This window comes from Anarhichas minor, unplaced genomic scaffold, assembly GCF_050575085.1.
Source record: "Anarhichas minor isolate MPS153535 unplaced genomic scaffold, ASM5057508v1 ptg000010l, whole genome shotgun sequence".
Classification (NCBI taxonomy): Eukaryota; Metazoa; Chordata; class Actinopteri; order Perciformes; family Anarhichadidae; genus Anarhichas; species Anarhichas minor.
Window position 1 is genome coordinate 18,716,262 of NW_027466456.1, and position 56,036 is coordinate 18,772,297.

General features: G+C 41.9%; 5 protein-coding genes across 7 annotated transcripts; 2 read left to right on the forward strand and 3 right to left on the reverse strand.

Moving 5' to 3' along the window:
• Positions 1-1,492: 1,492 nt before the first annotated feature.
• Positions 1,493-8,970, reverse strand: LOC142946874 (interferon regulatory factor 4-like). The gene is made up of 8 exons (XM_076088491.1): positions 8,527-8,970; positions 7,599-7,785; positions 7,161-7,237; positions 6,338-6,470; positions 6,138-6,239; positions 5,629-6,006; positions 4,397-4,509; positions 1,493-3,000 (listed from the first exon to the last, which is right to left on the reverse strand). The coding sequence occupies exons 1-8, from the start codon at positions 8,722-8,724 to the stop codon at positions 2,836-2,838; spliced, it is 1,353 nt and encodes a 450-aa protein (XP_075944606.1). The 5' UTR covers positions 8,725-8,970; the 3' UTR covers positions 1,493-2,835.
• A 1,659-nt stretch (positions 8,971-10,629) lies between these two features.
• LOC142946876 (dual specificity protein phosphatase 22-B-like) lies at positions 10,630-22,465 on the reverse strand. Of its 3 annotated transcripts, XM_076088495.1 has the most exons (8): positions 22,180-22,465; positions 18,809-20,725; positions 18,646-18,679; positions 16,451-16,533; positions 14,152-14,201; positions 13,564-13,638; positions 12,797-12,968; positions 10,630-11,497 (listed from the first exon to the last, which is right to left on the reverse strand). In XM_076088495.1, exons 2-8 carry the CDS (start codon positions 18,827-18,829, stop codon positions 11,345-11,347), a joined length of 588 nt encoding a protein of 195 aa, XP_075944610.1. In that variant the 5' UTR covers positions 18,830-20,725; positions 22,180-22,465; the 3' UTR covers positions 10,630-11,344. The 3 variants fall into 3 exon arrangements, with proteins under 3 accessions (XP_075944610.1, XP_075944609.1, XP_075944608.1); XM_076088494.1 differs by having other exon boundaries at positions 18,809-22,465; XM_076088493.1 differs by lacking the exons at positions 16,451-16,533; positions 18,646-18,679; positions 18,809-20,725; positions 22,180-22,465 and adding an exon at positions 14,538-16,396.
• On the forward strand, positions 22,096-26,427 carry bphl (biphenyl hydrolase like). Its single transcript, XM_076088492.1, has 7 exons — positions 22,096-22,315; positions 23,727-23,830; positions 23,974-24,140; positions 24,880-25,033; positions 25,135-25,266; positions 25,480-25,603; positions 25,728-26,427. Exons 1-7 carry the CDS (start codon positions 22,233-22,235, stop codon positions 25,819-25,821), a joined length of 858 nt encoding a protein of 285 aa, XP_075944607.1. The 5' UTR covers positions 22,096-22,232; the 3' UTR covers positions 25,822-26,427.
• A 2,271-nt stretch (positions 26,428-28,698) lies between these two features.
• On the forward strand, positions 28,699-31,195 carry psmg4 (proteasome (prosome, macropain) assembly chaperone 4). Its single transcript, XM_076088497.1, has 3 exons — positions 28,699-28,960; positions 30,378-30,453; positions 30,822-31,195. Exons 1-3 carry the CDS (start codon positions 28,757-28,759, stop codon positions 30,941-30,943), a joined length of 402 nt encoding a protein of 133 aa, XP_075944612.1. The 5' UTR covers positions 28,699-28,756; the 3' UTR covers positions 30,944-31,195.
• Positions 31,196-32,359: 1,164 nt separating this feature from the next.
• On the reverse strand, positions 32,360-49,123 carry slc22a23 (solute carrier family 22 member 23). Its single transcript, XM_076088496.1, has 10 exons — positions 48,695-49,123; positions 46,878-46,981; positions 45,629-45,783; positions 36,767-36,953; positions 36,372-36,499; positions 35,442-35,544; positions 34,995-35,221; positions 34,419-34,451; positions 33,823-33,946; positions 32,360-33,036 (listed from the first exon to the last, which is right to left on the reverse strand). Exons 1-10 carry the CDS (start codon positions 49,121-49,123, stop codon positions 32,616-32,618), a joined length of 1,911 nt encoding a protein of 636 aa, XP_075944611.1. The 3' UTR covers positions 32,360-32,615.
• Positions 49,124-56,036: the final 6,913 nt, after the last annotated feature.

Consider the following 56,036-nt stretch of genomic DNA (forward strand, 5'->3'; position numbering starts at 1 on the left):
ACCGGATGTTGTCTCACGTTAATCTTTCAGCTAACTTTCAAAGTCCTTCGCTCGCTGAATTTCAGCATATAGGTGCACTAAAATGTAAGTGTCTGCTGAGTTGACCACGGAGATCTGAGTGTCTGCTGACTTTACCGCAGCGATGTCCAGTAGTCTCCATTCCTCCACAGCTGCCAGTGAGCAACGGACATTCAAAATAAAAAAACCGCGCTATAAAATAATTGTCGGCGTTAATTAATGAATGCGTTAACGCGATAATAACGCGTTAACTTGCCCAGCACTAATAATAACACGAATGAGTTTGCAAATATGTTGTAGCGACCCTGTACAGTAACAGCTGGTAGTAGAGGGGTCAGGCTGTCACTTCCCTCTCTCTGGCCAATCACGGGACGCACTGTATACGTTAGTCAAGGTGCGTGCCTGTGATTGGTAGAGCAGAGGGGAGGAGGGGGTTACCTGTTCTGTGTCGGGAGCTAGTCAAGGTTGTTAGACCGGAACCAACGAAGAAGAGTTGTTGTTGTTGAAAGACACTAAACAAGACCGATAATGTTCGCTGGAGTTGCTCGGCACTATTGTTGACGTTTGGTGTTAATAAACCTCTTGCAAGGACTTCACTCTGTCTCCGGCTCGTAAGTGGAACATTACAATATTGTGCAAAATTATTTTTTCTAACAGGCAACTAAAATTAACAAAATATTGGTGGGGACAATTGTCTTTCCCAAACTTTGGTCGTGACTAGTCCCTATGGACCATATGCAAACCTACGCCCTTGTGCTCAACTCAGTAGATATCTCTACAACTTAATACACAGGCGTCTTTGACATAACGTCAACACTGTCACCTCTTCACATTCTGTTGATAATATTCGCTATATTTTCAAATGATATAATTCTGGTCGGATCTTACACATTGCAGCTTTATAAGCACTATAGAAACATTTAATAATGCTTATATCACACTATAATGTAGTCATAAGCAGATATATCAAGTGTTATAATAGTTATAGCTTCTCCTATCAAGACCTTTTAATATTCTTACGGCTGTATTTCACTATTTTTTCATTTGTTATCTGCCTCCACTTGGTTGCCCATAGCAGGAGTTATTGTTAACTTCAATCTTTTTTATAATTTGTTATAAACCATTTATTAAATGTGTATAGAGTGCTAAGAAATGCTAATTTTCTCTCGGGCATTAATTATTAAAAAGATGTTAGTATCGTGACATTCAAGTAATGGCTAATATATTGGTACAATATTTCAGGCATAATTTCATTTGGAGATTCATGGTAAAATTATTGTAAAAAAATAATTATAATAGCTAATATCTGACTTTCTGTAGATTACTTCAAACTAAAGAAACGACCACAGCAAGCAGATTCCCCCCCCCCCCCCCCAAAAAAAAAACGTGTTTTCGGTGAAAGTGTAACGGGTGACGTCCAAGGGTCTTCCTGTGAATAATTTCGTGGCAGTGACACATGTATTTGTGGGTTTTTGTGATTCTTTTCCATGGAAGTGGAAAGCGACTCTAATCTGTGAACTGAAGTCAGGAAGGCTTTCTCTCCAGCGCAGCGCGGAAAGCGTGGCCAACCTCTTCCTCTTCTCTCTCCTCCCCTCCTGATGTCGTCACATTTGTTTGTGATAACGAAGTGTTTGATTAACCAGCCTCATCCTGCATCTGAACAACACTTCCTGTTCAGAGACAGCACACATAGTACTGACGTTACCCGAGGAGCTCACGCAGTTATGAACACAGGTCCTCTTTGCACTTATAAAGCCATTTATTGGGTTTTTTTACAACAGAAATGTGCTCTTTCAAGGCGAAAAGGCTCAAACACTCCAACTCCTTCTCAGATTTGATATATGACACTTCAATTTAGAAAATATATCATGTAATTGATACAAAATTGAGTTGAAAAAGCTTATCTAAAACCAGCTCCCTGAGTTTCTCACACAAACATAGCTGGGCTCAAGAATGCATTCATAACTTAAATGGTGGTGATAGTGTCTCCCAGCAACAAAAATACATATTTAGAAGAAGCGTTAACAAAAAAATCGGTACCACTTAAACATCTGTACAGCAGATATAAAGCAACTGCCAGAAAACAATTAGCTTAGCTTAGCATAAAGACTGCAAATGGAGGAAACAGCTAGCCTGGCAAAAAAAAAAAATGCTTCTCATGACCCCCATAAAATGGCAAATGTTATGTTTTCACACCAGTTTTTGTACACCTTAAACAAACAAAATATAACTTGTTAAATTATGAGCTACAGACGTGCCTGTATGGGCAGATTTTGTTACCTTTATTCAGAGCCAGGCTAGCAGTTTCCCCCTGTGTCCAGTCTTTGTGCTAAGCTAAGCTAACCGCCTGCTGGCTCCAGCTTCCTGTTTACTGTACAGACGGAGGGATATCGATCTTCTCATCTAACTCAGCAAAAAAAGTGAATAAGCGTATTTCCCAAAATGTCTATCACCTTAAGGCATTACAATTCAACACACAGTTGTCTTCTGTACAATCACCTCAGCTGTCAGTTTTTTCTTTGCATAGTAAGTATGGAGCCATAAAAATGGTGCCACAAAAATATAGTCAGGAGAGAAAGAATTAACACTGCAACTTTTGTTACACACACACACACACACACACACACACACACACACACACACCGACAAACACACACAGAACCCTACAGGGCAAACAGTTGCTGTCACTAAGTGTCCATAATCTTCATGTATAACACTGTCCACGTTTGTCCTCTTGTCTCAGTTAAATGGCCCCTCCTGTGTCAAAGGTCACTGCTGCATCTTGAAGTTTTCAACAGTCACTTGAAGCTACTGAGATCACTCCTGCAGGCTGCTGCTGCTGTGGTGATGCGTGATGGTCCTCTGGTAGTCCTCAGAGGTGTTTATGTGGTCCGTGACTCCCGGGTGCTCGTAGCTGCGGAAGTAGTGGCCGCCCATCTGCTGGGCGTAGTACAGGAGCTGCCTGGCAAACAACGGCTCCACCTGAGAGCAAGGAAAGGTCAGACAGGTCAGTTACACGCTTTAAACTGTCACCATAGAGTTTTCTATGAGCTCAGATCACGATCAAAATTGCAAAACTAATATTTGAAAAAAATATACATATAAAAAGTACGTTTTGAAAATTAAAACTATCATTTGAGAAGTGAAAAGTAGAATTTTGAACTGTAAAAAATAACACATGAAAGTCTGTAAGAGAAGTGTTTAAAGACGGAATATGTAAGATCTGACCACAGGCTCCAAACCAATAGGGGGCAGCAGGATTTTCAAGTTTTCATTAACTAATAAAACAAATCAAATAGTTAAGTTAGTTTTTGGGGATATTTTCAAAAATAGCCAGTTAAAGTAACATTGCTGTCTCATAATCTTCACATGTGGCGTATTTTTGTTTTTAACACTTGCCATCTATTAAACGGTTTCGGTCATTCAATTATTGGAAAATAAATCCAAACTGGCAGAAACGAGACAATGACTCGTACCGGAACCTGAATCTGCTCTTTTTTAGCTTTTCTAAGGGGAGAACTGAAATGGTAGCTATTGATGGTAAACATATCGTTTGCTCTAACGTAGTGCAACAATAATAGCCTGAAAAATAGTCCAGGCCCCTGAAAAACCAATAATCCACATCTCAGATTTTTTTTATCAGACAGTCAAATTATTTGGTTGTGTGTTGGTTGGTAAAACAACGAAGCCAATCAAACTTTGTCGGCGGGATTAGAAACACTGCTAGAAAATTGCCACAGAAATGACAACAAAGCACTGTGTGGTTGTATGGCGGTTGTTGTCAGTCTCCTACAGAAATAACTCTTAAATCTGCATGATGATAATTTTGGATTACACTGTGAGTTTTATTTTTTAAATAGAATTAAGCAAATTCATGAAAAATGCCCATCACCATTTCCTGGAGCCCAAAGTGATGCTTGTCTTCTCTGACCAACACTGTGTTTCTGATCTTACCAGCTTCAAACTGTCTTAGAAATCATCCAAAATTCATCCAAAATTGAAATTGCAGATTCTTTCAAAGCGGTGTGTTCAAATTATCCTCATAATTACTGAATTGTTCCTTTATCTTCACTTTAAATCACTGATGTGATTCAGAGGTCTGGAACCGGGCTAATGCTGAATCTCTGCTCGACTCGTTCAGAAACTGAATTCACAGTTTTGAAACATTATGACTATGAAGAGGTTCTTAAAGACTTTCAATCCTAGGTTTTAACTTTCAAATCCTACTTTTCAAACCCCATTTAAAAGTGAAACAAAAGACATTCAAAAGTGATCTGAGTGTAGCATGGTAGTGCTATGGGGAGATATGTAGCAGGGCTTGGTAAACAGTACTAATATATGTGTAGAGCAGCCACAGTATGACAGTGTGGACAGTCACCTGGACTGTGAGGGTCCGTCTTTGTCTCTGCAGGTCCAGACACTCGTCTCCAAAGTTCAATTGGACCTGGAAACGAGGCAGCGGCCGCCCGTGGAGGCCATAACTCTGGATCTCTGAAAGTTAAGGAAATGGATGAGATCACATCATTATGACACTTATGACATCTGAACTACATAAGAACGGGTAGATTCAAATTAATTCAGGAGAATTTCTCTTGAAGTGACATGACCTTTGGGGTGATTCGAATGGAAAGTCCTGCTCACACCATGTATGCAAATACAATTAGCTGACTTTTACACAGCTGGCTTAGCATGTGGGCGGGGTTGATGTGGCTATAAGGAAGTCATGTGACTGCCGCTTCATCATGAAACACTTCTTTAAGGGGTTTGTCTACCTCAGTTGTTGTGGTTGACACACGGTGATATTGACTTTTGGGGGGATTTGTTTGTCTCAAGTTTTGTTCTGACATGGCTTTTATCCAAAGCGACTTACCGTAAATGAGCTGTAGTTTTTCTCAAAGACGGATCAGATGAACTTTACGTTTGACTTACTGTAAGTTTAACTTTAGCTCCGAGTTTGTGCCTCTTATGTGCGGTACGACCATTACATACAAATCACAGAGCTACGAATCTGATTTTATGGAAAATAAACTTTGAAAGATTCAAAAAGGTTGATAAACAACACTTTCCCCTTTTCTCAAGAATTTCCAGAATCCTCAAAGACCTCCTTCCTCAATCTGTACAATTTCTTGAAAATCGAATTAGTTGATTTCATTTATGTTGGTGTTTCTTTTTCATACAAAATCACATTTTCATATTTTGTTTTGTGTTTTACTAAAACCGGGTTTTAACAACAACTGGGTAGCCAAAATCATTTGGTGAATAAAGCCTCGTGTACTGGAAAGTTGTACAACATGTGCTCATTTTGAAGACAACGAATCGACAAACGATATATCTATATAAGATATATACGATAAGATATATACGAATATACAATAATCAGTTTATCATTCATGAAAACCAACGTGCATAACTTTAGCTGGCTCCAGATTCTTAAATGTGAATATTTGATGGTGGATATTGTTAAAATCTTTGGATGTGGACTCTTTAATTGAAACTGCCATGGCATTTTTCAGGACTTTTTGACATTTCACAGACATAGAATATCAAAAACAAATGTCCCCATTTAATGATTATAAAAAAATGAGTTGCAGCCCTTTTCTTCTGTCTCACCTGTCAGGTAGTCCTGTGTGTGGAGGAGCTTACAGGTGACCTCTCTCTCCAGTTTGTTGGGCTTGTCTCCATACTGGGACAGTCCTCCCTGCCAGTACACCCTGCCCTGACACAGCCTCCGCGCGTAGAGTCCGTCTGCGCCCATCCACAGTAACACTCCCCTCTCCAGGGTGGACGGGGGACTCGGGGGACACTCCTCTGTCCTCCTTTGGGCAGACAGACTGTCCACGGGCAGGGGGACCACCTCGGGACCTCCAGGAGGCAGGTAGTGCTTCTCCTCTGGGGAGCAGGGAGTGAGGTGGCAACCCTCTGGACTGGAGGTGGTCACCTCCCTCACCAGAGTGTCCCGGAAATACACAGACACATGCAGGCGGAAGTCTGATTGGAGGAGAAGAGGTCACAGGTACAGGTCACGTTAGCAGTGTGGTGTGTTGTCTGTGTAAATGTGTTCGGTGTACTCCATCCCATCCCCCCCCTAGAGAGAAAAAAAGTGAAACGACGGTGTTTACCTGAGAGCGCCTCTGCTGATCTGATGCTGGCGTCCAGTGTGAAAGGCGAGGGCTGACTGTCAGCAGGACCATACGAGTAAATGGAGGCTCTGAGTTGATAACCTGCACACACGGAGGAACAGACGTGAGCTCAACATCAGCACAGAAAGGAACTACTTTGGATGCTAATGCTTATAAACTGAACATTTAGTATACCGTACCATTCTCCATGGACTGGCCCTGCCACGGCAGGCTGCGGGGGGGACAGTGAGTGAAGGGCAGCTCAGGCAGGGAGGCCTGCTCCTGACAGAAATCTCTCCAGCCGCACTCTGGTGTGGGCACATACTGTGGTATCTACAGACAAAAACAATTAACGTGCAAAATTAACTTAAACTGACTGTATTGTAGTCACATGCATGCTTCTGCTTCCATATTTAAGTTGTAGTTATGATAACAATACTTCTTTCATTGCTTTAGTTTTATTTATGTTATTCTCGAGACTCTTCAAATATATATTATATTATAATATAATATCCAATGTAATAATTTGACTATATTTTTAGACAAAGAGTAGTTAAAAAGGATTAAGTTAAATAAAATAAAGGAATGTATGTACCAGTACGGCTCTGGTCAACAACTCTGAACATTTAAAATGTATATATATATAAATATGTTTTTCTTTTTTGGTGACTAGTCAAAATTTTGGACATGTATAACATACTGTCAAACTAATTACAAACACCTGTTATTGACATGGTTTTTAAATGATAAGACACTGTCCTCTTTCTGTGTGATGATTATCTTGTTATTTCCAACAGCACATGCAGTCAGCATCAGTACGGCTTTGGGATACAACTCAAACCTGAAACGTGGCATCTGGTGCATGCGAGGCCATTCATGCATGCAAGGTATGCCCTCATCCACTGTTTCTGTTGCACATCCAACCCTGCTCACCCCCCCTCCCCCCCCCCTCTCTCTCACCCTCTCTCTCTCTCACACACTCTCTCTCTCAAGCCCACTCATTTCCACGTGTATGACAATCACCTGGGTCTGAAGGGCAGGATAGGGGGAGTGCACCTGATAGCTCAACGGACTCAGAGGACTGTCCTCCTGTCTGGGTCCTGAATGCGAGACACAAGAGATAAAATATAAGAACATACAGAACTCTGCACAGAAAAAAAAGTCCACGACTGCTGACATCATGCAGCGTGACCTTCACTGGTGGTTTGGCTTCTTAACCCTTCAAAGATGTATCACTGCACTGAGGAGTCGGTGACCTTTATCATTCTCTCAAGAGAATTTCCAACTTGTCGAATAAAACCAACAAACTAAAAGTCATGATTACATTATAACTTACATTTCAAAAAAAGGTTCACCTTGATCATCTTAAAGACTATGTATGCGGCATTGTCATCAAACTGGTACCGTGCCAAAAACCAAGCTGTATAGTTTGATATGTGAGGTGTTTGAGGTGGGACTGACTTTTCTTGGCGCCCTCGGGGATGATGCGGTACACTTTGTACGGGTCTGAGATGTCCAGCTGGCTTCTCTCCACAAGCTCCTCAAAGTCGTTGCTCTTGTTGAGCGCGCAGCGGAGGCGGGTCTTCCAGGTCGGCGGGTCCGGCTTGTCGATCCCCTCCCGAAACTTTCCTTTAAACAGCGCCCAGGCCTGCAGACAGATCACCGGTAAAACTTAAAAAAAAACTTGCAAAAGTTTGGCCTGAGAGGATGAGACAAACAGTTCTTTAAACTAAACTCCAGCATGTATCTCAAGAGCCAGACATCCTCCCAAGAGAAGGGACGTTTATTTATGATTCTTTTAAAAATATATATTTTTAAAGAGCTAAAACAATTAGTGGATCAATTGAGTAATCCATCCACGGACAAAAGCAACGTGGACATTTCTGTGTCCACATGTGAAGATATCCTGTTTTTCTGTAAACCGACTTTCTTTTGGTTTATAATTACTTTTCAGACAAAACAAGCGTTTTAAAAGAAGTCATATATTTGAACATTTTACGAGGCTATTTTCTGATATTTAATCGATCATTCGATAATGAAAATAATCGTTGCAGCCCTAGTTGTATTGCACATTTTAAAGGCAAATACATTGCAGAGTGCTTGATATTAAAAACATGAAATGACAGCATAGACCTTTAAAACCGGTATCTTAAATACTTAAGATTGAGTTAGCCAATTAATATCTAACAAATAATATCCCACTTTGTGAAAAACAGCATAATAATACTATTTAGAATAGGATTATCATAACCTACCCTGACATCACTTTGGAGACTTTAAAAGCCTTTGAAGTGATGGCTTTTTGTCAGTTTGCGCACTCGTTACTTTTATTCTGAAAATCCTGTTTGCATTCTGTCTGAACTAACAGCGGAGGATGCGGGTGTTTTACCTTGAAAAGCGCGGCATCCTCATCACGGTTGTAGTCCTGCTTCCCGGCGTGTTTCCACGGTATCCTGAAGATGCTCTTCTCGTCGTTCTCCCACACCAGACCGGGATATGTGCCGCAGTCCACCTGCTCGATGAGCCAATTGCGCAGCTTTCCGTTCCCGCTGCTCCCGGAGCCTCCGTAATCCACCTCTGCGTTCATCTCCGTCCAAACACACGCACGCGACAACTCCACCGTGCAGGCTCGATGTTTTGAACAGTAGTGCGAGTTTAGCAGAGAGGGAGATGAGTCTACAGACCAAAACTCACGAACCACCCTGATCTCCCACGCAGACTAACTTGGCCCTTATCCTAGCGTATCGAGCTGCTCCTACCTGTGAAACTCGAAACCCGGCAAGTTTGTAAATGAATCGTTCTCAGAGAGTTCTCAACACTACGGCGGGCCCGCTTAAATCCTCCAGCCTATAGCGAGCAGCGGGAGGGCGGAGACACAGAGCAGTGGATGCTGAGGAGGACGCACCTGCTCTCTCTCTCTCTCTCTCTCTCCTGCGAAGCTTATCAGTGCGCACACAGCGGCCGATCTCCAGTAAGACACCAGGGGAAACCCTGCCGCCGTCAGTCAAAAGTGTCGCACGCCCGCACACGTGGAAAATAATCATGGGACGGAGACGAAAACAATTCTTTGAAATGATAAAGCTTTACGAAAAGTAACTATAGAGTTGTCCTGCAGCAGAAGTGATGCGCAACAAAAACAACACATCTGTTTGTTGCCATTGGAAGATTAAATAGAACATGTGCGATGAATGATACCGCAGACAAGAACAGCCTTCAGATACGATTATAATAAACTCTTATATTTATATAAATAGCGGCGTTATTTAGAGAGCGCAATGTCTACAGTCCATCGACTTCCTCCAGCACAGGAAGACTTATGAATTAAATATAATATTTCTAAAAGAAATGCAAAACAATTTTTTAAAAAGACTCACTTTAACACTTTAAATCAGCGTTTGTTTAGGCCTACTTACAATTAAAAGATATTCATGTCCAGCCTTACAAAAGTACAAAAAGCAAATTGAACTCAAAGTTTCAAAAGTAAAAGTATTCATTCTGCTGTATTGGCTACTGTCAGTATTGTAATAAAGGATAGGCTAATACAGTATTTTATTATCATAAGTGACACATTAACTTATAAATATTGTAGCTAATATATCTGTTTAAGGTAGAGCTAATTCATACTATTTAATACCATGTTGGGTATAGTTTAAGCATATTGAAATCAGCATGGTTTTAATATAAAAATCTAAATCTGTAAAGTAATTAGTGTCTGTCAGATGAATGTATTATGGAATACAGAGTAGCCGCTGAAAAGTAGTGAAGTATAAAATAGTATAAAGTAGGTTACCATAAAAAATTAATATGTAAAGTACCTCAAAAATTGTACTTAAGTACAGTATAGTAAAATATTTAGTTACTTTCTTACCACTTCCTCTTGGCTTTTGGCCCCCCACTGGGATTTAACTATAAGTATTCTACATTTACTCAAGTGTACTCAAGAACAGGTTAGTTGTTTCTGTTGTAATAACTTCATTTGTAAAGCATGCAAAGATGCAGCCCAAATGCTCTGACAGAATAGAGAAGCAGAGGTAGAGAACTAAAGTAAATCAAAAACAGACAAAAAAGAATAAATGTTTGATAACAATAACCCCAACATTAAGAAAAAAATGAGCATTTTACTGATTTATTTAAACAGTGGTCGTAGAATGTAGATTGTTTTCAGATGGAACTACCCAGCAGTATATAAAATAGTTAAACTTCCACTTTAACAAAACTACTTAACTGCTGCCTACACATTCATTAATGCAGTAGGACCTTGTCTTTTAACAGAGTATTGTTTATATATTATTATATATTATAATATTTTATCAGTGGCCTGCAATTATGCCATGCAAGTATGCCATTCACAAAACAAATCTAAACATTGTAGCAGAAATGTTTTTTTTTTTCTGTCTTTCCACTCTTCAGCGTGGAACCTCACACCCCGATGTCAGCACCCACTGCTCTACAAAGGCCCCAGGTAAAGAAATATCCACTTGATGAATCAAACTTCATGTTAGTGATTTTATTCAATAAAATGCAAATTCACATGTGTAAATTATTATAATCTGGAGCAGAAATGTAGTTGTGAATCATTAACTCCACAAACTCTTGCCATCACAATTTAACTTTGACTGTGAATCCTACTAATGGCATAATTGAGTCTTATTTAGACCACACGCTTTTTTACAATACAAACAAAAACAAAAAAACATTAATTAAGGAATAAAACTGATAAGTAAATATACATAAATATTGCTTCTGATACTGTTTCACTGAAAGACACAGTATTACTCAGCTTGCACACAGAACGTGTTAGACTACTCATATTTCAAGTAGAAGACACAGCATAACGTAACTAACGGGGAGTGAACGCTGCTAAATGTGTGAGTTCACACTGCGGACTGCATGTACATATTTCCTTGGTGTCATGCTTGACTGCCCTTGCATGTTGTTTTGACAGTTAGAGGCAAGGACATGACATGAGGAGGGGGACTGAGATGACGACATCAAAAAATCCCCCCCCCCCTCCATACACACTCACATGACTCCTTAGCCATCCTGCAAACACGATATTCAAGTTATCATATTGATACAGAGCATTTATCGACGATGAAGGCAAACAGCTGGTCTGGTCTTTAGTGGGTCTAATGGTCCGAGCAGAAGCCCGTCACTCCCTCAGCTGCTTGACTCCAGGAAAGACGAGACTCCCAGAAGACATTTCTTCAGGTGCCACCTGCACCCAGCGCAGGAGAGATGCTGGTTGTTATGGCATCGCTGCTGCTGCTGTTGTTAGATTCCCCAGTTAAAAGGTTTTCCATCTCCTCATCATCGTTCAACGAGTTCTTCCCGTACCGGTCCTTCCACCAGGCCTGATACTGGATGGGAAGGGCAGAGTTAGACTAACAGTGACATGACATGACAGCTGAGTCAAGTGATGGAGGGAGGGGAAACTAAGACAGAGAGGGAGGCTAGTTCGAGTTGGATTTTAGTCCAAGTTGTTTTTGGAGTCAGTGTGCTTCAAATGACGTGCTTGTCAGATCTCTTCTCTTGCCAGTTTCCTGAAAGGGGTGGTCTGCGCCCGACAATTTCTGTAACTTTACACAGCGATTGACTAGTTTTCTATGACAGAGTGTAACACAAATCGATGGCTTTGTAGGTATATTCTCCGAAAGTGCGTGCCCTTATTTGAATGACCATCACGTCTCGTCTCGCTCTATTCTTGGAGTGTGGCCATTCACAACAGGTCCAAAATGTGTGCCAATGCTCAAAAGGACACATTTATTGTTGACTAGGGGCAGCGGACACGCCTTCAAGAGCAACTTTACTTGCCCAAACAAAATCTTGTTTCCCGTGGACCTCACCTCGCTGCAGTGATGTAGACGTGTACTACAGGGTGTGTCAGTACACAGTGTACTCACTGTCGGGTGTGGTTATAGGTGCAACAGTGCACACATCTGACTACAAGTGTGATCAGAAGTGTGCGGCATGTCACCTGTCAGAAGTGACACAGGCTAAAGCGCCGCTGTTAGCCGAACGGTTACAGCGCATGCCACATATACTGTATACGCAACGTCCTGAGTCTGATTCTGACCGCGGAGCTTTGTAGCATGTTACTCCCCTCTCTGTCCCCCTGCTTCCTGTCTGCGCCTTCCCTGTTACATAACTGTCAAACAGGCCAAACTAAAAAAAGTGGAAGAGGCTTGAAGCTCAACCAGAGAGGGCAATGAAACAGTGCTTTTCAGCCGGTGTCAAGTTGCTCTTTCAGCAGCTACTCTGTTGGAAATGCAACAAAAGAATACCTGTTTAAAGAGCAACCAAACAAACCAGTGGCCAACAGGCATTCATCAGGTCAAATTGTTTTATCAAAGACGACAGTCAACAATGTTGTCCAACACAGCAATACTAAAACCATAGTGGGATGTTGTCCACAAACACTGACTTCCACACCAATCCAATGCGTATTTGCATCATTTCCTGTTAATCCCTTGTGCATGAATGCACAATTTGAATCCCACGTAGGAGTGGCAGACTCTGCCAGTGACAACTCAAACTATTATATAGAGAGGTAATTAGAGAAATAAATTCAATGTCTGCTGCTGAAAAAAGAATAATCAAAATAGGTGTTTGATATCATGAAATGTTAATGATCTTAAGATCAGCAGGGTATCACTCACCTCGGTCAGTTCTGTGTTTTCAAACTCCTCCAGCTGCCGGAGGAAGCCCAGGTTGGGCCCCGCACACGGCCGGGCCGCCCTCACCCTCGCCAGAGACTCCACCCAGCCGTGACCCGTCACCGTCATGATGTAAGCCACCACCAGAGTCACACTGCGGGACACGCCTGCCACACTGAGAGCACACAACAACAATCAACACATATTCTGATTCTCTTATTTAGTCTGCAAAGAAGTGAAACCCCTTTTCCCCCCTAAAGCTGTGGTTAAATGCTTGATTTTGTCTTGTTTGATATGAGAAAAGATGAAAGGTGATGACATTTTCAATGAGAGCTTTTAACCAGAATTAGTTTTTTCCTGTTTAGTGATGTGTTTTGATGTGGTTGAAAATGAAAATTGGGTTACTGAAATATGAAGACCTGCAGTTAATAATCATCTTGAGGCAAATAATCATCATTCTAACCAAAATCAACTAGATCTGAATATTTGTGCTTCTTCCTTTCAACATCCTCATATGCAAATGAAACCGGTTTCGTATCAATAACGAAATGTAAAGTATAAAATGACAATGATTTTTAAATGAACATATGAATGGAGAGTAGGCCTATGCAGGAAGTAATGTGCAGTTAAAACAACCAGACATAAAAGGAAGATATTGTTTTCACTAATAAGACTGAAATTCCCTTTAAGTGTTATTTGATGATTCATATTTAAGTTTTGTTTTCGCACGTTATTTCAAGATGAAGTACATTAATACACAAATCACTCACCAGTGGACGAGGCAGCCCTCTCCTTTCAGTCGGGACTCGTGGATAAACATGATGCTGTCTCTGAAGTACTGAATCCTTGTAGAAATATGAATATCAAATATTATAGGCAGGTATTGAAATTATGATTGAATCAAACCGCTGAGAATTATTCCATCTATTAATCAATTGATTCCACTTTTCTTGCACCATTCTGCAGTTTTTAATCCATCAGATATTGACAGCAAGAACCTGCCCTCCAACCATAAGACTTTGTAAATTGTTGATAGTTTGAATCTTTTGGTGTACGGTGCTCAATCATTAATGGTTGTACGTGTGACTCTTTTCAATATGATGTCCTAAATAAGAACACTTTCATATAGATATACTTTCATAAATGTATAAAAATCGTGGGATGTCAAAAAATGTATTTGATACAAAACACCCCCGAAATGTAAAATGAAATTGGACTGTTATTGTACTTTTATTTTCACGCAATTACACTTGCAACAGATCATCAGATGGTAGATACATCAAATCCAATATTGTACAACTTTCAAACATAGTGAACCTCATATTGCTGTATATATTGTATATCCTGTAAGTACTCACAGGTTTTGCTTCGAGTGGTCAGCAGCAGATATACACAGGTACGTCATGTCCTAGAGGGTGAAGGGGGGAGAAGTTTAGACTCGACAACCCAATACGGTGTATTTTCTGCAGACAAACCCACTGAATTAATGAATGTACATTTCTCAAAGTGTAAAAAGGGTTTCTCATCCTGTCAGGTCATCTGTTTGAACACCGGGTCGAACACACTTCCTGTTTCGAATGTATGGTACGGCCCCTGAAACTTTGCCCCTCTGACCCCGCTGGTATGGTAGGTCAAGACATAACGAGATATTCGCCTGTGTGTGTGGGTGTTAATGTGTGTGTTAATGTGTGTTTTTGTACTGTGCACCTGGCAGCTGATGGTACATGCAGTGGACAGAAACTACCTTGTCCGTTATGACTGCACCGCTGCAAAAACCCCTTAGCCCTCTGGGACACACCGAGCTCTGGAAGTGCTCCAGACAGGTTAGCTTGCACACACACACACACACACACAACACACACACACACACACACACACACACACTCAAACAGAGTCTCACGCAGTAATCATTCACACACACACGCATGCTTAATCACAAACGGACCTGCACATATTGAAGGAGCATGTAAGTCTCATATCGGCGAAATTGTGACTGTTTACAGAAAAAAGTTAGGTTATGCAAAGAGATGCTGAGAAGTCCACTTGTATCTTTGCACCATCATCAAACCCAGGCTGATCGAAAGCACGAATGCACTTTCAAACAATGTGCATGCAGATTGTGGATAAGTGCAGAAATTAATTTCTTAAACTCAGATTTTGTTCAATAAAACTAACCACGTCCGTTTACTTTGCGGTATGTTAATTGGAGCCACATACTATACGGGCATGTCCGACCTCTGAGACTTGGTGGTTGCAAATTCTACCTTCCTCTCTCATGAACCACCATGCCATCTTCCAAGAAATCAATCAGTCAGCAGTTTGACTGTTAGGCATGCAAATACACCGTCCCATCTGGTCAAACAGACCTGAGTCATCATGCCACAGAGCTCAAAAAGCTGTGTCATCCATGCGAATGCGAGAGCAATCCAACGATCAAGATCAAAGATTTGTACAGCAGCTGTGATTAAAGAGCAGCTGAACGAAGGGCAACACAGTTCATCGAGTCAGACATGACTTCAGGCCCAAAGCCGTGTAAAAGTCTTGGTGGTTGACCAGTTTGGGTAGTGATACTGTAATACAAGTTGCTGTTTCTCTTCAGCGTTCAATGAAAGATACTAGCATGGATGGAGAAAGTGTACAGAAATCTCTGAGCACTTTTCATGCTCGCTTTCAACAAGAAAAGATGAAAGTTGTGAAAGCGGACACTGGAGATCAAGATTCTCAAAAACGATTCAAACGCGGACCGAGAGAGAGGAAAAGTTCTTTCAAATTCAAATGGCTCATCCGCTATTATTCTGAAATGATTTGGTCTCTAAATTCAACTTTATTTCTTCTAGGACAGATTTTGCAATTGAGATAATATGTTTTTTTTTACATCTGTTACCAAATTGAGATCAGTGAGTGCAAATTTCTACTTTCAACCAACCAGGTTCTCACAGTAGATCACATCTCTCTCTCTCTCTCTCTCTCTCTCTCTCTCTCTCTCTCTCTCTCTCTCTCTCTCTCTCTCTCTCACACACTCACTCGCTCACGCACACACAAGAAAAACACATTTCTCTCTGCAGCTGTGAAAAGCCAGAAACCTTTTTTTTTTTTTAATGCAGTTCCACTTTCAAGACTTTATGGACATCAAGCTGCTGAACTAAAAGCACCTTGTGTGAAAAATGTCTCCCAGTTTAATGGCTTGATGGTAGACTGCTGCTTATTTAGTGAAACCTGGTGAATTCCAAGTCATCTGACAGATACATGACAAAAGGACTTTCCATGCAGAATTGAAAATACGAACATCTGCCTTACACACTAATTGAAGGTCTACTTCAACGGCTTTCATGCAAAGAAATCTGGAAATTAGCTGGTTCCCACTTCTCAAATAAGTGAAGTTACCTCAGGTTTTGGGGAACTTTGATGGACATTTTTCACTATTCTTTGCCATTTTTTAGACTAAGAAATGAATCAGTTGATTGGAAAAATCAATAGACAAATGAATCGATAATTTAAAAAAATGAAATGTTAGCTGCAGCCCTAATGAATATATTAAGCCAGAAAAAGACAGTGGCACCACAGGTCTGCTGCTGTTGTTGTGTATTTTATGGTTGGATTAATGTTGGGGTCACAGGGTCAAACAGGCCGATATAAGACACAGAGAAGACGGCTCACCTCCAGGATGGGTGCAGCTGTGTCATGGATGGACAAGATGTGGGTGATGTTGTGCTGCGCCAACAGCTCCCTGTCTCGCGCATCTGAGGATCGCACAGAAAATCAATCACCTCAAATATTCCTTCCATCCAATCAAAGATCACCTCATGTAAGGCCCAACCTAAATTAAGCATTTCTACCCAACAACAACAACCCCCCTGTCTCCCAAACAAATGTGGCCTTAAACGTTCTGCTCTTGTTTTGAACTGAAAGAAAAACCGGAAAACCAATGTTTCTAAAACAGTCCAACAGCTTGGCCCAGAAGCAAGAAACAGTATTTGTTCTAATCAAATTTTGTTCTTTAAAAGGAAGCCAAAGGTTTTCTACCTTGGACAGATGTGTTTTGAGCACATTTTTCTCATGCTTTGCAAGTTTGCAGGATGCTGATGCCACCTATACAATACCAAGATGAGTCTGAACTGAACCCTCCTGCCAGCCAAATAGATTTCACACATCATGAGAGTTTGTATAAACTGCAAGACAAAACACGAACTGATACAATCCTTAAGATAGTTGCGTAGGAAACACAATCTGATTATGTAACTTACACTGTAAGCCAGTGATTTGAAGGTCATGTAATGAGACAAGTCCACAAGTGTGTTCACTCGGTCATGAGATAGCCTGAATAGTTTTATGGGGTGTCACGGTGCCAACAACTGTTCCTCTGCTGAGCACAGACCAGTGACACTACTATAAACAGCCAAAACATAATCATATTTGTACTAAATTGTAATTATTATCACAACATAGAAATGTATCATTTCTGTGAAAACAGCATGTAAAATTAGAAGAAACTACAAAAAGAAGATAAAAACAGACTATCAGTAAAAGCAAACAAGGTAACGTTAGCTGGTGAGATAGCTAAAGCTAAAAATACATTTATTTATTGATATTTCCCTATAGCTGATATCTGTATATATCCATTTTGGTAAACTAACATCTTGGTAATTCAATGGTATTACACATAATGAGACAGTAGCTAAATCCAACCATTATGTAGAATAGAAACCCAGTTAACGCTAAACTACTGCTAACTCTAAACTCCAGCTAAAGCTAACGTAACTAGCTTAGCAGAGTAGCAGGTAACTGCCATCTCAGCTTTAAATCACACAATTAAATCTTTAAAATCGCTGGTTTAATATAGTTAATACGTTTATTTTCTTGACCAGAGAACTTCAAAAGTAGCCTTCAAGAAAGCTGAGATAACACATTTTGTTGTACTACACTTTTCCCTCCAGACCCTGAATTCAGCAAAATCGGAAGTGTGAATTTAACTCGCATAGTGTTAATATTAACACTTAACTCAATTAACCCTTAAGGGTCTCTAGTAAGAATATTAGGTAGGTTCTATAATAGTAATTTGTTTTTTTTGAATCGGCATAGAATTAAGGCATTACTCTGTCTGCCGGCCAGCCTGATACCTTTAATTATTTTTCTCAACTTCACTGCTTCTGTATCGCTGTTCTGCCTCTGTAGGAGAGGTATGGGGTCTTCATATTTTATTTTAATAGTTTTACTCTTCTTCGTCATACTCGCTTGCTGTTGTACGAAGACAAAAAAGTTTGAGATGTTAAAATATGCAGCGCAAAAAGGATAAAAGAAGATTAAAGGCCTGGATAATGTGAAAGGCGTTAGATTTCCGTTTTTAACAGCGTTTCCCTCAACATGTCATGTTTACAAAAAATTATCCATATTTTTCTTGTGCGGCCACCATTAAACGTGTGCACAGATTATTCTTTTTTTTTAAGAGCAACCTGTTGATGCATTTGCTGAGGTATGGAAAGAGGTGGAATACGCTTCACAGTAGGGACACCCCCACACCGCGGGGCATCCCCTCCCACACCAACCCTCACGCACTCAGCAACCCTCAAAAATATTTCTTTTCTTCCAGCAGCTGACAGAGAGTTACACATCAACCCCCGCACACACACACACACACCGGCAAAAACACAGTGTAATCGTATTTTTTTTTTTTACACCAAAATACACTACTTCAATCATTCTGCTCCACTCTGTGACCTCTCCACTCTATAGAAACTGATCTCAGCGTAGCATCTCACCACATGCCCCTCTGTATGAGGAACTGAAACACACTCTACTATTATCCTGAAAATAAATTAATTCTTCACTCAAGTGACAAAGCCAGGACATCTTACCTTTGATATTTCCGAGATACAGATCAGGCAGGATCTAAAGACAGTTAGAAAATTGAGTCAAAGGAAGAAAGAAAAGGCTGTGAAAGTACAAGCATGTTCAAGTATGGTAATGAAGGATTGGATGTTTTTTTAATCCTTCTTGTGTAGAGATTTGATACTGTACCTTATTTATCCCATTACCCATGTCAGCCAAAGGTCGTGAGAAAATCCCATCAAGTTCAGGACACAATTTATTTATTTTTTCACCAGGTTTTTAACGTGTGTCACCTAGTGCTCCAGAATTGTTTAGCTCCGCTGGTCAAGCACGAGCTGTTACTGCGTCCCATCATTTTTCAAACCACCACTGCTGACCCAGGGTATCATAAAGCCTTCGACGCGTCCACAGCTCACGCTCCCAGTGCTTCTTGATTGAGAATGTGCTGCTTGGGATTACGTAATGTGACCTTAGCAGTGCTGCTTAGATATTTATATTTAGACCAGGAGTTGGGTCATGGGAATGTGGACAGGCATATACCAGCCAGACAAAGATGGTCGAGGGGCAGAGGAGAACAGATCCAACAGTGGCCCATCCTATCACTATCTGCTGAGGAGCTACCGTAAAAGGAGCACTGCTGAATGAGGCTCAAAATACATGCCTCTTGCAATAAATCTCAATGTAGATAATGTTCTTAAGATGACAGGCAAGTTGTCGCAGAACTACAAATTCGCCCATTTAGCTTAAAACACTTTTTTAATGGTGTCCTACATAAACACACAACTTGTTCAAAATAAGTTCAAACAGTTTCTGTTATTTCACATAACGTTTTTCAATATTTTTCATTTTGTCTGTGCTCTTCTTGCTGGTTTGAACAAAGTGGGAAGAGATACACATTTTTGTGCACCAATCAGGATTCAGCAATGCAATGACAGTTAAAGGGATGTTTGCTTCTGGCGCCAAACTGAGTTTTTCGTTACTACACAAATGATTATTCATAAACAATGCTCTCTCCAGACTTTAACTTTTATATTTGCATATTTGGCAGTAAACATTTTGTTCTATAGAGATATACTTCTGATTTGAGACCATGTTTTCAGCGGCTCAAACTCATGTGTTGATTCTTAGTTGAAATTCAGCTACTAAGTCAACTTGAAGTATAGCTACATCATCGACACAGGTATTTTTATTCCTGTACCACATTTTACACCAATCCATGTTGTAGATAAAATAAAATAAGCAAACAAATAAGTGAAAACTTTGAGCCACTCTGGTGGCTCTAGTGGAAACAGTCAGGAGAAGATGTCATGGCAAAACGACCCGATATCTGTCTTGGTATTTCGCTCCAAAACAAAAATGTCGTACCTTCTGGTGGTGCTAAAGGAAAAGTCAGGGAATCAACCAAGTCAATCTAGGATTCATCCTCTGGGGACCAAGAGTGTTCCAAATTTCGTTGAAATCCATCCAAATAGTTTCTGATTTATTTCAGTCTGGACAAAAGAGGTGAACCGACATGCTACATTGATGCTAGCGTGGCTTAAAAACTCTTATATAAATCAGGGAAAAGAAGCAAATCCTCACATTTATTGTTATCAGCTTCATACTTAAGGACTTTTTCTAATTTCATGCGAATTGCTTATAAACGTTGTTTTTGTCTAAGAAGCAAGAAATCCCTCATTTATTTTTAAATTGTGTTGATTCTCAGTGGACACTTCACTTGCATCTATTTCAGTCACTTCATTTCCAGTAAATTGTGCTTCATCTTCAACACACCGCTCTGCGGCGATCAAGGTATTTTTAGCCCGGCTCTGTCGTCTGTGTGTTGTGTTCCTGTGTGTGGTTCAGTGTGTGGCACAGCTCAGACGCACACTGACAGGCAGAGGAGAGTGGAGGCGTTTACAAAAAGCCGCTTGCCTGCCTGCCTCAGAGAATTAGGTCTCAACAGCTCATCTAGCTAGCAGCGGGTCAAACCCATTCATAAACAGACACATCACACATTAGAACGAAATTATAAAGAAACAGCTCCACCAGAGCATCACTGTGTGTGTAGGTGTGTGTGGGAGGAGGGCAGTAAATAATGTGATATGTTGATGATTATATCAGTCTCTAAAAAGGGAGAGAAAGAAGAGGGAGACATAGAAGTTACTTTCAAGATTGATGTCAGTTTGTTTGTTACACCCAGGCCAGCAGATAATGCACATGAGGAGCTATGTATGTCTGATACAACCAAACAATACTACACTGTAAAGTCCTTAAAGAGTTATTCAATCATTGCTGCAAAAAAACACTTGTTTTCATTGTCAATTCATCTGAGGATTATTTTCTTGATTTGTCAAGTAATCAGTTATTTTATTAAAAATAATGAAAAATGCCTTCTGCAATTTACCAGAGGTCAAAGTGACGTCTTTGAACTGCCAACAATAGTCAGTTATATGAAAAAAATTAAAAGCAGATCCTCGCATTTCAGAACCTGGACCCAAAGAGCTCTTGGTGTTTTGGTCATGTATGTCGTTCGGTCTGTCTACCACTTTGATTTATTCAAATGTCTCAACAGTGCTTGATTGTATTGCCTTGAAGCTTGATTCAGACTTTCATGGTGCTCAGAGGATAATCCTACAGACATTCACTTCCCCTCAGGATAAACTGTGTTCATATTTTTCAGTTAATTTTACTGGTACAGCAGCTCAAATTATAAAAGTGAAAAAATATCCAACACTTATCAATCAATACTTTGTTTTATGACTAAATACCTGCAAAACTAATGACATCCAGTACTTTGTTTTCAGGTGCTAATCAACAAATGTGTGCATGATAATACGCTAAACTTCATTGAACCATGTTTTAGGAGTCTGCTTTCGAAAATGATGCATTCAATGTTTGGTGTCTATTCGACATAATACACTGCAGTATCTCTGATTGGTGTTGAATGTAATATTTATACAGCTTTACCCCTCCAAAATCTCAAACTAAACGTCATAGTTATTTCATAAGAGGTCTCTGGGGTCTAACTGACACCAAGCATATGTCACTATGTAGGATACCATATTGTACTTAACTCTTTGTCTGTGAGTGACATGTTGGCAAACAAAAGGAATATAAATGTAAAGTCGTAAAACTTTATTTTATAGGTCTCATAGTTTCCTAACCCTCCTCAGGACGTTTTCTGGAAAGGACTACTTTTATATTCTAACATTGCCCTGTTGGCACAATTCCAATAAATTACTTTCAATTATAATTTGCTAGAAACTGCACCTGCCTATTTACTGTATCTCGTTGTCTCTACTTTCCCTGTTCCACATAGGTCTATCAAACTTCTTCGGAACTTGATCTGTAAAATAATGTGTTACTGAAATATTTCCCAGTGTGTCGAATATAATACGATTCACGTGAATGTTTGTCTTTCGGTTCGTTTTCGTACTACTTCGCTATAAATGTTATGTCAATAAAGACGAGGCGGAAAGAGCCAACCTGACTTCCTGTATTCCCTAAAAAAAAAAAACTCTGCAGTGCTGGATTACATGTCTTCAGCCAGAAAGAGACATAGTTTAACCTTTAACCACCTAAAGAAGAAGACCTGCAGCAGAACGGTTCGGTCTGCGAGGACGTCCGAGGAATGGCGTTGTTTTTACTCCGAGGACGTTTCTTTACACGCAGAACCGTCACGAGGAGAGCCACGACCGCTGCACAGCTGTACTGGTAACTGTTTTCAATTTGATATTTGAATGTAAATTCGCACATTCAAAGCCTGGACTTTAACCACGGAGTGCTGCAGTGAAAAACAAAACCAAAGCAGGAAATGCCAGCCCTGCCGTTTGCAGCATGTTCGTCCTTCTAGCAGAGTTTCTCTGAAGGATTGTTTGATTTGTTGCCACTAGATGGCGCAGTGTGTGCAGGTAGTGCACCATATACAGTATGCACGAAATAGCATTGCAGGAATTGTGAGAATTTATAAACGCTATGTCTATTGTTAACCAATCTAATCTTATCTATCAGTATTAGTAGTAGTATTTTAGTTGCTGATACACGTATTATTATATGGTATATTTTCATTAGCAAGCCTACCATGTAAGAGTGGATATTTTCAAAATGAAAAAGGAATAAAAATGCTTTCTTATAAACAAAATGAAATCCCATTATTATATAGTCAAGTGAAGAAGAAACTGAAACCGTATGGCAACATCCCCCTCTCTAATCAGGTATATCTACAAAAAACACTGCTTTGTTCTTTTAATACATGATGAGATGCATAACTCCTCCAAAAAACAACAACATTTCTTAGACAAAATTGAAGACTAATTACTCTTCGACATGTTCTATGAGAATACAATCATGCATGTTATTTATATAAAATATATGGCTCTGTTCTTCAATGTAAATCATTGCTGTAAAAATATTGATTCAAAGTAGATTTTACGCCCTCAACCAAATAACAACCCTGTTGATCAGAACTCTGTGTTGAGTTAACAGCTTTAGCCGTCTGTGGAAGATGTCCTGCTAAAATCCTACAGGATCTTATCCATGTGGACATCTCGACACAATATCTGCACAAGTCCACAAGACTTCTTCTCGACTGCAGCATTTTTTTTGCAACTATTTTTTCTAATTCAGCGACGCTTTATCAAAGAATGCAGTCATCTTCCGTGCAGCTTCCTGTTTTCTTAAAGTATCGTTGCTGGCATGTTCAGCTCAGAGGGCCTTCCTTCACAGCATGAGTTTAACAGCAAGTCCCAATGACCTGGAGGTGCAAACGGAGAAACGAGGACAAAACACCGTCACATTTACAGTAACATGGCTGTAATAACACAACAATGTTGTCAAGATTCATTCAAAATTACAAGAATGTTTAAAGCTGTCATTGAGGGCGATGGGGAACCAGGATGTTGAGCATGAGTCGCAGCCGCTGATCGAACTTTTCTGAACACTAATGAAACACAAGAACAACACAGCCATGTTGTCATGTTGTCATGGCTGTAGTTTTTGGTCATATTTGGTTTTGCTGTGACTGCCAAAATGAAAGCCAGTGTTTTTCACCAGACAGAGCTGTTCTGTTCTTACATCCATCACCATGACCATTACTGCCACAGTCTGCTTGTCTGTTTCCCCGCAGCTCTTCGGTGGCCTCAGGCAGGCAGCGTGTTAATGGAGTGGATCTGTACTACGAGCAGACGGGCAGAGGGAAACACGCTGTGCTGTTGCTTCCCGGTGCTCTGGGTAAAAACAACAACAACATACCTCTTCTTAGACCTTCTGGCAAAATCACTCACACACATACAGTATCTCTGCCTCATGTCCCAAATGTGTTCATCCGCTAGAGCTTGTTGAAAGCCTTTTTGTTTTGGTCTCTTCTACCACAGGGTGCACTCGGACTGATTTTGGACCTCAGCTGAAGTCTCTGAATAAGGAGCGCTATACTGTCGTGGGCTGGGATCCCCGTGGTTACGGACAGTCCCGCCCCCCGGACAGAGACTTCCCCCCTGACTTCTTTGAGAGGGATGCAAAGGACGCAGTGGATCTGATGAAGGTCTTATCCGTCTGTTGATCATTATTACCGGCATGAATTGCATAGTTATCTAAGAGTAGAATGGGTGTGTGAATGTGAGCGCATGGATTGATGAGTTGAATGCTCAATTGAGGAACACTTTGAAGCAATGCTGGAATACATGTCATGCATTCAGAATAGAAATTGGAAAATTATAATTGTGGAGGGAAAGTTTCAAAGTCATATAAGGAAGTTCTAAATTGTCTCTCCAGCTAAATGAAAGCAGGGGGTAAAAACTGCTTTCAGACTAATAATGAACACACTATAACTTCCTGTACGATGCACTTAATATACATTTTTAAAAGTCAGTCAAAGCATGTTTATGTGGCAAGATTACTCTTTATGTTGAAGCACAAATTATACCTTAAGATACCTCCTCTGAATTGTACTTAGCTAATCTCTAAATGGCTGCTATAAACAGGAAGCTCTCTCACTGTGTTTCTGACACTGATGATAATCCCGACTGCTAAATCAAGCACACAGTTTATTAATCCATGCTATCGGTTTAGCAACCCATGCACATACATGTTTACAGCAGCTTTTTATAATTTGTATTGCCATATGTAGTTCACCGTCTAGCAAATATGTGCTTTGATCACCAAACTGTGTGATGAGAAGAATCAAAGCTAATTCAGGTCTGTTTGTTCATTGTTTAGTGTATTTGTTGCACATGAGACAATATAGACTTTGTCAGTGATGAATAACATCTCTCATTTTACAGGCATTAGGCTTTGGCAAGTTCTCTCTGCTGGGGTGGAGTGACGGAGGAATCACCGCTATGATCGCAGCAGCGAGGCACCCCCACGTGATCAGCAAGATGGTTGTATGGGGAGCCAATGCCTTTGTTTCCCAGCAGGACCTCAAGCTGTACAATGGTGATCTACCAGTGTAGTCCCAAACAGTGTGCACTGTGCCTGGTGTAATCATTCATAACTTTGTATAATGTGTGCGCATGGGTCTCTGTGGGAACACGCAGCGGTCCGAGACGTCTCCAAATGGAGTGCGAAGATGAGGAAGCCCATGGAGGATGTGTATGGAGCAGAAGCTTTTGCTAAAACCTGGGAGGCCTGGGGGGATGGGGTCGCACAGTATGCAGAAAGACCGGAAGGTACTGAATCCATGTTGTTTCCGATCCATTACACAAGTCAAGTTAAAACTGAAAACCATCAGAAATGATCAAATCAAGAGATCGCGGAGGAATGCTTTGTTGTCATAATGCACTTATGAAGGAAGCTGCTTATTGATGTTTGTAAAGTATTGATAATGTAATGCAGATGAAAAGATAAAAGCCAAAATGTTAACCTAAATGTCCTCCGGTCAGGGAGTATCTGCCTGGAGCTTCTGCCCCTAATCAGCTGTCCAACCTTCATCATCCATGGAGAGAAAGACCCCATGGTGCCCAGCTTCCACCCACAGTGTCTCCTCAAACACATCAAGGGATCACGGTGAGACCGCCCACACACACACACACACACACACACACATTTAAATATCAATGTGATAATTACCTTAAATTCAGGAAAAAAACATGTGACGTGTATAGCCTCTTTTTTTCTGTCCTGAATCTAGATTACACCTGATGCCAGAGGGTAAACACAATATCCACCTGAGGTACGCTGATGAATTCAACAAACTGGTGGAAGACTTTCTGGAAGACAATTAATAAATGAATCAATCAATTCATTAAAACTGTGAAATTATGATGATCCTTTTGTGGAGAAGAACCAGAGTGACTGCAAATAATTACGCAAAGAGGCTTCATTTTGATAAATGTCTAACTTCTACTGTTTTTTTGAAGCATCAATTGTTGTATATTACTTGAAGAGGTCAGAGTTATTTTTTTTTCAAGTAAATCACTTATTTCTCATATTATGTAACTTCATAATATTTGTTGTAATTGTGGCTAATACAAAGATTAATGCACATCTAAACTATACAGCTGTATCAATAGCCGTAGCCTCGCAGAACTGAAGTTAAGATATCGTAAAATGTCAGTATCATTAGTTGTTATTTGTGTTCCTCGCAAAGCCCCGCAGAATACATTCATGACAAGTCAGTTACATTAGAGGCTAACTTTGGTGATTACAAGACACATTTTAATGATTTCACATTAAAAATGATTTATTAGCATGAATAGAAAACATCACTTACAACTTATAAGCCCTTGTTTAAAGTGGTGCCTAAGTTAATTTACATGATGATTTATATTTAATGTTTAATTTACTCAAAGCAGTGGTGGAATGTAACTAAATACATTTACTGAACTTAGGCTTCTTGCAATTTACTTTAGTGTTTCCATTTTCTGTGACTTCACTACATTTATTTAACAACTTAAGTTACTGATTACTTTGCAGATTAACTAATAATATGAATACAAAATATAAATCAACTAATGACGTAGGCCATATCATTATAGATTAAGCTACCCAGCAGTATATAAAGTAGTTGAAACTCCTGCTGAGGAGCTGGCACTCCAGCACAATAGGGGTAGGCCCATAATGGAGGGCATAGCTGGGGGCAGCTCCTCTGGAGAGGTGGTGGCTGGGATGGGAAGGGTCAGCAATGATCCTGCCTGCTCTCTTGCTGGTCCTGGAGTGGAACAGGTCTGGGAGGGACGGCAGGTCGCAGCCGATGGCCTTCTCGGCTGACCGAATGATCTGCTGCAGTCTGCCTTTGTCCTTGGCAGTGGAGGCGGCAAACCAGACGGTGATTGATGAGGTGGGGATGGACTCGATGATGGCTGAGGATGGACTATTAATGGGTAACTTAAAAGCAAAGAGGGTGGCAAACCATATACCCATTAACCATATAAATGAAACATGCAAACATAAAGAGAAAAACATGAAATGAGTCCAACATTACCCAAAGTCATCTGAACACCGAACTAAAATGATGGTGGGCAATTCTGTCCCTTGCAGCCGGTCCGGTCTGCTCATCCAAGTGGACTGGCTCTAGGTCATCCTCAGGATGGTCCATGATAACTGGGACCCTCTCCTTCCTGATTGTAGCCACATTGTGGAGCACTGCACATGCCACAGTGATGTCACATGCCCTGTCTGGTGCCACCCGCAGCCCCCGCAGACATGTGAATCTGGCCTTCAGTTGGCCGAAGGTCATTTCAATCCGGGCTCTCGTTCGAGCCCCGTTGAAACGGGCTTGAGGGCCTGGTGCTGGCTCTGCATAGGGGGTCATGAGGTAGGGCTTGCAGGCATAACCCCTGTCTCCAATTAGGAGTCCAGCGACCTCGTATATGATATGTACAATGTTGGATCACCTCTACATAAAATAAGCAATTTCTGAATGACATGGTATTTGCTATACCTTGCTCGAAGCTGTGGCACAGTGTAGACTCTCGGAATATTCTGGAGTCGTGGACGGAGCCCGGCCACTTGGCCACAACGTGTGTTATGAGGCAGGTGGAGTCACAGATCATCTAAGATGAATTGCGGTCAAGTCATGGGTATTGTACAGTACATGGGTAGCCTACAGCAGGCAATTGCAAGGTCCATGACCCCTATTGTCAAAGACATATCATTGTTTTTATAGCAATGTAATTTGAGGAAAATGATGTAATAAGTACCTGCACATTAATGCTGTGAAAGCCTTTTCCATTGACAAAATCTGCCTCGTTTGGGCCAGAGGGCGATTTGACGAGGATCTGCGTGCAGTCCACTGCGCCAGTGACATTGGGAAACTCTGCATAATGATAAGCTCCGTAATGAATAGTGATAGGAATGCATTTTCATTAAATGGTGAAATATTGAATAACTCAATTACCTGCAATTCCATAAAAGCCCTCTTTGATTGAATTTACTCGCACATGGCCAGGGAATGTAATGCACACATCCATACGTTTCTTAAGCGCCAAATAAACTTTACGAACAGCACGGCATGCAGCGGCTTTCCCGATGTTCTCCGCATCGCCGACACTGTACAAAAATGTACCACTCGCAAAAAAGCGCAAGGCTGCAGTGTGTGAGACAGTCAGTGCTCAGCTGCGGCGTGTGGTGTTCGCAATGTATGGCTCCAGAAGGTCTTGTAAATAAATGATTCCATGTCGGCAGAATCGATAGCGCTCGAATAGGAAGTCATCATGATGTGATAACGGATCTTGGCGATCTCGAAGAACTCTCTCCCTATAAAACGCTAATCTAATATCGCTCCTTGATCAATGGGATCTCTGAGGAAGGGAGCTGCCATTTTTTTCCGGGGGAGTGGCAAGCTTATCCAGCTAACTTAAGTTGGCCTGCGCTGGAGCAGGTTCAAGCTCAGTTAGCCAGGTACGAGGGGCCCTGGTGTTTCCTTGGATGCAATAATAGTACGTTTTATTTGTATATGCGCTTAAACATGTACTCAAAGGCAATTCATATGGTAAAAACGGAAACAATGAAGCAATAACAACATAAACAAGGCAGGGAGATGACATTATAACAGTAACAAACAAAAAGCAGATTTAAATATGTGAGTTGTACATGTTAACATCTGCGCATTGACGATCGATTGCTTCGGGCTGCCACTGTTCTTTAACCAGGAAGTAGCTGGCTGTTTCTGTTTGTAGCTAGCACGAGCTCGAGTGTGTGCTAGGCTTCTCTGTGTACATGCAGGTAGATAAGAGTTACACAAAAATGAACGACGCACGAAACGGAGAGGTGTTTGAGGCCATAACGGTGCACAATTTTTCGGAGAGGATTTTGGAGCAGGTCATACACTTTCACGTGATGAAGCTCAGCGGAGGGTTCTTCCTGTGGGTCGGCTCCAGTCCGGTTCTGTCCAACCTGGCGGTCTCGATGGGCAGCAGATATGTGAGTACACAAGTACTCTGTTTAAGTACAACGTTTTTTACTAGAGTATTTTCTTTCATGCTTCTTCATACTTCTGCACTACATCTCAGAGGGAAATGTTCTAACCATAGACTGTAGGTCTTAAATCGCTTTTTTACTGCACTTGGACTATTATATGTGTGGACTCTGTAGACGGTCATGTTGAGGCACTGGTTAAAGGCCTCAATAGTAAGTTCACCCAAATCATAATAGTGACAATAATTTCTTTCATTCACACGATCCAGCTCAATGTGCTTTCCATTTACCTGCATTAAACATGTTTAAAAAGGTTTAACAGGTACAAATGTTGCAAAACAAACCTATTTCCAACAGGTTAGAAAATAAAACATTTTAGTATGATTCAATAAAATGGGCAAGCAACAAAATAATACTGCGACTCTACAGCAAGATTAAAAAAAACAAGTGTTTAGATACTTCTTAAATAAATTTGCTGACGTTATTTGTTAGATATTTGTGGGCAGGCTGTTCCACAGTTTTAGTCCACACAGTAATAAATAAAAGACATGTTATCATCGCTGCAAACCCTTTTCAGTGAGGTCTACGTTCCAGAGAGTGGATTGCTCTGAGGAACTTTTCTGTCAAGATTTGTTGCTGTTTTTTTTAAATTTTTTTTTAATTCTTTCAACTCTTTTGCGGGCACACATTTTAATTCCATTTGGCTCATTTTGTATTGGGTTAATGACAAAAGTTTCAGTGACGGAAATGTCAAACCGTTGCAAAATACAAAAGAAACTTTCTGCATTTATTAGGGGTCGACGATGTTGCAATATAAAGCTTGAGATTATCTTTTCTTTAGTGTTCATACTGTAGTACTTATCCCTTTACAGTACAGTATATCTCCAAAGCTTGGAGGCCATTGTGGGCAGTATCGTAACAAGAAGTAGGACTGATGTTTTGTAGTAATGGATTTAAATACATTTTGCATCAGTGTAATGATGATTATCCAAGATTATCCAAAATAGACATTCCTGTTTGATTATTGTTTCCATTAAGACTTAGGCTAATAGGTATTGTGTTGTGTTAAAGTGCTTATCTCTGGCATCCATGGCTAAGTACCACAAGAGAAACGTGGTTTAGTTGTGATCTGGATGTGTTGATCCTTAAAGAGGAAGGTGTTGTCCCTATGACTCAGTATTATTAGGGTCCTTAGTAGGCAAAATATAATACATCTGCTGCCCAAAGTACAGTACATCGTCTGACTGTACCACAAACCACAGAGACAACTGAACTGTCCTCAGTTTACGGTCTCTTGCCGTCAGTTGGAAATCATTTAGGTTGATGACAGATATTAAGAAAGTCAAACATTATTCTGGATGTGAGAGAGCTAATGATTTAAGAGACTAACTGCTGTTCTGCTCATTGTGTTTTTCGTCTGCAGGATTCGATGCCTTTATCTACATTAGTCATGGGGGACCCATCCAATACCGCTCCAAATTCCATGGCACAGAGACTAGGTAATGATGCATGACTTTATGTTTTATTATTGCTGATAATGTAAAAAGTTATGGAGCGCTGTTTTCAGATGTTATGTGGTTATATTTTAAAAGCGATAATTTTCACTTTGATATAGACGTCAAAACAAAGTCTTCTTCACAAGTTGATCTTAAATGTGTGATAAACACACAAACATCTTGTGGCACGCTTTGTACAATGTTTGTAAATACGATATATATATATTGTATCGAAAAGGCTAAAACATGCAAAACAGTGACGAGGTCTATTAAAAACGCTTCCTTTTGGATCTCCACAACCTCCAAGACTGATGACTTCAGTGTAATTGTCTACTATAACAAATAATGGTCTGTGTCTGTCCGTTTTGCAGCGAAGAAGACCAAAAAGCAAGTATATGTGAGTTACAGTCTTCCAATGACGAACTCCAACATCAGTCTCTTGGTGGAGAGCAGGATCAAAAAGGAGGTGGAGCTTCACCCGGAACACTTTTGATTGTTTATTGAACTTTGTGTAGAACTGACGACATGGAGGAAGACGGGCAACATAAAAGCTCCTTCTCCTTCTATGTGGAGTTCCCATACTCCTGCAGATACTGTAACGGTACTCCGACACAATAACCACAAACTGTCACATCAAGTGTTCTTTTATTGACATAATAAATTAAGTGGTTTATTATCAAAACATGTAGGCCTATGGCTTTTTGTACAAATGCGTCGTATTAAAAAAATACCACTTAGAAAACAGCATTTAGTGGTTGAGTTTTTTTTTTGTTTTCTCCGAGTGTTTAACTGTTGAAAACATACAAACTAGTAAAACCGTACAGGGTGTTCAAAATACGTGCTGTGTACTAAATATGGTCTATAGGGATGAAAAATGGTTTATCTATTCAATGATCGTGTATCCTATAAAAGTAAGGTTGATGGTCCATACATTAGGAATGAATGGTACATGTATACGTACCTTACATTTTTATGCAGTCCTAAGGGATACTTACGTAGTAAAGTGTATTAATGTACACCAATCACAATGTCTGTGCAGACTGCGCTGCTCTATTCTAATCTACACAAATGTTTATTATAAAAACGACCTGTAAAATATTGTGCTTTCTGGCTATAGTTACACATCCTAGCAGCAGGATTACAACATTACCACAGTACAGGAGAACAAGGAGTGAGAGTGGAAATATCTGCTAAGGAGGTATTTAAAGCAACAAAATTGCCCTTGGCAGCGTGACAAAATAAATACTGGTTTTCTTGAATTGCAATTCTCTGTTTTGTTTTAAAAAAAAAGAAAGAAAAAAGAACAGAGCCATCACGATAAAGCCATTGAAATGCTGAGAAGCGTCATAGGACATGCAGTATAGTACACTGACTGGTCACTCTTCGGTCCGTTCAACTCTCAGATTTGATCAGCGTTATTCTCTCCGCATACGAGTCTGCCAAGGTCTCCGGCTGTTCGTCACATCAGACAACCATCATACACCCGCACCAGTAGCAGTAATGCTTTCTTTAAAAATCAGTGTCTAAACATGACCTCGTCTCCGAGGATAAAGTGCCACATTGGACTTCTAGTAGAGGGACCACAAATATATACGAGAAAACATGTAAAAACATTTGTGCCCTTTCATGCAAAATAGAGTGGTAGTGGTTTAGCCAATCCTCAAAACAAGTTGGCTGAAAATCACAAACACTTGATTGTGTCTCTGACATTTAGTGCAAAAATAACTTATAAAGAATTATAAGATGCGGTGGAATCCTCTCTCAGCGAGTCAAAACTGCAAACAGAAAACTCACGGAGCGCGCGTTATTCAAAGCTGGTTTGCCTCCTCACTTGTCTGCTTCTTTGACCTGTAAATCATTCTCGTCGGAGCGGACGGCTGCAAGAACATCACCAACACCACTCAAGACTTTCATATTATTTAACACACACGGACTTCAGATAGACTTGGTCCAGTACAATATTTTTTTTTTTTGGCAACTCCTGAATGAATCATAGTCACTACAAACTACACAAATGTATTCTCGTCACCATTAAAGAGTTCATCTGGTTCATCCGAAAGATTCTTTATTTTCCCTTAAAAGTTTTTTTTTTTTTCACAAATTAAACGACCATTCAGTTCAGATTAATGCTAAAGCAATACTTTAGTAGACTATTGCTAGGATGCTCACACCCCGTTGGCTATGGCGCAATTTCCAATCACCTCCCCGCCAGTGGCCAGGGCGTATGAGGCGGGCACCGCTGCCAGAGCGGTTGCTGCTGCCACCGTAGCGCCCCCGGTGGTCGTGAGGTGTAAGGGCGTGTCGTGGACGCGGGCGTACTCCCCGTCCATCTTGGCCAGTAGGAGATGCTGCTCTCCTGGATGGAGCAGCGTCTGTCGGGTGAAGGTCTCTCCGTCAGCCAGGCTCTCCGGCAGGGGCTGGCCCCGCGGCTCGGGCAGCAGCAGCAGGCAGATGATGCACAGCAGGGTGCAGCAGGCGAAGATCACGTGATGCAGGAAGTAGCCCTTCTGGTTGTGGAGCTCCATGATGGGCGCGGTGAGCATGCCGAAGCCGGCGCTGGCCAGCACCAGACCCAGTCCTCCACCCCTGCATGGGGGGGGGGGGGGGGGGGAGAGAGAGAGAGAGAGAGAGAGAGAGAGAGAGAGAGAGAGAGAGAGAGAGAGAGAGAGAGAGGTGTGGCAGATTTTGTTACCACTGAACAGGTTTATGAAGTGAGTTTTTATTATCAAGTTTATGTAGATGTATGTTGAGGTTCATTCTGTCCGTCTCTATTGAGGCAGACTTTTCAGACTAGTGCTTTTAGACACCTTTGGCCCATACTTTGTATGCACTAGTTCGTTAGAAGCATACTGAACCCTTTGCAAGTACTTTCAGGCTCACCAGTCACCTCGCCTGTCAGTCAAAACTGCACCACAAGATGGAGCTAATAAGCAACACGAGAACAAGGGCTTTGTCCAAAGGTACCCAGTATGGACTGTACAGTAATTGGCATAGTATACTGTTTTTTGCAGTTAGTACACAAGAAATCAATGTAGGCCTACTTCACCATTTTGTACTAACAGGAAAATATTATTTCACGTGTGCTGACAGACAGACATGGATCACACTGTCAATTAAACGTAACAAATCAAGTTATTCACTCTTCCTTTCATAATACATATTCATCACATTTTTCTTTTAATGAAATGTGGCCATTTTTGTGGAGAGTGTGTAGTGCACGTATTTCACACTTCAATCAACTAAAATGGCCCATAGTAGATGGTTCACTGTAGGTAACAAATAAGAAATGCCTTTGAGTAGAGCCTGGAGCTCGCCCCCTGCAGAAGGCTCCCCAAAGGGTTGTATTTTGTGTTTATGACCATCCAGGCTCACCTGATGACAGTCGGGGTGATTTCAGCACAAAAGAATATGCTGAGTGTGCTGACCGCGTGAGAGGAGAACATGCCGATGATGGAGAAGGCCACCGAGAATTTCCTGTTCAGAGTGTCTCGCAGAACTGTCCAGAGGAGGGCAAGAAAACGTAAGTACACCAGAAACACCCGACATGAAAAACACAAGCAGCTGATGATTTAACACAAGCCAGAGGCATAAATTAGTGTTTATGTAAGTGATAATGTACAGTGAGGTCCTTCAGAGTGATTCAAGATTCATGCTCATCCCTGTCGGGGTTCACTTCGCAAAAATGACCGTCTCGCTATACATTATCACAAATGATTTTATTGATTTAAAAAAATATATTTTATTGCTTCTGATAAAAAAAACAGTCCGCTCGCTGTGTATGGAGATTAGAACTGCGTCCATAGCAATGGTCTGTTATTCATAGCAGAGCTCTGCTATAAAGAAATAACAGACCATATGCCACAACTGACCAATCAGAATCGAGTATTCAACAAAGCCAAAGACGTTATTGCACAGGGACCTTAAAACTAGACTAAATTATATCCCAAATCAACAAACTGTAGTTGTACCTGTGTCATGGCGAAGGCTGTACTTGCCAATCACTGGATTCCATTAGCGAGCGTCGGAGAGAGGAGAACATGTCATTAGTAAGCACGAAGGGCAGCACAGTGCTGACTCATAAACAAGCAGAATGGGGAGAAAAAGCCTTCAGGAGAACTCTGAACAGTTTACCACTGAGGCCTGAAATAATGACTTCTGTACTGCACATGTAGGTCAAAAAAAGGGAGAACTGCAGTCTGCACCGCTTTAATGACACAGGGATGCAAAATGTCCAACTCACTTTACCGTCAAATTTCAACTTTTGCAATAACTTTCAGAACTTTCTGGACTGATTTTTCTGTCTTGGACTTTTGCAATACAACAATTCACATACTTTACGTTATTTAGCAAGCTAGCTACAGCTGATAAAAGATGCCATCAACCAAAGCTGTTTACTTGTCTGAAATCAAACACTCGTTTTTCCAGAAATTACACCCAACTTTGAGTGAGTTTTATCTTTGTAACCTGCACAGGTGCAACCCTTGAATGCAAAGCGTATACAAGTGTCGCAGTGAGTGTTGCAGGACTTGTGTGTGAGTACTCACAGTTGAGTAAACCCAGCTGTAGTAGGGAGGCCAGGGCTGTAATGATCATGAAGGTGAGCAGCCCTCCACGCCGACCCATCAACCCCACCGCGGGGCAAACCGCCAGGCAGGTTGCCACAGCGATGCCAGCCATCGTGTAATAGTCCGCGTGGCACAAAGCGGTGGGCTGAGCCTCCGGGTCCATCATACTGCGGGCGAAGCAGTGGTGGATCCCGTAACCCGTCAGCCTGCACAAACAACACAGAGACACAATTGGAAGGCGGACAGGGAGGTGGTACCTGAGACAAGCGTCTGCCACGGGGCCACTGAGGTTTACTCTCACATACATGTCCTCGTGTCTCTCTGGAGGATGAGCCCATGTGTAATTCATGCTCTCTCAACACAACGGATGTCGTTTTTTTCAATGAACAAAAAGGAACCGTACCAGCCCGGCCACAACACACTTACGAGTTCACACACAGCACCACAATGTTTTTCCACAGGTTCCTGGTGCTCATCATCTTGACAATACAGGTCGGCTGGGGTTTCTTGTGCAGCTCCTGCTCCAGCTCTGGTGGGAAACATGAAATGCACACCTTGAGACCTTTCCCTGCAGAAGGTAATGAGAGGCCGGCCGCTAAGGGGCCTTTAGCTCAGAGAAGCTAATGTGCTCTGGGACCTTAAGATGGATAGCACATCCCTTTGCACACACTCATCGTCTGTCTGTCGGTCTGCTTGGCCACTGGGAGAGGCATGAACACTGAATGTATCGGCAGGGGAGGAGGAGAAGTCGGTGAGAAAGGGGAGAGGTCTAAGGTAAATTCTTTAATTCATCCTCCATTCATCCAGTCATTTGTCAAGTAATAAAAAAAAATCGTGCTTCTCAAATGTGATAATTTACTGCCCATTGATATTGTGTCTTTAATATCTTTGGGTTTTGTTCTGCTGATCCGACAAAACAAGCGAGACATGACATTGGGCTCTAAGAAATTGTGATGGGCATTTTTCACTATTTCCTGGCATCTATAATAAAATATTGAATCGCAAAACAGATTAAACTCAAAGGAAAATGGTCATTATGGCAGTCTCGGACAGAAATCAGACTTTTTTGATCTTCATTGATTTATCATGTATGTGCGATTGCAAATGCATTACATCATAAAAAAAACCAGTTGGGAGATGCTGCTTGGAAACTACAGCCTGGTTGCACATATTGAAAGGGGATCTTTGAGACTTTGCATGTGAATCGGTGTCTTTGTGTTCGTTGCATGTTCATTTCATCACACGCCAAGAAGCGGCTGCAACACAACACAGATGACAATGTGAAATAATTTGCATTATGAAGTGAATAAAGCAAAAAGATTCACAGGATCTTTCATCTTGTTTAATGCCCCTCACCTAACAGAACTCCATGCGGCTCGGTTGTCATGTTAACCTGGTTCTTCTTGGCGATACGCAGCATCATGACTTTGGACCGCCTGTAGTGCTGGGTGGCCAGCAACCAGCGCAACGACTCTGGAAGAAGCCTGGTGAGTGAGCGAGAGAGAGGAGTGGGAAGGACATGGAAGAGAAGAGAAGGATGAGAACAGATTTGTAAGAGCAAGAGGAGGAAACAGACAGAAATGGGGAAGAAGGGAAACAATAGAAGAAAGAGAGTATTGTTTGTAAGTTCAAGCAGAGGCTGCGCAGTACTGTGAGGTGCAGTGTGTACTGTACAAGCCATCGCCTGGCTCAGTGAGAGAAGAATCTGCCCACCCCCCCTGCTGTGGATTTCCTCAGAGGGTGGGACTCACCAGACGTAGGGCAGCATCAGAACAAAAGGGCTGATAATGACAATCTGCAGGACCTGCCAGTCATCGCGGTCCGGCCAATTGCGGCACAGAGCGGCCACCCCTGGCATCAGTAGCTGCCCGCCCACCATCAGAAAACTGGCCACCATGGTCATAGAGAAACGCCAGGCTGGCAAACAAAGCTCGATCCCTAAAATGAAAAAGACGGAGAGAAAGAGAAAGATTTGGTTTCACAGAAAACACAAGATATTTGTAGTGTTGTTGCACCTGTGGAGTAAATTATCGATAAGCTGCATGTGTGTGGATGTGATTACCATCATAAACTAAGCAGCAGCCTTAATGGCCTGGACCAGTGTGATGCATGTGTTTGTTTAATGGTGGGGCCAGTCCTGAATTTCCTCTCTGAATTATTGAGGACTCCCATCACTGATCCTTCCCATGAGAACACACTTGTTTAACACCAGGCTGCTTTATAAACTTAGGATGGACTCCTCGTCAAGGCTTTCAAGAGGGTTCAGCTGCTCGGTGAGCGTTTCACTGTAACCGTCCCTTAATATCTCCCCCGACTAGGCTCTCATCCCCTCCCCTACCGACTGTAACATGGTACAGTCCAGATGGCCCGGCCCATATGGCAAGGTCTTTTTGAAGGTGACCATTGTGGGAGGATGTGTGAGCGAGGGAGACTCAATAACCTCATGTACCATCCCTTGTTATTGTGAGGAAAAAGAAAAAGAGGGGGACGAAAGGGAAGGCAGAAAGTAGGAAGTCAGGAGCAGAATACAAATTACTTTCCCCCCCCAAAGGACACGTAAAAGTCCCTCCATTCATCAGTTGAATCAACGGAGGAATGATAATAAAGACCAGCAAGAGGGAGGCAGAGAGACAGATTCAAAGCACATAGAGAGAGGCGGAGGGAAAGAAAAACAAAGAGACGGAAAGATGACACAGATTTTCAGATAAGAGAAAGAGAGGAAAATCATTCAGTTAGAACACAAGGCAGGAGGAAGGAAACAAAGGTATTACTGGGAATCCCTTCATCTTTGTTTTCTTCAGCCCCAGACAGACTGTTTTACAGTTAATATCTCCAAAAGGCCTCCCTGCAGGAACCAAAGCAGATGAAGGAAATTACACTGACCCATAATCCTTAACCTGCCTTTTATCTCTTCGTCCTGTCTTTATGCATCAAAGGAGAAGTGTAGAGTACAAACATATTTCGACATTTTCCCCAAGTCTCACACTCGTTTTTTTTTTTTACTTAAAGGAGAATATTCTGGTTTGTTGTGATCCAACAGTGCCACCAGGTTACCGAAACCACTGAAGAAACTGAGAAATAATTTCACAGTTCCACTTTGCTTTCCCTTTAAATACCCAGTTCTAATTTAAGGATTCAAGGTTTTATTATTGTACAATACTGGATTGCACAAAGAAATGCAGTTGTAGCCCCCTCCCCGCTATACACACGGAAAATGTATAAACAGATATTCAAAATATTTAAATTAGAATAGAATATAACAACATAAAATGAGCAATGAAACGCAGTGTCAATCAGAAGCTGTAATTTGAGAAAAATCTCAGCCGCCATACCGAAAGCAGCCGAGCCAAAGCCAAGCACCGCCCACTGACCGCAGCAAACCTTCTCATTTTACAGCTAAACAGTTAACTAAAAGATGTTTCTGAAAATAGGCAGTACAGTAACAGAGTCTTGATTCATATTTGATCAGCGCTGGCCTAGTTTGAAAGTTTGATCGGAGTTCACAAGCTTCCCCAGCTGTGATTGACAGCTGCGTCAGAGACTCCTCGGCTCTAATTGGTTGTTTTCCTCCAGGCGTGGTGGAATCTTGCATATGCCATTAGGAGGAGGCAGGAGGCAGAGGAACTTGTATTTTTTTTCACAGATTATCTGTCTCATGTACTACTGTCAGGATATAGTGATGCTTTATAAAAATAACTTTTTATCGCACTTGCTTAAAGTTACTAAGTGCAGCTTTTGTGTTTTGAATGTGAAATGTTAATGTGCAAAATAACTAGTACCTAAAGCTGTCAGATTAATGTATTGGAGTAAAATGTTCAATATTGCCCTCCGAAATGTAGAGTCAAGAATGAAGTGTAGCATAAAATGAAAGTGCAGTAGTACAACTGAAGTACCTCAAGATCATACTAAAGTACAATGCTTGTTTCCATGTAGTGTATTTCTACCACTGCCGTCTGCTCTGACAAGCAACACAGGCTGTGGCTCTTTGGTACCGCTTTCCACAGCAGTCAATAGGCATGGATCAGACACAGCCACACATATACACACACACACACACACACACACACACACACACACACACACACTAGACATAAACTGTACCTTGGCAAAGGCAATGCATCTCCAAACCTACCGCACAAAACACAAAACCACTCCCCAACTCTCTGGGGAGGTTTCTGATCCTGCTGACTCTACTGGGTTATCAACACACACACACACACACACACACACACACACACACACACACCCTTGCAGCGAGCTTTTGTTCCTGCTGAGTTGGAGAATGGTTCTCCTTGTGCTGATTGTCTCACTGCCCCCCCCCCCCCCCTGTGGGCTGATCCTCCCTCACCCCCCTCCTGCCCACTCTTCCCTCTTGCTCATCAGGACTGAAGTGGCTCCCTCACCCTTTGTAAAGCCACCATCCCCCACTTCTACCCTCCTTACCCCCCTCCTCCTCCTCCTCCTCCTCCTCCCCCTCCTCCTCCTTTCACTGAGCAGTGCTCCACCTTCCTTGCATCTGAACAGTTGCAGAGGGGAGTGGAAAACAAAAGAACTATAATGGAAGGAAGGGGAGGCTAAAAAACAAAGAGAAGGCAACAAAAAGCAGCTGGTCTAATGGCCAAACTAATCTTGGATGACAAATGGCTGACAGCGCCACCACACTCACACTTTGTGTTGTCTGCTGCTCCCTCGCTAACCTTGCCTGGGGCATGAGAACAGGGCACAGAGACGATTGGCTTTCTAACAGCATGAGTTCAGAGCGAGGACCACAGTCTGTGTGATGTGGATGTGTAGGGAGGGTGCAGGTGGTGATGTGCACTTTAGATTTCGGGAGAGGTAGAAATGTAGTAATGGACAATGCATCAATAAGTCGACCCACAGAAAATGAATTATTGACAGTTTGATAATAATTGTAGTCATTTATAGTCTTTGTCACAAGGACAAATGACCCATTGTATTGACAAACATTGCCAGCCTTTGAGATTTGGACCGATTGTCGGACAAAAGCAATTTGAAGACATCGCCTTTGGTTTCCGGGAACGTTATACACTAAACAAAATGTATACGAATGAAAAGAGTCCTCTGCTGCTGCCTGAGGTGGATGACTTCACCGAGAGGCAGGGGTGGGAAACAGATAGCTGGTTCGACAAGGGCACGGCGTGACAGGACTGTACGTCTCCCCAGCTGAGTCAGCAGTAGTCGTCCCTGGAGCTCATAACAACACACATACACGCACACACACATATATACTGCATGTCTCTGTCATTAGCTGCATGTCTCAGAGACAGAGACAAAGATATGAACCTTATCTCACTGCTGTAAAAGTAAATGCAGCCAAATTCCTTTGGGTCCATGCAAACCTCACTCACTGAAATCCTCTCTTTGAGTAGCACATGCCCGCTCCCTGTAGGCCTTGAAAAGTGGCTCTGAAATGTTTTGCAGCTTGCTACATCAGCTCCTGTCAGCCGGGATTCACAGGGCGCACACTGCTTTTAATTCAAATGTCGACACAATTTTGTGAGAAAAACAAACCAAAAGCTATATAGAAACTTTTTTTAAATGACTCCCGCAGCACGATCTGCCGTTGTCTGTGCAGACCCAGAACTCAGACGTGTGTCTGAACAAGTGCCGAGTCCTTGAGGGGAATTCCAAATCTTTATGCGATAATGATTTTGCATAACTCAAGTCTGTCGGCAGTCAAGTCTTAACTAAGGTCACCCTCAGGCTGAGTTCATTTGAACGAGGCCAGTCCATCTGCCAACGCAGAGGGCTCTGAGGGGAAGAAAAAAAGAATATTCTTTTTAACCTACCTTAACTGTCACCGGAACATCATGCAAACATCATCCAGCAAGGCTGCCAGTCAAATATGTACTCAGGTATAGATTGATAAAATGATAGCTGTCGTAATAACTTCCTCATAACGTTTTAAACCGTTGCAGCGTGTTTTTTGCTGTCTGAGAAACCTTCAAACTCAGGAATCTAATACATCAACTGGACTCTGAATCATATTTCACTGTCTCACTGGTCTCACTTTTATTGAGCCCTCGTTTCGAATCTATGGCTCTGCTCCAACACACTTCTAGTTTCTCCACAGCAAAGTCAAATACAGTCTTTCTGCGTCGCACTGTGACCTCCTCGGAGCTCTGAAGTGTATGGACCAACGACAGAGAAGTGGGTTATGCTGCAGCATAACCCACTTAACCCCAGTTTCTACGGATGTTTGGTGCTTTTTAAATCCATCGTAACTGCCGGCTGTGAAGGAGCAGCTTTAAAAACCAACAGAGGGTGATATTCAACACTCAAAAGATAGATTATCAGCGGAGTATTCCTTAAGGGTTTGTCTTTAAACACTGTCTTGACCAAACAGCAAATGTATTAATGATGATATTATTTTCCAGATGAGTTTGGATAAAGGGCAGAAAAACAAGGAGACTGAAAGCACTTTCCTCACGGCTCCCAGGGGACGGTCCATCGGTACGTGCTAAATTACAAAATAAATAAACCCTGAATGTAGAATTGGTGCAACAACCAGATATGCAAACAACACACAAATCATCACATTTACATGAGCAGCGCAAACTAAAGCTGCTGCTGGCAGTTTATTATTCTCTGCCGCGCTGCAGAGAGATAACCGAACGATGAGAGATTTCAAATGAGCCTCGAGAAAATGAGAAAGTGAGAGTAATGAAATGGTAGTGAGAGAGAGGAGGAGGAGGAGGAGGAGGAGGGGGAGGATGGGATGAATGGGGCAGAGGAGAGTCGAGGGAAGCATAGAGTGAAAATGGAAAAGGCCGGAGAGCTGCTGGATTTAGAAATAGAAATTCAGCCAGCGCTGCGTTTACAGTGAGGGTGAGAGGAGGCAGACAGAAAGAGTATTTCTGCACGATAAGATGGAGCAGTGCAACCAAAGCACATAAACATACGATCATCCATAATACGGTAGATGTGTGTGCTATGGATATTTTTGTGTCTCTCTATCTGATCTACTTCGCTCAGCATTCTCCCCGACTCTGATGTTAAAGCGCTGGCTTTCAGCTTTGAGGGTTTTTACATCCATAATGGGTGTTAGCATCTGTCCTTTTGTTAGCACAACGCAGCAGGATAATGATACTTAACATGCAGACGAGGCAACAGAGGATTTTTTTTTAAGGACGAACGGGGACATGTTTCTGACTGGCCAAGTCGGCCACGCGACCCCACTGATTATGCGTTTCACCTGCTGGAGACCAGACGCAAGGCAGAAAACCTTGCGCCTGGAAAATCCCTCGCTGCACGATCATCCAACCATGGTAAGTACAGTGGATCAACGCTGAACAAGGAGGTTTTATTTCTTAACTGTGATGGATGTTTTCTCTTCCAAATAAGATTTGCTAATCTGCCGGCATGCTTACAGCCTCTGTGATGGTCTGACTGCTCGTGTTTCTTTCCCTGTAGGACTTTGTTTTAATGATGTGTTATATTATTCTCAGATCTCCCCGAGCTCGCCCTGATCTACGAAGCCAGTGGTGGAGTCAGACTGCAAGATTAGTGAGTACAGTCTTCTTTTTATTATTATTAATGGTTAAAACTACTAAAATTGTTTTAATAATATTTGATATCCCTTTATATTTGACAGCTTTATTTAAGTGTATCCTTCTTATCCAATCACTTTTCGCCCCTTAAAACTGAGAGACTGTGTTTAAAAAGGATACACTTCCTACACTGTTCATCTGACGTGGATGTAAACACTCCTTGGTATATTTACTCAAGTATTGTACTTAAGTGCAGTTGTGAGGTACTTATTTGAGTATTTCAATCGTATGCTACTTTATAGTAGTATTATACTTTTTATTCCACTACTTCCACCCTTTTGACAGCTTTACAGTATATACTTTACAGATTAAGATTTTGCGATTAACTATCCTATAATATAATAAGAAGTTAAAATGTGTTTCACCAGCTGTAACAAAATATTTTTCCATAACTGTACTTTTACTAGTACTTTATTGGACGACTGCTTGTTTGTATGTTTAGCATCACTAAACGTTCATCCAACATGGATGAGAAGAAGCTTCAAACGAAATCCTAAAGTCACTTCAACCTCATAGCTATCCTATCATCTCAAATCCAATGTACTGGACCGCAGAGCCAACACAACAAAACAATGTGTCACTGCCAAAACACTGATGGACTGCACTGTTTCCGTCCTGCAGGGCGACTGATGCACCCCTCTTGGCAAACAATAAAAGCAGAAACGAGTCTGTTGTCTGTGAGTTCAGTTCAAAGCGACTCGTTCTGTTCCTCCTACTGTATTCATCTACACCTCACGTAACCAACAAACACCTCACACAAACACGTTTTTTTTGTTGCACTTCATAGTGCATGCATACAATCTGTTCTCTCACACAAACAGCAGAGACACTCAACACACACACACACACACGGCCACTTATCCCATCATTGTCAACACTGAGCACGCAAACAAGTGACATATAGAAAAATTGCCTCCCATTACAGATATTCTTGTTCGGCAAACAGACTGAAATAACCGGAGGACAATGAGTGAAGTGTCTGTGAGTGTGAATGAGCAGAGACGGATATAGAGGACGAAGAGGAAACGCGAACTGGTTTCAAACAGTCGCCAATTAAGTCATGAGCTCTTGCAAATGAATATCTTAATGTGTAATACTTTTAATAATGCACAGCAGCAGAAGGAAACGGACGTGTTTCAGCCCTCGGCTTTCCTCAGCGTTTCTGAGGCATTTGTGGGTGTAACTTCTCTTAAACAGCAGCCAGGAACCTGCTGGTGATTACCAACCAGCTGATGCAGATCATCAGAGACTCTTTATCCCAAACCAGATACTAGTAAGAACAATAGTAGCAAGAACATGTCATAAGATGAAACATATCATATTCTGTTCCGTTCAGCTCTTAAATAAATGCAAGAATCACAGTTAGTTATTTTCCTCAACTCATTCAGCCCGTACAGTCTTCGTTTCAAACCCATCATATATAAATCCCAGTCCACTCTCAGATTCTCAACTGGCCGTGACGTTGACTCAAAGGTCCACAAAACACAATGTTATTAGTCTTTCACTCGCCTTTGTATACATCTCAGATTAAATTCAACTCTCGGGAGTCTCTCGGCAGACGGCTCGGAGGCGTCCATTTTGTTTGTTTGTTTTTAGAAGCAGTTCTGCAGATATTTATCAGGATCCCCTGCTGAGAGGAACTAAACCAGCTCCACCGCCCGAGCACAAAGTCTGCCCTCGCTTCACGCATAATGATCTAATAATCTCCTACTGGCCCGACAGAGGAGGCCTACAGAGGGTGAGAAAAAAAAATAGGAGGGGGGGGAGGAGGCAGCAGGGAGAGGGGACAGTGGGGGGGGGGGAGGGGGGGAGGGGCATTCTCGGGAGAAATGAAAATGCTATCAGCCAGTTCGGTGTCACCTTGGCCATTGGCTACAATGCAGAGCCACAGAAAGGACGAACTGTAGAGGGGAATATTTAAGATCTGGCCAGAAAACATCAGGCCTACTTTTGTGCTCTCAGGAATATTTGCAAAATCTCTGCACCAATCTGCACCACAAACCTTAAGCATTGAAGCAATTAATCGTTGAACTAGCTTGAAGGTACTGCAATTTGGTGTGTCACCAACATAATTGGAATCCCTAAAGAGTTGAAGCATCTTCCATTAGTATCCATCTCACTGTCTATGTTCCCTACTAAACAAATGAGTTTCTACAAGGGCAACTGCGGTAACTTTTCAAACTCATATGTCTTTAACAAAGTTAAATACATACAAAAAAACTACAGCTCCCAAAGCATTTCATCAGCATAGTACTGCGTGAAATACATAATCGGAACTGTTGGTTTCCCCCTTATTCATGATATCCAACACTGTATTCCTGTGTCATCTGTCCAGATGTTGAGCTGTAATGTGTGCTGACAAAAACAAGTCCATGGCCCTGGGTGTTCTGCTTCGGTTACCAGCCAGAAACATTGGACTGTCCTCAATCTGTGCAGCTGCTGATGTTTAAGGAATGTACTATCTCTGTCTACACATACGTGTCCTAAAAATATAGTCCATAAATACTACAATATGCATTGTTATATAAGGTGTAGAAGCTCTGTGAGGATACAGTACAGGTCAGGGGAGATATGGTGCCAACAACCATCAAAGAATAACTGGACAGTGGACATTTCAGTCTGAAGATGTACTGCACCAGATACAGCTAAAAGCTCATTTCCATCTGTAGTTTTTACAGTCCACCTACCTTAAAAGGCAGAAGTAGAAAGCAGGTATAGCCACAGTTTTATGAGAAAAACATTGAATATGTGAAGATTTAGTTTTGGGGATTTCTGGTAAGTTTACAGGGGTTGTTGTTGCTACTGGCAGGAAATATGTTTCAAAAGTTATGCAAGAGAACGCAAAAGAAGGTCTTTCATGATTTCATCAATTGTTTTCCGACACACGTCCCTTCCCAGGGATCCATACTGTACCATTCGGGCAATAATGAGTCAATTAAATAAGCACAATAAATGACAGAGCACGAATGAGGAAATACAGGAGCGGGGGAAAGCAGAAATAAACAATCAGACGAGCACGAGGAGGCGACAGCGTGTACTTACTGAGCACGTAGAGGGAGAGAGCGAGGCCCGCCAAGCAGAAACCCTCAAAGAAGCGCAAGGTGCTGAACATGGTGACGTTCACAGAGAAGGCAACACTCAGACCAAACACCAGCATGAAAAGCACCGAGAGAATCAACACCGGGTGTCGACCAAACCTTTAGAAACAGAGAGAAGCAAGAAAGAGAAAGATGTAGCAAAGTGTTTAACAGCTGTCGCAAACTGAGGAAAAGGAGCTTTTGCTTTGAAACTGATCATTGCAGTCATTGTTTGCTTCAGACTTTGTGGACTTCCTGGTTAAAGGGGGGGGGGGGGGTCAATGGGTCAGGTCAGAGCTGAGGCCTGGACATTTCTTTTCATTGTTTCCATGGTTACTGATCCCAAACACAATGTGGGGACTTTTTTTCCCACGAGGCAGCTCCTGGGGTTCACAGGCTGCAGACACGACCACAGTGAATTTAATTGACAATGGCGTGCCACCCAATTACAAATAAACATATTTTCCCACTTCGCCATGCAGCTAGGTTTAGTTTGTGGTGCTCACGACTATTAAAAAAACATTTCAGTAATTTAGTAGCACTTCTGTCCGAAAACAATCTCCTGGTAACTCCTGGAAGTTTTCATTGGAACAAGATCTGTGGGTTAGCCAGACTGATCGAGACAGTGGGAAAAAGTTACGACGAGTTGTTAGCCACACGAGGAGTGTAGCTTTAAGGATGGCAATGTCGGTAATCCAATGGATCCAGACTGAAATATGTCAACAGATATCGGATGGATTGCCATTTCAATTTGGTTCAGATATATTACCCCAAGAGAGACTCTTAAAGATTTTGATTATCCCTTAACATTTCTTCTTGTGCCATTAGCAGTTCAAGGTTTTTACTTATCCAGTTATATATATATATCCACATCTATGAGATGTATTGGCACAAAACTTTTGATTCAGATTGAAATTTCTCTGCACAGGATGAATCTTCCACTTCTTTGGTTTATGACCTAATACTTTCAAAACTGATAACTGCTGATTCAAAGTTTTAAGCATATAAACAGAACTCCATCTACCTCAATTGTTTTATGATGTAGGCATAAGTATAAGAGAAAACCAACACAAATTAAACCAAAACTATCTTCGCAGTTAGATTTGAGTAGATTTATGTGAGAAAATGTTTTTTTTTGTACCTTAGATGAATTTTAGGGTATACTAACAGAAGCGGTAAAGGAGCACAAAACAGACATAAAAGAGGCAGCTTACCAGTCAGCCATGACACCCATCACTAGGTAGCCAAATATGGAGCCCACCAGCAAAGAGAACTTGGCAATGTGCACCTTCCAGGCTGAGTCACACACCAGGTTCCACTGAAACGAGAGACAAAACACAGAGAGAGGAATATTAGTCAGCTTTTCAGAGACAACCACCCACAACAAGATAAAAGGGAATCAAACATCAGCAGCTGAGAAGTTTTAATCTGAAAGCTGCACAGAAACACAGAGAAATATGGGTTTTTCTCTTCGGGAGTCTGTCAAACTCTCTGACTTACTGTTTTACTAGTTAAAACGAATGTATTTAATCACATCACAGCAGAGCCAATCTGGGGACAAAGAAAACCTGTAGCCTACATAATTCATGAAGGTTGATGAGTGTGCAAACATGCTGCAAACGCTTTTGAAATATTCAAACGTGCATCTCGGAAGGAAAAACGAGAAAGCGTGTGAGAGAATGTGGGCGCGTGTCGATAATAACAGAAATCAATAGCTTTCCACTCTTTCCACCGAAGCCCATGGGTCAGTGCACACACCGCCGCAGCCCTCAGCATCTGAAACTCAGCCAAGGACACATGTGGAAGCACGTTGTGTACTCATATATGTGCACGACCCTGAAAGGATCTGCAGGAGCGCAGCAGAGCGATTCAGCCGTGTGAGGAAGCGTTGGTGTTTAACAATGATTTACAGGACTCCATGCTGAGCCTCCGACTGTGCCGAGGAGCCGAGAAGGGGATGATTATTGGTTATGACTGATGATTTTGGTTGTGAAATGGCCGGTGGTGATGTGGTGAACTCAGTCAGTGTGGCTTTATTGCGTACGGGTCATTAGCACCAGCGTTATCTGAGAAAACAGATATCAGTCATGCACAGAGGCCAGAGCCGGGTGGAAACTCGGCGTTGCTGTTTATCGACTTTCAGTGGAATGGCACCTTGATGATATGGCCGTCCAGTTTTTATCATGTTACAAAATGCTGTTGTCGAAATTATTCAAAGCACAGCTCAGTTATCAAAGTTGTGGGTTTTACACAAGTGCATGGCAGGATTAACTTGCTCGGGGTCCCAGGGGCCCCGTTTCATCCGGTCTCTCAACATGTAGGCTACAGGTTTTCTTTGGCCCCAGGTTGGCTCTGCTGTAATGTGATTAAATACATTCGTTTTAACTAGTAACATATAAGCAAACAATTGAAATATTAAAGGTTTTGAAACTGGATTTTGACTTATTCGAAACAGGGTTTCAATATTCCCAAATAAATGCACAATTAAATGAACACAAACCAGCACACGGTAAATCTGGAGCTCTGGGCGTTATTAAGCAGATTGGTATATTGGCAACATTAAATACAGTTCCTTCTTTAATGACGTTATTAATGTCAGTGTCTCTGTTACTCGTTACATAAGTCAAGGCAGCATAGAGGGAAAAGGGTGCATCCCCTGGTTCTCTGGCTCTGGGACAGTTTCCCCACTCTGTGTGATGTAATGCATACCAGTGCAGCACTGAACTTTGATTTGGTATTAATTGGCCATATTGTGATTGTCTTATTAATAACACGATACTGACTTCAACCATAATTCTGAAAACCAAGCTACAGCATAGTCATCAGCTGCTGTCTCTGACACACGTCCTCTCATATTGAGGTCAGTGGGTAACTTGTCAATAAGCTGTGCTACTGGTGTATCAGCCTCTGCTCTGCTCTGTGAGAGGCAGTGATGATGAAGACACAGGGTGGTGAGGATGAGGAGGATGATGATGGTGAACAGAGAGCTCTATCAGAGATAACGCTGGTCTATCTGGAGCTCAGTCGTTACCTTGGTAACCACATTCTGACTAAGTCCCGTCTGCAGCTCCAGCCTCAACTCCTTGCAGTCGCACGGCATACCGCCGCTGTCGCCGTATGCGCCCTCGGTTCCGTTGCCTGTGAGCTGCAGCGCGGGCGCGCCGCCGGCGACGGTGACCGGCGGGTATGCCGCGGTCCAGTTACTGTCGTTCGCGAGGGGTTGCATGCACGTTCCATTGGGCTGAGCCAGGAGGAAATAATCCGAAAACTGACTAAAGCCGATGAACAATGCCGGTATCCAGGTCAGGACCACGAGCTGCTTCTGATGTTTTCCAAAACCCCCCAGAGATGGCAGGACCGTGCCATCGATGTGCGGCAGTAGCCGTGGCACCGGGTGCTCCAGCGGGGTGAAGCCGTTCTCGGGCGGGTGGTCCTGCGCCTCCGGGCGGCCGGCTGCCATCACGGCCCGGCCACAAAGAGAGAAGCTGGGCGCAACAGCGAGCGAAGCAAAAAGCCCCCGCTCTGTTGCCGTCCGCGCACTCTGCGTTAAGCCCTTTGACACAAAGGAAGCCCACAGCGCAGATAAATCCTGTGTGTAGCCAACAAAAGCCCGATCCAAAAATAGGGGGTCTTTGGTCCGTGCAGGCGTGCAGAGGCACCAAAATCACCGAGCAGTCGTCTTCATGGCGAGGGGGGCTTGAAGCGACCAGGGGATGTCCAAGTGGAGAAGCGGTGTCAGGAGGAGAGGGCTCTGGAGAGGCTCCCGGGGAGGAGTGGACGCGGACAGGCAGGCATGCTCACCAGCACGGGCTTTGTATTCCATGAGTACAGCTCCGACAGTGAGATCCATCCATGTGAAGCTGAAGTGGGCCAGGCCTGCTCGTGATGTAGAAGTAGAATATGGGGCTACATCCACACTGGGGTCCTCTAGACATCTGCTGGTCCTTCATCCACGAACGCCACAGGTCTCATACCTGCCCAAACGGTGACCTCCTGGAGATGCGCATCACTTAGCTCTTCTCAAGCCCAGAATATCCGAGCCCCGGGTCATCACCGGTCCACTTTGACGGCGTGGAGTTCAGAGACGTGGTGGAACACGCTGTTCGGTTTTGTCGCCGTCCAGTCAATGGGACACGGTGCTGAAGTGGCGCTGGGAGTGGAGATGGGGGGAGACTAAGCCCCGCCCTCCCTCGGTCGCGCTATGCGCTGCGATTGGAGAGCCTTCAAAGGGGCGACTGCACCGCTGATGGGCATCTGCAAGCCACAATGATTCCCTTTGTGCAGCCTCTGCCCTTTCCACCAAATATCAAGCTTGTTATGAATCAATCATCCACGTTTCCCGTCGACACAAGATGATTTACGATGAAATGATAAAGCGGTGATATTGCTGCAGTTCTTTTTTTTATAAAGGCGGATTGTGGTGGTGCGTTTACTGAACGTCCCACGGAGGTTTTACGTCATGCGTTTTTTTTTTTATCCACAGTCGTCATATAAATAGGCAGTATTAGGTACTGGTTTTAGGAGACAATAGGAGGGTGTCAGTGTTTTTGGGTGGCGTGCTGCCTGTCAGCCGCGAGGGGGCGTCAAACGATCAAAATACCCGCCCTCACATCGGTTTGTCTCAATTAATCATATCAGCATAATAACGAGACAGAAAATAGGTTATACAACATGCAATGAAGCGAGGAAGTGAGATTTAAATGTCTCCTAACGGATATAAATGGCGAGCTTGTTAATGTGGCTGCAGCTGCTCCCAAAGGACTGAGTGTGAGTGACCTTGAGACACAAGTGAGTGACAGATTTTCCCTCTGCAACAGAAAGGCCTCAAGACAATGTGAGAATTACTGCACACACACACACACACACACACACACACACACACACACACACACACACACACACACACACACACACACACACAGCACGTCTGTATCAACCTAATGGCAAACCGTTTTACTCCTGATGCCCCTGAGTGACATGGGGCTGGTATTCAGGGTGCGGCTGGCAGTGTGGCAGAGAGGTGAAAACAACCACACCCATTTTATAGCACATACCAGATCTGGCTCAGGCATTCTTTGGTTCCCATACAGAATGTGACCCCCCTCCACACAAAAACTAATTACATTTTTGTAAATCAAATTAAACCAAGCTAAATTTAATTAAATGTAACTGTTTGCAAACTCTTAATTAGTTCATGATAATTTCACTAATATATCAACATGAACATGGTGATATTTTATTGGTGTTCAGTTGCTACACAACTGCTGCTCTAACTGTTCAGCATTTTTGGAAATGTGCTTATTGGTTTTCTTTCCAAGAGTTAAGAAAGTTGATATCAATCGCATGTGTGCAGTGTTAGTACAAGGTGTATTTTTTTGATTTTTTAACATGTTTTATTTACATCGAATTTAAGTTTACCACAATGTGTTTTATTTATTTATACACTCCTACTTATTTAAGCTGATATCTATGATATCTGGTTATTATTATCGATATCTAATTTACTCATATGCACATTTGAAACAAGCTTAAGATACCAATCCATCATGTTGGCTTTTATATTTGTCAGTTTGGGAAGTGTGTGCGCGTTCTTTCCAAGAGCTTGATGATAAAACCAATACCAATCTTGTGTCTGTGTGAATGGAGATATTAACTGTCTTTGACAGCTGACAAGGATTGTCATATACAGGGGAATAAGTGGAAATCGATGGAAGGCTGGTAAGACATACAAAAATCTGAACCACTACATCATGCTTTGGAAAAACATAACATACATGATTAGTAATGAATGGGCTCAGAGACCGCCATGCTCCTTCAAGTCTTCCTGATAAAGTTACATCAGAGGTGATCTGTACTCTACTGAGAGGCCTGGATGGAATACTTCATCTTCATATAAGGAGGTGGAGCAGCATCGTTTTTCTCCATGAGACCAGTGACCCAGATTGGTTCAGGTGTCATGTGACGGCTCCCAGACGGCCCCTCCCTCCCATTCACCCCCTCCCCGGCTCTGTCTCCATACCCCCAAGAGGCATATCCATGTCACCCTGCTGCACAGGTACACCTCTGTTACAGGATCAGTGAGCTACAGTAGCCTCCTGTCCTACTGCCGTAAAGCCAGACAGCACTACACACAGTGGACATTCTTATTTGTGTCATTTCCTATAGATATGCAGTATCTTTAGATACCGCTGAGGTGCAATATCAGCATAATATCATAAGAAAACATGGGATATATGGGCAGCCGTGCTTAAACTGAGCACATAGCTCATCTCAGTTCTCACCGATTCCCTGCACAGTCGCGTCTTTCACCTTTGATGCGAAGTCCCTCAGGCGATGAATGCGTCTGGTCTTTCCCTTACCCTCCCTTCTGCTCATTCTCTTTCTCACACACACCTGCACAGGTGCAAACACAAAACTTATACTTTTCTTCTTCCTCACTCCCTATGATTCATGTCAAACGCTCGAGAATGAAAGTCCTGTCTCTTCCCTTTATATAACTATCTGAATGTGTTTTTGTGTGGGTGGGTGTGTGTGTGTGTGTGTGTGTTTTTTGGTTGCTGGTTGCTACATACTCAGCCCCACCCTTACCTCCACCGCAGAGTCAGTATCAGAACATTTCAAGTTTGTGCAAATAGTGTCTGTGAAAACAACACAAATGCAAATGACACAGGCAAAGTCAGTTTCAATAAGTAAAAAAAAACATAATCAATGAGTCACATCTTAAAAAGGACACTGATGCAGTTGCAGCATCTGCCATTTTGTGCCAGTGGAAGGTATCACATCTCTTTGTAGCTGCAAGGGCTATTTGTCTTTTCATGTGTTTTCTTCTTCATCATTTATGTGAAGCAAACTGGGAATTTGTTTCACATCCATTTCTGGCTCAGCCTCCCCTGTTCTGGTTCCAATAGCCGTTTGGATTTTTGATCCAGTTCCAGGCCGATAAAAATACCCAAACTCATTTACCTCAGAGTCTAATTAATCGTTTATCTTCTCACTCATCTCTTTTTGTTTGTACTAGCACTGAGTAATGCACAACACGTTAGCACATAGCCATTCAGATAGATAGTAAATATCACATTTTTTCTGGAAAAAGTATTCTTGTTTGAGCGGTAAACCTAAATTGAACTAAAGTAATTATTATTATAATTATTATACAACATGTTTATTCGTTAAAGAGAATAAAACACAGGAATTTACCTGAACTTGATAAGGGGCACTTTTTGCTAAACATTTAGATATTTCTTTAAATTTGCTCATTGCCATTCCTTATTTATGGACATAATTACTTTTGAATTGACATTTGCTCTTTCTGCACCACCTGGTTACACAAGTGCAGGCATGAACATTACCTCGACATGCCACTAGCCCTGAGGGTGTTGAGCAGACAAGACACTGCAGGGCCGCGCCCGTGCATCGTTTCCTTAACCGACTCTGCTCTTAGTTCATTATGTGGACCTCAAACCACGTAGAAATAATCTTGACTCGTTTGGCTTAAGAGTGTGAACTACAATGGCGTCTGCAGACCCAGCAAGCATTAACTTTGAGAGAACTCTGAGCTGAATTTGGTGACAATGTGAAAACTTTTAACATCATAGAAGAAACTGTATTTCAATGTGAAACAGATCAATAAAATCAAACCATAACGATTTTCTTCGTGTTCCTGGTTTCCTGTAATATCTGAGAACAATGCTAGAAAAGCAGCCACACCCTGAACATCAGCAATTATCATCATTAGGCCTACTCATCACCACTTTTAATCCTTTCGCTTTGTGACTGAACACTTTCCCTTGACACACACACACACACACACACACACACACACACACACACACACACACACACTGACATGCAGACTGAGGAACGTTTGAGACAATAAAAGGTAAAAGGGAGAAGAGACGAGCTGTCTGTACATGCAGTGATGCTGTCTGAGTCAGCATGTGTCTGTGTCTGTGTCCTGGAATAAGTTTCATTTGATAGTATAGGATTAATATAAAAGCACTCCTCCCTGCTTCCCGCCAATCATGGGTGTGTTCATGGGTGTGGAGCCTGTATTCGCCCAGGAGCTTCCCTCGGTTTTCCCATTTGACAGTTGGAGGTGATCGCAGGGCGTTTTCATATTTTAATATCAATCTGAAAAGGTTATAACGGCTCAGAGAGGACAAGTAAAGGTGTACTCAGTTACATTTTGGACTGTGTAATATTGACCTTAATTGACCCGTGATGCTATAATTTCATGTCAGTGGTGGAAAGTAAGTACATTTGCTCAAGTACTGTACTTAACTACAGTTTTGAGGTACTTGTACTTTACTTCAGTGTTTCCATTTTCTGCTACTTAATACTTCAACTCCACTACATGTTGTATCAAAGTATAATTTGATGCTGTTACTTTTGAATGCAGGACTTTTACTTGTAACAAAGTATTTCTACACTGTGGTGTTGTTAGTTTTTCTTAAGTAAAATGTAATATTTACTGAATATCCTTGCTGTCCAGTGAAATCCATGTATCTTCAAATTGAATGCTTTTTCAGTTAAACCAAAGGATTAAGTGTTCCTTTTGATTACAGGTTGAAGAAATTATGATATGTCTCAGCCTAGATCAACAAAAAAAACCATTGGGATATATGGGGAAAACAAGCATCATCACAAGGGGGAAGCAGTTTTCTTATTTCACTTAGAGTTGATATGTTGGTGATGCACGTTTTTCACACTTTTAACACAACATATTTCATCCAAATTGATTTATTTGCCCATGAGGGGAGATGAAGTTTCTCTCTTCCGCAATTGTTTCATTCGGAGGATTTCTAGAGACCCGAAGAGGTACAAATATACTTAGAAAACATATTTGTGAAATAGAAATATATGTTTGTGTCTTCTTTATTTCTTATCAGTTCAGTCATTGTGTTGTGACATACTATTCCTTAAAGGAGGTGCATGCTTGTGGACTGATTCGGAACTTAATATACCTGTTTATTGAATTTTAGTGAAAATAATTCCCTTAGCCGGTCAAACAAGAGACCTCCTTTCCGGCATGAAACCTATTAAAGTGTGCAAGCCTTATCTTGTCTCTAGGAATCAGGAATGAAAGGAGATGGGAGAGGGGGAGAAATATGGGACCACGCCGCAGAAACACACCCTAAAATGATTTGAACCAGAGGATAAAAAAGACTTGCACATACATACAGTAAATGTGTTAACTTCAGTGTTTAAAAGCATGCATGCATCAGATTAAGCATGCATTAGAGTATAACAATCTCCTTCCTCTGTGATAATTTAGTTTGTGCCCTGAGCTAAATCAACTAAAACATGCTCATGCAAGGTCATAATTCAAAGTTCTATACTTCTATCATTTTAAATGACACCAAAACGTTAAGAGCAGCAAATAGGGAACAACGTGTACCTTTGAAAAATAAGGAGGACCAGCGCTGGAATGCTGTTTTGGCAAAAGGTGTGTATCTGTGTGAGTTTATGTACAAGCAAAGGCGTGTTCTTGAATGCCATTCGGGGATTAACACTGTGGTGAGGTGGGACCTTTTTTTTCCCTGAGAAAAAATGTGAGAGCAGTTTATTATCCTTATGAATCACTCACAGCGAGCACACGAGAGCTCCAATACTAAGTCGATAGTAATAAAAGTACAGAGCTGCTGGATTCATTGTCAAGTCCCAGAATAAGATGGGTACAAATTCTTCTGCACCCAGTCATCCAAACCAAATCTGTAATTATGCAAATGGAAACAGCTGTTTGCAATAACTCATAAACAGCAAAATAACACTCTGATATACCCGTTCCTGCTTCTCTTTCTTGCGACTCTTGCATGCTCGTACACATAACTCCCAATCCTACAGTCTTACACACAAACACACACATGCTACATTCCTCAATAGCTGAGTTTATTTGGTGGGAGAGTGGTGTAAGGATGGGCCTACTTGGTCCAAGCTCTTGACAAACATATGTTCTTATTTTTACTGTTATTATCATTATCATTTGTGGCAGTGGACCATATCAATACATAGTCTAAAGGAAATGCTAACCTGCAGGTGAGTTACCGTGCCAAGACATACTTGTAAGGCGTAAGACATGATCGGTCTTGACTCCACATCTGCAAAAACACCATTTGGAATTGTCTTTATCAGCTTACTCTGTGCAGTCTGACTTTCTTTTCTCTGTTTGCTTTTCTTCCTTCTGGAAATTGTTAATTCTGTGCAATTTGTGCTAGTTAGTTACAAGCAAAAACAAACTGATAAACAGAGGTATTGATCTCAACACCCTGGTGACACTTTGAGCATAATGCTAACCTCAGCATGCTAACATACCCACAATGACAATGCTAGCATGCTGATTTTCAGCGGGTATGATATTTACCATGTTCATCTTT

What these genes read in the sequence shown, in the direction of transcription:
- slc22a23 (XM_076088496.1), bottom strand. Translation starts at nt 49,123, where the DNA reads ATGGCAGCCGGCCGCCCGGAGGCGCAGGACCACCCGCCCGAGAACGGC. An exon ending in GTGGTGCTGTGTGTGAACTC is followed by an intron (nt 35,222 to 35,441) that starts GTAAGTGTGTTG and finishes TTGTTTGTGCAG; the next exon opens with GCTGACGGGTTACGGGATCC. An exon ending in CAGCCTTCGCCATGACACAG is followed by an intron (nt 33,947 to 34,418) that starts GTACAACTACAG and finishes TCCTCTGGACAG; the next exon opens with TTCTGCGAGACACTCTGAAC.
- LOC142946874 (XM_076088491.1), bottom strand. Translation starts at nt 8,724, where the DNA reads ATGAACGCAGAGGTGGATTACGGAGGCTCCGGGAGCAGCGGGAACGGA. An exon ending in CCCCGAGGGCGCCAAGAAAA is followed by an intron (nt 7,238 to 7,598) that starts GTCAGTCCCACC and finishes TCTCGCATTCAG; the next exon opens with GACCCAGACAGGAGGACAGT. An exon ending in GGGCCAGTCCATGGAGAATG is followed by an intron (nt 6,240 to 6,337) that starts GTACGGTATACT and finishes CCGTGTGTGCAG; the next exon opens with GTTATCAACTCAGAGCCTCC.
- LOC142946876 (XM_076088493.1), bottom strand. Translation starts at nt 14,720, where the DNA reads ATGCGTGTGTGTGTGAATGATTACTGCGTGAGACTCTGTTTGAGTGTG. An exon ending in GACCACTCGAAGCAAAACCT is followed by an intron (nt 13,639 to 14,151) that starts GTGAGTACTTAC and finishes TATTTCTACAAG; the next exon opens with GATTCAGTACTTCAGAGACA. An exon ending in GAGGGCTGCCTCGTCCACTG is followed by an intron (nt 12,969 to 13,563) that starts GTGAGTGATTTG and finishes GTGTGCTCTCAG; the next exon opens with TGTGGCAGGCGTGTCCCGCA.
- psmg4 (XM_076088497.1), top strand. Translation starts at nt 28,757, where the DNA reads ATGCAGGTAGATAAGAGTTACACAAAAATGAACGACGCACGAAACGGA. An exon ending in TCTCGATGGGCAGCAGATAT is followed by an intron (nt 28,961 to 30,377) that starts GTGAGTACACAA and finishes TTTCGTCTGCAG; the next exon opens with GATTCGATGCCTTTATCTAC. An exon ending in TTCCATGGCACAGAGACTAG is followed by an intron (nt 30,454 to 30,821) that starts GTAATGATGCAT and finishes TCCGTTTTGCAG; the next exon opens with CGAAGAAGACCAAAAAGCAA.
- bphl (XM_076088492.1), top strand. Translation starts at nt 22,233, where the DNA reads ATGGCGTTGTTTTTACTCCGAGGACGTTTCTTTACACGCAGAACCGTC. An exon ending in GGACCTCAAGCTGTACAATG is followed by an intron (nt 25,034 to 25,134) that starts GTGATCTACCAG and finishes GGGAACACGCAG; the next exon opens with CGGTCCGAGACGTCTCCAAA. An exon ending in GTATGCAGAAAGACCGGAAG is followed by an intron (nt 25,267 to 25,479) that starts GTACTGAATCCA and finishes TCCTCCGGTCAG; the next exon opens with GGAGTATCTGCCTGGAGCTT.